At 43.1% G+C, this 72,089-nt stretch overlaps 2 protein-coding genes across 4 annotated transcripts; one reads left to right on the top strand and one right to left on the bottom strand.

Moving 5' to 3' along the window:
- Positions 1-9,644: 9,644 nt before the first annotated feature.
- Positions 9,645-38,903, bottom strand: LOC121584369 (excitatory amino acid transporter 1-like). Its single transcript, XM_041900201.2, has 10 exons — positions 38,717-38,903; positions 35,062-35,283; positions 33,559-33,696; positions 16,525-16,729; positions 15,770-15,812; positions 12,987-13,261; positions 12,019-12,252; positions 11,706-11,900; positions 10,994-11,128; positions 9,645-10,495 (listed from the first exon to the last, which is right to left on the bottom strand). Exons 2-10 carry the CDS (start codon positions 35,240-35,242, stop codon positions 10,288-10,290), a joined length of 1,614 nt encoding a protein of 537 aa, XP_041756135.2. The 5' UTR covers positions 35,243-35,283; positions 38,717-38,903; the 3' UTR covers positions 9,645-10,287.
- Positions 38,904-56,446: 17,543 nt separating this feature from the next.
- LOC121584368 (G-protein coupled receptor-associated protein LMBRD2B) lies at positions 56,447-71,452 on the top strand. Of its 3 annotated transcripts, none has more exons than XR_006003703.2 (18): positions 56,447-56,556; positions 58,470-58,715; positions 59,068-59,171; positions 59,531-59,629; positions 59,783-59,950; positions 60,122-60,332; positions 60,785-60,859; positions 60,996-61,100; positions 61,186-61,369; positions 62,001-62,182; positions 62,452-62,585; positions 62,830-62,935; positions 64,932-65,029; positions 65,268-65,374; positions 65,619-65,665; positions 65,870-65,969; positions 68,130-68,494; positions 70,341-70,425. XR_006003703.2 is itself a non-coding variant. In XM_041900198.2 (18 exons), the coding sequence occupies exons 2-18, from the start codon at positions 58,542-58,544 to the stop codon at positions 70,402-70,404; spliced, it is 2,067 nt and encodes a 688-aa protein (XP_041756132.1). In that variant the 5' UTR covers positions 56,447-56,556; positions 58,470-58,541; the 3' UTR covers positions 70,405-71,452. The 3 variants fall into 3 exon arrangements, 2 of the variants coding, with proteins under 2 accessions (XP_041756132.1, XP_041756133.1); XM_041900198.2 differs by having other exon boundaries at positions 68,130-68,238; positions 70,341-71,452; XM_041900199.2 differs by having other exon boundaries at positions 58,473-58,715; positions 68,130-68,238; positions 70,341-71,452.
- The last annotated feature ends 637 nt before the right edge of the window (positions 71,453-72,089 follow it).

A 72,089-nucleotide genomic window follows, 5' to 3' on the forward strand; every position in this document is an offset into this window, starting at 1 on the left:
GACGCTTGGCATTCAGGCCAAAGAGTTCAATCTTGGTTTCATCAGACCAGAATCTTGTTTCTCATGGTCTGAGAGTCCTTTAGGTGCCTTTTGGCAAACTCCAAGTGGGCTGTCATGTGCCTTTTACTGAGGAGTGGCTTCCGTCTGGCCACTCTACCATAAAGGCCTGAATGGTGGAGTGCTGCAGAGATGGTTGTCCTTCTGGAAGGGTCTCCCATCTCCACAGAGGAACTCTGGAGCTCTGTTAAAGTGACCATCGGGTTCTTGGTCACCTCCCTGACCAAGGCCCTTCTCCCCTGATTGCTCAGTTTGGCCGGGAGGCCAGCTCTAGGAAGTCTTGGTGGTTCCAAACTTCTTCCATTTAAGAATGATGGAGGCCACTGAGTTCTTGGGGACCTTCAATGCTGCAGAAATGTTTTGGTACCCTCCCCAGATCTGTGCCTCGACACAATCCTGTCTCTGAGCTCTACGGACAATTCCTTCAACCTCATGGCTTGGTTTTTGCTCTGACATCCACTGTTAACTGTGGGACCTTATATAGACAAGTATGTTTCTTTCCAAATCATGTCCAATCAATTTAATTTACCACAGGTGGACTCCAATCAAGTTGTAGAAACATCTCAAGGATGATCAATGGAAACAGGATGCACCTGAGCTCCATTTCGAGTCTCATTGCAAAGGGTCTGAATACTTATGTAAATAAGAAATTCCTGTTTTATTTTAATTTTTAACACATTTGCAAACATTTAAAAAAAACTGTTTTCGCTTTGTCATTATTGGGTATTGTGTGTAGATTGATGAGGACATTAAAAAAAAATCCATTTAAGAATAAGGCTGTAACATAACAAAATGTGGAAAAAGTCAAGGGGTCTGAATACTTTCTGAATTCACTGTATAACGCCACCCCTGTCTGATATCCCAAAGATATCATCAATCATCAATGTGAATAAGATAGGACTAATAGCACTACCCTGTGGAGTTCCATTTTCCACCTCATATTCTCTTGATAACTCCAATCCCACCCTGACCTGGAAGGTTAGGTCAAACAAGAAATCCGTAATCCAGTTATACATTCTCCCACTAATACCCATTCCATTCAATTTAATCAGTAAACCTTCCCACCACTTTGTATCATATGCTTTTTCAATATCAAAATATACTATTGACATCAATTCCTTCATTGCCAAGGCTTTGGTCACCTCAGTACTAACTTTAACTAATGCATCAAGGCTAGTCCTTCCTTTTCTGAATCCACTCTGCTATGGACTTAATAGTCCACTATGTTCCAGATAATACATCAATCTTCCTACAATCCTGCTGGATTTAGGTTTTTCCGTTCAGTTAAGACTTAAACAACTAGGTGAGGGGAGTTCCTTACTAATTAGTGACCTTAATTCATCAATCAAGTACAAGGGAGGAGTGAAACCCTGCAGACACTCGGCCCTCCGTGGAATGAGTTTGACACGTGACGTAGGTTATACCCGCACTGTATCTGCGAGCTGTCGGCTAAGGCACATGTGGCAATACCAAAGTGGGCACATTCGCCATAGCCTAAAACATTTTTTTGTGTGTGTGTGTGACAACACCATCAATTGAGTTGAAAATGTGATGAAAACCCATTTAACATATTTTGTATCCGGTACATGGGAATATATCTGCAAAAGTTATTTTTATGTGCACTACGTCATCACGCACAGCCTTTTATCCGCAAAAAGTCAGCTTGATGGAAACACATCTCTGGTGGGAAAATGAGCATACTGTTTTTATGCAGATTTTTGAATATTCACATGAAAATCTGTCACCAATTGGATGGAAACCTAGCTCATGAAACCGCTCGCATGTGTGGTCTGCATTTTAGAATGGTGTTTCTTTTTTTTTGCTTCATTCCCCCTACATGCTGGGCTCTAAACACCTCTATCTTGACTCCCGCTGGGAGGAGGAGGACGCATGTGCAAGGAAGAAGGAGTAGCATCTTGAAAGGTGGTACATGTATATATGCAATATGTCAAAAATGTATTTTAAATCTATTAAAGGCCTAGTACAGTCAAAAACTAGATTTCCCTATGTTTTATATATATTTCCACACTATAAGGTTGGTATAATACTGTGAAATTGTGAAAATGATGATAATGCCCGTTCAGTGTAAGAGCTGTTTGAAAAGACCGCCTGAAATGTCAGCCTGTTTTGGTGGGATGGAGCTTTGACCTGCCTGGTGACATCACCAGGAGGTAAATTAGTTAATAGACCAATAAGAAAGAGTTCCAAACCTCTCTGCCAATAATAACTAGTTCTGAGTTTTTCCCTCCTTACTCAGACCACTCCCAGACAGTCCTAGCAAAATTCTTGCTTGAGAAATTGCTCTTTGCTAAGAAGCTATTTTTTTGTTGTTGACCATTTTAATTGAAAACAATCACAGTAAGGTTCTTAATTGTTGCCCAGAAATGATTTGATATTCCAAAAAAAAGAAACGGCTACATTGGACCTTTAAATATATTTTTGAAAAATATGTTAGGCCAATTTTAAATATTTTACATGTATCCTTAAAATGCACCCAAAAATATATTTTAAATGCATATTTATCTTTGTATGGGAGTTCACAAGCTGGTGCTTTTTAGGCTGAATCAAATACACTGAATGGCATTAGAATAATGAGGTTTACTGAAGAGCGTTTGAAAATCAAGTGAAGAAGCAGTTATAAACATGTCCTCAAGATGTCAGCAAAACACAATGTATTCACATGTGTCACAGCTAAGGTCCAATCAGCTCCTGATCCATTTGAGCCTTACACACTCCCACCGAACCCCATTGTGACGTGGCACCTCCAGTTTCTCCCTTCACATGACCATTTATCATATATTGTACTTTTGGGACACGTGTGAAGTGGAAATCTACACTATAATATTAGAAACCACACTCTGTTACAGGCTTATGTTCATATCAATTACATTATGTACAGTGGGGAGAACAAGTATTTGATACACGGCCGATTTTGCAGGTTTTCCTACTTACAAAGCATGTAGAGGTCTGTAATTCTTATCATAGGTACACTTCAACTGTGAGAGACGGAATGTAAAATGAAAAAAATAATGTATGCACTCACTAACTGTAAGTCGCTCTGGATAAGAGCGTCTGCTAAATGACTAAAATGTAATGTAAATGTAAAACAAAAATCCAGAAAATGACATTGTATGATTTTTAAGTAATTAATTTGCATTTTATTGCATGACATAAGTATTTGATCACCTACCAACCAGTAAGAATTCCGGCTCTCACAGACCTGTTAGTTTTTCTTTAAGAAGCCCTCCTGTTCTCCACTCATTACCTGTATTAACTGCACCTGTTTGAACTTGTTACCTGTATAAAAGACACCTGTCCACACACTCAATCAAACAGACTCCAACCTCTCCACAATGGCCAAGACCAGAGAGCTGTGTAAGGACATCAGGGATAAAATTGTAGACCTGCACAAGGCTGGGATGGGCTACAGGACAATAGGCAAGCAGCTTGGTGAGAAGGCAACAACTGTTGGCGCAATTATTAGAAAATGGAAGAAGTTCAAGATGACGGTCAATCACCCTTGGTCTGGGGCTCCATGCAAGATCTTACCTCGTGGGGCATCAATGATCATGAGGAAGGTGAGGGATCAGCCCAGAACTACACGGCAGGACCTGGTCAATGACCTGAAGAGAGCTGGGACCACAGTCTCAAAGAAAACCATTAGTAACACACTACGCCGTCATGGATTAAAATCCTGCAGCGCACGCAAGGTCCCCCTGCTCAAGCCAGCGCATGTCCAGGCCCGTCTGAAGTTTGGATGATCCAGAGGAGGAATGGGAGAAGGTCATGTGGTCTGATGAGACAGAAATAGAGCTTTTTGGTCTAAACTCCACTCGCCGTGTTTGGAGGAAGAAGAAGGATGAGTACAACCCCAAGAACACCATCCCAACCGTGAAGCATGGATGTGGAAACATCATTCTTTGGGGATGCTTTTCTGCAAAGGGGACAGGACGACTGCACCGTATTGAGGGGAGGATGGATGGGGCCATGTATCGCGAGATCTTGGCCAACAACCTCCTTCCCTCAGTAAGAGCATTGAAGATGGGTCGTGGCTGGGTCTTCCAGCATGACAACGACCCGAAACACACAGCCAGGGCAACTAAGGAGTGGCTCCGTAAGAAGCATCTCAAGGTCCTGGAGTGGCCTAGCCAGTCTCCAGACCTGAACCCAATAGAAAATATTTGGAGGGAGCTGAAAGTCTGTATTGCCCAGCGACAGCCCCGAAACCTGAAGGATCTGGAGAAGGTCTGTATGGAGGAGTGGGCCAAAATCCCTGCTGCAGTGTGTGCAAACCTGGTCAAGACCTACAGGAAACGTATGATCTCTGTAATTGCAAACAAAGGTTTCTGTACCAAATATTAAGTTCTGCTTTTCTGATGTATCAAATACTTATGTCATGCAATAAAATGCAAGTTCATTACTTAAAAATCATACAATGTGATTTTCTGGATTTTTGTTTTAGATTCCGTCTCTCGCAGTTGAAGTGTACTTATGATATAAATTACAGACCTCTACATGCTTTGTAAGTAGGAAAACCTGCAAAATCGGCAGTGTATCAAATACTTGTTCTCCCCACTGTAGCTGCATGAATTATACTTTTTGATTGGTGATGAGTATTTTACGCTGTGCCCATAGTATTTATTTTAACCTACTGCATCTTACATAGACTAGCGTCCTGTCCAGGGGGAGTACTTGTACATCAAGCTGCCTCACGCTACACAAACATATACAGTGAGCTCCAAAGGTATTGGGACAGTGACACATTTGTTGTTGTTTTGGCTCTGTACTCCAGCACTTTGGATTTGAAGTGATACAATGACGATGAGGTTAAAGTGCAGACTGTCAGCTTTAAGTTGAGGGTATTTTCATCCATATCGGGTGAACCATTTAGACATTACAGCACATTTTGTACAATCGTGAATAATGATGAGTAAGAAGGTTACAGACGCACAAATATCATACCCCAAGACATGCAAACCTCTCACCATTACAATAACAGGGGAGGTTAGCATTTTTTTTTGGGGGGGGGCATTTAAAAAATATATATATATTCCTCTCGCTACATTTAAAACCTGTATTCCTATGCCAATGTGCATATAATCATTTTCAAGAATATCAGATCACATGGTTGTTTTGATTTGTACATGTTTTATCATAAACAACATAAAAGTACAAGTAGAGAAGAGGACCGATGAGGAAACACAAAATGACACCAGTCTTTTAAGGTCCATGTTTTATTCAAATCTATACAAGAAAAATCTACATTTGCTTTCAGTTTTGGGGGGATTTTTGTGTTTTCATTATTTATTGCAAGCTCTAACAAAGAAACATATCAAACATGACACCAAGATCAATTGTAAACAAATGGAACTCCTCAAATCTTTTCACAAGGTTGTTTCACATAGCTTCAGTTTCACTTATCAGCCGGTGTAGATATGGGATTTGGGATGCGTCCCAAATGGCACACAATTCCCTTATAGTGCACTGCTTTAGGGCTCTGGCCAAAAATAGTGTAATATAAATAGGCTACTATGTATATAGGGACTGGGGTGCCATTTGGGACACACTCAGGGAGTTGTTTAATAACTAGGGATGTTCTTAATAGCTACGGGGTTCTTAATAGCTAGGGAGGTTCTTAATAGCTAGGGAGGTTCTTAATAGCTAGGGAGGTTCTTAATAGCTAGGGAGGTTCTTAATAGCTAGGGAGGTTCTTAATAGCTAGGGAGGTTCTTAATAGCTAGGGAGGTTCTTCTAGTTCTCTAGTTCTCAAAGGAATGTCTTTACAGCAACTTCACAGCAGTCATCCTCCTCAAGTGATATTTTACTCTTCAAATCTACAGTTAATTTGTAGGTACCTACATGTTCTATATCCAGGCTCTGTCGCCGCCGGCCGCGACCGGGAGACTCATGGGCGGCGCACAATTGGCCCAGCGTCGTCCAGGGTAGGGGAGGGAATGGCCGGCAGGGATGTAGCTCAGTTGATAGAGCATGGCGTTTGCAACGCCAGGGTTGTGGGTTCGATTCCCACGGGGGGCCAGTATTAAAAATAATATGTATTCACTAACTGTAAGTCGCTCTGGATAAGAGCGTCTGCTAAATGACTAAAATGTAAAATTTAAATGTAATGTAAATATATCAAAACCTATTTTCTATACAAAGCAATTTCTAGCAAAGACATTGAAAATAAATGTAAACTTCTCTCTATATGAGTTTTAGAGCTATCTTTAGAGCCTGATTACATTTTGTATTAGTTCATTCAATTTTCATGTTAATTCAAGTTTCATTTGTCGCACCTTTTGGGTATGTTACATAACAACCACACTCAATTCTAAATTCTAGGTTTTCTTCTGCCCAATCATTACAACAGTATAACCATAGAATTAGGAATTACAATGTAATAGGATCTCTATGAGTATAATAGACTAAAAAGTATAAAAACTGAAAAGTACCAAGTACATTTAGGGCTCTATTTACATCTGGCTCTAAGGAGGTGAAAGTGTCAAAGCCACGTTAGTTTGCAATTTCATCATGTAAAAACGGGCGAACTAGCATTTTCCAGCCCTAACGCCAGGTTTGGCAATTTAGCTGTTTAACATCAGCTCGATGGAGCTGAGGTGGGAGGGGTGGCAATATTTGAGGTGTGTCCTTAAAAACAAGCGCAAAAGTTACAATTTTAGCAGCGCTAAAGGGAAGTTTTAAAACCTACAAAAAGCAGGTCTTAACATGTAACACAGTTGATAATGGCATTCATTTTGAGAAAGGAAGCGCAGCAATCCAGCCATGACGCCATGGAAGGAGAGATGTGCCTTTTGTGCCGGTAAATGTCGTATTTAGAAACATAAAAAAACGATTGGTTTCCCCCCTAGTTCGTTTAATTTTAGAGAAAACCAAGCATAACCTATCCTCCCCTTAATCAAGGCTGGTTTAGCAGCATCACATAGGTGCTGCTTTTTATCCTGGCCATTAGCCAAGTAGCCTATGATTAAAGGGGGTTTAAATGGTCTACCTGAATTTCGCTTGTTCAACTAGGATATCCATCCCCGTTTTCAAAGAGCGCCCCTTCTCCGATTACCAAAGACACGCTCCTCCAAATTATTCAGTCCTCCTATAATGCCATATCAATGGCCGACTTTTTTGAGAATCTGCCTTGCACATTGGCAACGATACAATTGATAGGAGCCTAGTATTTGTATAGACCTGCAAATATTCTGCGTAAAGACATTTAGGCCTATGTGTGCACACGGTGCCATGGAACGAGAGAAGCGATTTATCATATCATGCTTCTGACTAACTTGATAAACCTATTAGAAAGATTCACCTTCCATGGGTTTATGGTGAGAACGTACAAGGCTCAAATGCAATGCAATTTCATCTTCTATTTCTGGAGAAGTGCAAATATGATCTGTAAGATGGTTCCATGATGTTTATAAAACATGACATTTGCGAGCAGTATAAAGGTGAGTGGACATTCCCCCTTCCTCTTTATATTGGATGATGGATCTTTATCCAGCTCCTGTGAAAAGTTCGGATGTGAGTAAAACCCTCCATAGTCTAAGTTGCCTTGTCTGTATTATGGTGCCTGTAACTGTATTTGATTAGAATGATATACTGTCTTCTTAGGCTTTAGCAATAGCCTAGTGAATGTAATATTGCTTATTGACTACGTTTTGCATGTCCAGACTGAAATAAACAGTACGCCTAGCCCCTATATTAGTGAGAACGCTACAGCCTATGTTTAACAATGTATACCAAACTGAAGCAATGCAATTAGAACAATGTTGTCATCATATTTAGCTAATATGGGGCAGGCTATTTAAGGAACTAGGCTATAATGGACTAACATTCGCATTAGATGTGATGACAACACAATACATAAAAGATCGTAAATACACAACTTGAAGCAACCACATAAGTTATTTAGCCATGGAGCATGTTCTGATTGGCCAGTGAGGGGCCAAGCCTCGACACACCCACAACTTGTTTATTCATCAAAACCCAGCCCTTTAGTGCCACCTCCAGCTATTGCGGCCATAATTACGGTTGTGAAAATAGCAACAACAAAAAATCTGACACACCCTCGAACCTATAACGCTACCACCAGCGCTAAGATGTACCATTACATTGCATTTGTTAAAATAGAGCCCTTAGACAGGGTTTTAGGGTTTCAGTATCAAATCATGAAACTTGTTCAACCTTAACAGGGATCCCTGTATATCTTTATACAAAAAAGGCATGACCAAAATTGTAACATACAGAAATTGTTTATGTTTTTGGTACGATTATGAGAAAATGTCATGCTGTTCAACTCCCACCTCTAGTTGAAACTAATATTTTGGCAGTTTTACAAACAGAAACCTCTCTAGCGTTGCCAAAAGACAAAGAGCTGTGACTGGATCAGTGGTTCACCAATCAGGGCCTTGATGGGCTTGGCAACAGGAACAAGGGGTAATGTGTAATGAAACTAGGGGCGGGGGCGGGTGGAACATTTCTTTGCAAACATTAGGTGACGTCCCTGGGACAAACTGGGAACTAGACAAAAACCTCCAGGGGACCATGACACAACGTCCTGACGACTTTAGGCGGCCATTTTGTGACATCCTGGGGATGTCCTAATGACTTGTTATTGTTTGCAGGGTATCTCATTCAGAAGTTCCACATTTTAGGTCTGTAATCCATACTAGGCCATTGATTTACAGTGGTGTCCGAAATTATTGACACCCATGATCAAGATGAGCAAAAATTACTGTATAAAATAATTCAAATACTGAGCTATATTGTATTCTCCATTTCTTTTTTAAATTATATTATTTTGTACTAATACAATTGCTCAGAGAAATATATTTTTGTTTAATGGGTAATAACTTTTTTTTTTAATCTGACCTTGCGAAGATAATGGCACTGAGCATTTTTCTAAAATGTTTTATGAGTTGGAGAACACATTGGGGGGGATCTAAGACCATTCCTCCATACAGAATCCTTCCAGATCCTTGATATCCTTAGTCTTATGGACTGCCCTCTTCAATTCAAACCACAGGTTTTCAATGGGTTTCAAGTCCGGAGACTGAGATGGCCATTGCAAAATGTAGATTTTGTTACCAATTAACCATTTCTTTGTGGCTAAAATGTCCTGTTACTGGATAAATTCATGATGCCGTTGACCTTAAAAAGGGCCCCAGGACCAGTGGAAGCAAAATAGCCCCATCAAATGAAAGCTCCACCACCATATTTTACATAGGTATGGGGTTATTTTCTGATTATGCATTCTCATTTGACACCAAACCCACCACTGTTGTGTGGCCAAAGAGCTCTATTTTCATGTCATTTGACCAAAGCACCGGTTCTAGTCCAAGTGCCAATGCCATTTAGCAAACTCAAGGCTTTTACATTTGCTGGATGACATGAAAATGCCTGTGGTTTGAATTGAAGAGGGCAGTATATAATCACATATGAAGGATATCAAGGATCTGGAAGGATTCTGTATGGAGGAATGGTCTAAGATCCCCCAATGTGTTCTCTAACTCATAAAACATTTTAGAAAAAGGCTCAGTGCCACTATCTTCGCAAGGTGAGGTATTAAAAGGTATTGAAAACATGGGTGTCAATCATTTTGACCCCTACCTTTTGGAGAAAAAAAATACATTACTTGTTAAACAAAATCTATTTCCCCGCACGATTCTATTAGTAAAAAAAAATAGAATTTCCGTTTTTTTTGTTGCATACGATATCACTCTATTTATTTGATACAGTCATTTTTGCTCATTTTTATCAAGGGTGTCAATAATTTCAGACCCCACTGTATCTTCTTGATTAGATTAATATCAAGAAGTTATTCAATGAAATCTAATCAGCACGAACAGCTGCAGAAGTTATTCAATGAAATCTAATCAGCACGAACAGCTGCAGAAGTTATTCAATGAAATCTAATCAGCACGAACAGCTGCAGAAGTTATTCAATGAAATCTAATCAGCACGAACAGCTGCAGAACTCTTGATCAAATAAAATACACACTGTATATACTCTTGGTTTAGCTTTTTGGTCTAAACAAACAATATCGTAAAAAAAAAAAAAGTGTTTAGAGGATCGATATGGGTTGCTTCCCATTACCATGGGATAAAAAACACCAAATATGAAATGTATCACTAACGTCTGTAAAGATTACAGAACACACAAAAAGCCTTTATATCCTCAGAGTTGTTCATGCTGGACTATCGAGTGTTCAAAGTGTAGTCCTACATCTTGGTCTCACTGTCTGGAGGTTTCTCATTTTCATACTGGTTCTCGTGGGCGATGAGCTGGTAGGATTTCTTGTCTTTCTCCTCAACCACAGAGTTCCCCATCTCCGCATCCTTGGATTGTAACTCATGACGAGACAGATACTCAACAATACCTGCGCCGATCGAGTCTCCCAATACATTAGTGGTGGTACGCAACCTGTCCCTGAATGAAATGGAGGGAGTCCGGTGGTTAGGGATAATATACCGTGCAGACAAGGGAATAGAACACTCTTAGAATATTACTCTTTCAGCTTTCCTACAAGGGACCCTTTTCTAACATATTTTTCTCCCCCAAAGAAAAGGAAAGGTTTGCACAGAGGCAAAGCTTTGGTGTGACATTTTGCAAAGGCATGCACCACCAAGCCTATTCCTTACAGACAAAACCTGTTTGTTTTCCATTGGAGATTTGGCAAACTGAAACCAGGTGTATCATTTCACAAACTGGGATGGATGCTATGATTGTCGTTGAACACAATGGGTATGTTTAAATAACCTCAGTTATTAAAGCGGAAATGCATAGCCGGTAGAGCCCATGCATGAGATCTCTAGAGGAATCAGATGTTGATAGAATCAGAAACAGATGGATTGGGGGAGAATGGAATGGGAAGGGAATGTCACTCAAACTAGAAAGAATTGTTTTCAGAAAATAGACTGTACTCACAGGAACCAATCCACTGCAATGATGAGGCTGATGTCATCGGTGGGCAGTCCAACAGAGGTCAGCACAATCACCATGGTGACCAGTCCAGCCTGTGGTATCCCAGCTGCACCGATACTAGCTGCAGTGGCCGTGATGCTATTCCACAGGACAAAGACACAACCAAAGAAATAGATTAGATTAATCAGGGTTTTCCCAAACTCTGTCCTCGGGACTCCAAGGGGTGCATGTTTTGTTTTTTTGCCCTAGCACTACACAGCTGATTCAAATAATAAACGAATCATCAAACTTGGATAATTTTAATCAGCTGTGTAGTGTTAGGGCAAAAAAACTAAAAGTGCACCCCTTGGGGTCCTGAGGACAGAGTTTGGGAAATGCTGGATTAGATGAATACACTTCCTGCTTTTACTTCCTGCTTTATGGCTATGGGTACACTCAAAATGGCTGCCAGTCTACCCAATATGTCACAATTGACTTGAATGGGGATGCCCATTCTACTCATTCTAGTTCTGTGGACACATTGCTTCTGTAACAAACGTTTCATTTCCAAGCACTCACACTGTTGCTTAACAAACCCTTGACTCATTCAGTTTCAAGGAAACCAACCTCTGCAGCTCCTCCTTTGCCCAGGAATTTGCATTGATGTTAGTGGCAGACTAAGTGTGAGTCACGATTCGTCCCCAAAGAGCTTGGTTAATGGACTGGATGGACATACCTTATAGTGAGGATCTGTCCAAAGTTCATGTCCATGTTGTTGACCTGGGCTATGAAGAGAGCCGCGAGAGCTTCATACAAGGCGGTGCCATCCATGTTGATGGTGGCGCCCACTGGCAGCACGAAGCGCGTCACTCTCTTATCCACCCCGTTGTTCTCCTCCAGACACTTAAAGGTGATGGGCAGCGTGGCTGAGCTGAGGGTGAGGTGAAACAGGAGGAAAGGAGAGAGAGAGAGCGAGAGAGAGAGACAGACAAACGAGACATTAGGAGTCAGAAAAGGCAGATCTACTGTCTATCATCATGACAACTCACCTAGATGAGGTCCCCAATGCGGTGATGAGAGCCTGTAGGATTCCACCGATGAACACAAAGGGATTCTTCCGTGTGATCACAAAGTAGAGTGTAGGCAGCACCAGGAAGGCATGGATAGATAGGCCAGTGATGACTGTTATAGTGTACATGCCCAACTGGCTGCCCATTTCTGTGATGTCATCCATCTCCACTATCTTCCCAGCTATGAGAAACAGGATACCAACGGGTGCATACCTGATGCAGAAAAAAATGCATTATAAATCCCACGTCAAAATTTAGGCTCACAATACCAAGCGAGTGCTGATAATTAGCTACATCACGTCTTTGTAGAACCGTCAAGCTCAACACATTTCAACCATTACATAGTGCACAACACCAAGTTATACTTTGCTTATTTTTTCAAAGTATTTTATCTTTATTGGATAGATATAGAGGTAAATTAAAAGGGTGAGAGACCGGCACCCTTTAATTCCCAACCAGCCTGTAATTCCCAACCAGCCTGTAATTCCCAGCCACCCTTTAATTCCCAACCAGCCTGTATTTCCCAGCCACCCTGTAATTCCCAGCCACCCTGTAATTCCCAGCCACCCTTTAATTCCCAACCATCCTGTAATTCCCAGCCACCCTGTAATTCCCAGCCACCCTTTAATTCCCAGCCACCCTTTAATTCCCAACCAGCCTGTATTTCCCAGCCACCCTGTAATTCCCAGCCACCCTGTAATTCCCAGCCACCCTTTAATTCCCAACCAGCCTGTAATTCCCAGCCACCCTGTAATTCCCAGCCACCTTGTAATTTGAACACTCCGGGGTGAGGTTTCCCCTAGGTACAGATTTAGGATCAGCTTCCACTCCCCCAATCATACATTTAAGCATTAGTGGGGAAAATGCTAAACGCTGAACCAAAATCAATGTCTAGGGGCAACTTCACCCTATATCTAATTCAAACCATGCCTAACTGCACCACGCACCACATGATAATGGCCACCAGTCTCATGATAGCCTCGTTGAGACAGTCAAAGAAGTCCCTGAGGGGCTTGCCCTGCTCCTTCATGTTGCCGATGATGAGACCGAAGCACATGGAGAACACCACCAGACCCAGGGCATTGACCCCGTTCACCTGCCCCGGGATGGGGATCACCTCCTCCCGCATGATATACTGGCCCTGGGTCCCGTTCAGGACGAAGAGGGTGTCGTTCACTGTCATCTTCACATGGACCACTCTCTTACCGTACTGCGTTTTAAACTGGAGGGCAATGGAGGGCAAAGGTGCAAAGCTTTATTGATTTTTGTGTTGTAGATATACAGTGTATTCGGAAAGTATTCAGACCCCTTGACTTTTTCCACATTTTGTTACGTTACAGCCTTATTCTAAAATGGATTAAATCTTTTTTCCCCCTCATCAATCTACACACAATACCCCATAATGACAAAGCAAAAACGGAAATATTACATTTACATGCGTTTTCAGACCCTTTACTAAGTACTTTGTTGAATCACCTTTGACAGCAATTACAGCCTCAAGTCTTCTTGGGTATGACGCTACAAGCTTGGCACACTTGTATTTGGGGAGTTTCTCCCATTCTTCTCTGCAGATGCTCTCAAGCTCTGTCAGGTTGGATGGGGAGCGTCGCTGCACAGCTATTTTCAGGTCTCTCCAGAGATGTTCGATCGGGATCAAGTCCGGGCTCTGGCTGGGCCACTCAAGGACATTCAGAGACTTGTCCCGAAGCCACTCCTGCGATGTCTTGGCTGTGTGCTTAGGGTCGATATCCTGTTGGAAGGTGAACCTTCGCCCCAGTCTGAGGTCCTGAGCGCTCTGTAGCAGGTTTTAATCAAATTTCTCTCTGTACTTTGCTCCGTTCATCTTTCCCTCGATCCTGACTAGTCTCCCAGTCCCTGCCGCTGAAAAACATCCCCACAGCATGATGCTACCACCACCATGCTTCACTGAAGGGATGTTGCCAGGTTTCCTCCAGACGTGACGCTTGGCATTCAAGCCAAAGAGTTCCATCTTGGTTTCATCAGACCAGAGAATCTTGTTTCTCATGGTCTGAGAGTCCTCTAGGTGCCTTTTAGCAAACTCCAAGTGGGCTGTCATGTGTCTTTTACTGGCCACTCTACCATAAAGGCCTGATTGGTGGAGTGCTGCAGAGATGGTTGTCCTTCTGGAAGGTTCTCCCAGTAAAAGTAAAAGTAGTCAAAAATATAAATAGTAAAGTAAAGTACAGATACCCAAAAAAACGACTTAAGTAGTACTTTAAAGTATTTTTACTTAAGTACTTTACACCACTGAGCCACTGTGTTCTTGGGGACCTTAAATGCTGCTGACATTTTTTGGTACCCTTCCCCAGATCTGTGCCTCGACACAATCCTGTCTCTGAGCTCTACGGACAATTCCTTCGACCTCATTACTTAGTTTTTGCTCTGACATGCGCTGTCAACTGTGGGACCTTATGTAGACAGGTGTGTGCCTTTCCAAATCATGTCCAATCAATTGAATTTACCACAGGTGGACTCCAATCAAGTTGTAGAAGCATCTCAAGGATGATCAATGGAAACAGGATGCACCTGACCTCAATTTCGAGTCTAATAGCAAAGGGTCTGAATACTTATGTAAATAAGGTATTTCGGTTTTTTCTATTTTATAAATGTGCTAAAATTTCTAAAAACCAGTTTTCGCTTTGTCATTATGGGGTATTGTGTGTAGATTGATGAGGATTTTTATTTATTTAATAAATTGTAGAATAACGCTGTAATGTAACAAAATGTGGAAAAAGTCAGGGGGTCTGAATACTTTCTGAATGCACTGTATACAGGTAGGTCGATTTCTATGAACAGATTAACAATGAAATAACCAACACACTTTATAACATAAAAGACCTGGTCCTCTGTAGCTCAGTTGGTAACGAATGGCGCTTGCAATGCCAGGATAGTGGGTTTGATTCCTGCGACCACCGATATGTAAAATGCACGCACGCATGACTGTAAGTCTCTATGGATAAAAGCATCTGCTAAATGGCATATATATATTATATTATAGGTATAATATGTCATATACACTGAGTGTAGAAAACATTAGGAACACCTGCCCTTTCCATGACATAGACCGACCAGGTGCATCCAGGTGAAAGCGATGATCCCTTTTTTTTTGTCAATTGTTAAATCCACTTCAATCAGTGTAGATGAAGGGGAGGAGACAGGTTAAAGAAGGATTTCCTAGCCTTGAGATAATTGAGACATGGATTGTGTATGTGTGGGCAAAACACAATTATTTAAGTGCCTTTGAATGGGGTATGGTAGTAGATGCCAGGCGCACCGGTTTGTGTCAAGAACTGCAATGCTGCTGGGTTTTTCACACTCAACAGTTTCCCGTGTGTATCAAGAATGGTCCACCACCCAAAGGACATCCAGCCAACTTGACACAACTGTGGGAAGCATTGGAGTCAACATGGGCCAGCATCCCTGTGGAATGCTTTTGACACCTTGTAGAGTCCATGCTCCAACAAATTGAAGCTGTTCTGAGGGCAAAAAGGGGTGGGGAGGTGCAACTCTATATTAATGTTTGGTATACTCAGTGTATTCGCCATAAGCAGTGGACTTTGATATGCCCCTATGGGTTATATTACTAGGCTTCATTAATACTATCTGGATACGGCACTGATCTGGGTTTCACATTGTTCCCTTCATTCAAATCTGTCAGTGAGATCGATGTACGGTCCAGGTTTACATTGTGGAACAGAAAAGGACTTACCTGCTGTGTGCAAGCTTGCACAATGTTTGGAGGGAACATGTTTCTAGAAGAGAGAAACAAACCAATCAAATCTCAGTACAGCAAAAGTGTTGTACTTGCATTTTATTTTCCTTTACAGTGACAAACTGATCATTCATGTGAATGCAAGAGGAAATCAGAAAACAACAACAGAACAGCAACAGGAAGCAACAACAGAACAGCAACAGGAAGCAACAACAGAACAGCAACAGGAAGCAACAATAGAACAGCAACAACAAGACAGCAACAGGAAGCAACAACAGAACAGCAACAGGAAGCAACAACAGAACAGAAATAGGAAGCAACATCAGAACAGCAACAGGTAGCAACAACAGAACAGCAACAGGAAGCAACAACAGAACAGTAACAGGAAGCAACAACAGAACAGCAACAGGAAGCAACAACAGAACAGCAACAGGAAGCAACAACAGAACAGCAACAGGAAACAACAACAGAACAGCAACAGGAAACAACAACAGAAGAGCAACAGGGAGCAACAACAGAACATCAACAGGAAACAACAACAGAAACAGGAAGCAACAACAGAACACCAACAGGAAACAACAACAGAACAGCAACAGGAAGCAGTATAATGTACAGTAGTGACTCTAACCCAACACCTAGTGACCTCGTCAGCAGGTTTCAGATCTCTTGGCGTAACGGCTAAGGTGTTGAACTGACAATCGCTGGACCCGGTCGGGGCACCCGCTGAATACGCTACAATAATTATGGCCTACCTGATGAGGTCCAGGAAAGCGTCAGCAGGGCTGACCTGTTCGATCTTCTGCTGATTTTTGAATTCCTCCTTGGAGCCCTTCCCAGGGTGGATGATGAGCACCATGACGATGCCGATGAAGACTGCGATGACCGTGGTGGTCATGTAATACACAACGGCCCGCATGCCCATCCTCCCAGAGGCACGGCTGTCCAATGCTGCCATGCCTGGTGGGACAGAAAAAACAGCCTGGTGAGTCAGTCTGAGAGGAGAGAAAGACCACGCCCCGAATGGCACCCTATTCACTTTGTAGTGCACTAATTTTGACCAGGGTCCATTTTGTTTTGGTGTAACACAAAACACGAGACAGTCGAGAGTAGAGAAAACACTTGATGACGATCCCAGACCTGTCATGCTCACCAAGTTTGTGTCCCAAAGGGCGCCCTATTCTCTATATAATGACTAGGGTGCCATTTGGGACGCAAGCCAACCACTCTGCCCTGACGTATTCTCACACAGGAATTGAAACTAGCTAAGTGACTTCCAGGCTGGACTGCTTCAGCCGGGTCCCTGTAGCTGAGTTTGAATCTCTTTGACGGGATGTAAAGAATGTAAAAGTTAAAACTGAAAAACAGAACGAAAGATTGTTATTTTGGGGCTGAAAACATACTGGGACAATGACCTTGCATCAGTAGCAATGACGTTAGTTAGCGACATATTTTCAGTGTCAGCTGTCCTTATGGGGTATTCCTCCAGTTCAGCCTTTTGTGTGAATGAGATGTGATGCATGTGTTCTTTTCAGAGTTGCACTGTGTGACCCGTACATGGCCCTCTGCCCTAGTCCCTCTCCTTCTCTCTCCTTCTCTCTCCCCCTTTACACACTAATCTTATCGCCTGCAATTCTCTTTCTTTACTCCCCCCCGCCCTTTCTCTTTTGGACAGCCCTGGGAAAACTTGTTGACTTAGTCCGGCTTGCACAGCTACATTGATTCTCCCCCGTCACCCTGGCAACAAGAAATGCAGCCTCTGCAATTTCATCCTTTAGAGTGAAATAATTACTTTCTCATACAGAGATTGTTCATTAAACCAAAGTGCTGTACACTCTTAGAAAAAGGGTTCCAAAAGCGTTCTTCAGCTGTCCCCATAGGAGGACCCTTTTTGGTTCCAGGTAGAATCCTTTTTGGTTCCAGGTAGAACTCTTTTGGGTTCCATGCAGAACCCTCTGTGTAAAGGGTTCTACATGGAACTCAAAAGGGTTATAAATGGAACCAAAAGGGTTCTACCTGGAACCAAAAAGGGTTCTTCAAAGAGTTATCCTACGGAGACAGCAGAATAATCCTTCTAGGTTCTAGATAGCACCTTTTTTTCTAAGAGCGTAGAGGAGACATTGTGATGTTAGGACTTCATAACTGAAAGGGGTCCGTCACATTTATGCCAACTAAAATTCACAGCCATCCAGCACAATACCTCTTCAGTTCCTATAGGTCCCTGACAATCAGCATGAGCCCATTAACGTTGTATAGGGCTTTTATCCTAAATGGCACTCTATTCCCTTAAAAGTAGTGCACTATATAGGGAATAGGGTGCCTTTTGGGACGCAGACTAGATCTCTGGCATTACCACAACAGACAAATGTGAACTAATTATTTGAGGCCTGTCAGAAGTAGAAGTTGCCTACAGGGTTCCTTCATTTATTGAACTGATGCAAATGCACATAGTCTACTGTCTGATGTTCCATATTGATTTAGACCTTTTTATGAACAGTGATTTTTATGACCCATTTTTATGCCAAAAACATCTTGAAGACAACTGATCGTGCCAATCAAGGCACTGTTTAGGCCTACATTGCCAACTGTGCATCAACAATGTGGTGTTTACTTTAAAGGAGGGATGATACATACATCCAGACGAGCAAAACAGAAGTACAGTGCTTTCGGAAAGTATTCAGACCCCTTGACTTTTTCCACATTTTGTTACATTACAGCCTTATTCTAAAATTGATTAAATTGTTTTTTTTTCCCCTCATCAATCTACACACAATACCCCATTATGACAAAGCAAAACATTTGGTATTTCAGTTTCTTATTTTTAATACATTTGCAAAAATTTCTAAGGGGAAGAAAACAATTTAATCAATTTTAGAATAAGGCTGTAACGTAACAAAATGTGGAAAAAGTCAAGGGGTCTGAATACTTTCCGAATGGACTGTATTAGTGTATAAAAATGGATTGGCCTGATTTAGCCATGGGCTAGAACTAAGGACAGGTTCATGTGAGCAGAGGCCCCACCACACACCCCTTGTATAACCTTCACGGCCCCACCCCCTATCTCCCCATTCACCCACCCACCCACCCTCTAAACCTCTGCACTTCCCTCTTATGAGGGGTCATGAAATGCCTGGCCACAATATGGGTTTTTTCAAGAAAGCAATGGAAGGAAATACAGTGTTTTATGGCCTCTCTCTCTCTCTCTCTCTCTCTCTCTCTCTCTCTCTCTCTCTCTCTCTCTCTCTCTCTCTCTCTCTCTCTCTCTCTCTCTCTCTCTCTCTCTCTCTCTCTCTCTCTCTCTCTCTCTCGTGAGGGGAAAAAGTATTTGATCCCCTGCTGATTTTGTACGTTTGCCCACTGACAAAGAAATGATCAGTCTATAATTTTAATGGTAGAATAACAACAACAAAAATCCAGAAAAACGCATGTAAAAAATGTTAGAAATTGATTTGCATTTTAATGAGGGAAATAAGTATTTGACCCCCTCTCGATCAGAAAGATTTCTGGCTCCCAGGTGTCTTTTATACAGGTAACGAGCTGAGATTAGGAGCACACTCTTAAAGGGAGTGCTCCTAATCTCAGCTTGTTACCCGTATAAAAGACACCTGTCCACAGAAGCAATCAATCAATCAGATTCCAAACTCTCCACCATGGCCAAGACCAAAGAGCTCTCCAAGGATGTCAGGGACAAGATTGTAGACCTACACAAGGCTGGAATGGGCTACAAGACCATCGCCAAGCAGCTTGGTGAGAAGGTGACAACAGTTGGTGTGATTATTCGCAAATGGAAGAAACACAAAATAACTGTCAATCTCCCTCGGCCTGGGGCTCCATGCAAGATCTCATCTCGTGGAGTTGCAATGATCATGAGAACGGTGAGGAATCAGCCCAGAACTACACGGGAGGATCTTGTCAATGATCTCAAGGCAGCTGGGACCATAGTCACCAAGAAAACAATTGGTAACACACTACGCCGTGAAGGACTGAAATCCTGCAGCGCCCGCAAGGTCCCCCTGCTCAAGAAAGCACATATACAGGGCCGTCTGAAGTTTGCCAATGAACATCTGAATGATTCAGAGGAGAACTGGGTGAAAGTGTTGTGGTCAGATGAGACCAAAATGGAGCTCTTTGGCATCAACTCAACTCGCCGTGTTTGGAGGAGGAGGAATGCTGCCTATGACCCCAAGAACACCATCCCCACCGTCAAACATGGAGGTGGAAACATTATGCTTTGGGGGTGTTTTTCTGCTTAGGGGACAGGACAACTTCACAGCATCAAAGGAACGATGGACGGGGCCATGTACCATCAAATCTTGGGTGAGAACCTCCTTCCCTCAGCCAGGGCATTGAAAATGGGTCGTGGATGGGTATTCCAGCATGACAATGACCCAAAACACATGGCCAAGGCAACAAAGGAGTGGCTCAAGAAGAAGCACATTAAGGTCCTGGAGTGGCCTAGCCAGTCTCCAGACCTTAATCCCATAGAAAATCTGTGGAGGGAGCTGAAGGTTCGAGTTGCCAAACGTCAGCCTCGAAACCTTAATGACTTGGAGAAGATCTGCAAAGAGGAGTGGAACAAAATCCCTCCTGAGATGTGTGCTAACCTGGTGGCCAACTACAAGAAACATCTGACCTCTGTGATTGCCAACAAGGGTTTTGCCACCAAGTACTAAGTCATGTTTTGCAGAGTTTTACTTATTTCCCTCATTAAAATGCAAATCAATTTATAACATTTTTGACATGCGTTCTTCTGGATTTTTTTGTTGTTATTCTGTCTCTCACTGTTCAAATAAACCTACCATTAAAATTATAGACTGATCATGTCTTTGTCAGTGGGCAAACGTACAAAATCAGCAGGGGATCAAATACTTTTTTCCCCTAACTGTACGTCTCTCTCTCTCTCTACCTCCGTCTCTCTCTCCCTCTCTCTCTCTACCTCCATCTCTCTCTCCCTCTCTCTCTCTCTACCTCCGTCTCTCTCTCCCTCTCTCTCTCTCGCTCTACCTCAGTCTCTCTCTCTCTCTACCTCCGTCTCTCTCTCTCCCTACCTCCGTCTCTCTCTCTCTTGCTCTCTCTACATCCGTCTCTCTCGCTCTCTCTCTCTACCTCCGTCTCTCTCTCTCTCTCTCTACCTCCGTCTCTCACTCTACCTCCGTCTCTCTCTCTACCTCCGTCTCTCTCTCTCTCCCTCCCCCTACCTACGTCTCTCTCTCTCTCTCTCTCTCTCTCTACGTCCGTCTCTCTCGCTCTCTCTCTCGCTCTCTCTCTCTCTCTCTACGTCCGTCTCTCTCGCTCTCTCTCTCTACCTTCGTCTCTTTCTCCCTCTCCCATCTTATGACTTGGAACAAACAAAATACTTTGAAGGACAGGCAATGTCAGAAATCATCTAGATATTACAGTACAATTTAACAGTAACATATTGGGATATACACAAAAGAAGATCAGGATATTGGCAGGAACTGGAACACGCTGTGATACACGTTGATCCAGATCATTCCAAACATGCTCAATGGGTGACATGTCTGGTGAGTATGCAGGCCATGGAAGAACTGGGACATTTTTAGCTTCCAGGAATTGTGTACAGATCTTTGCGACATGGGGCCGTGCATTATCATGCTGAAACATGAGGTGATGGCGGCGGATGAATGGCACAAGAATGGGCCTCAGGATCTCGTCACAGGTCTCTGTGCATCAAACCGCTCGCCCACACAAAGCCATACACACTCTGTCTGCCATCTGCCTGGTACAGTTGAAACCGAGATTCATCTGTGAAGAGCAGTGGCCATCGAAGGTGAGTATTTGCCCACTGAAGTGGATTACGACACCGAACTGCAGTCAGGTCAAGACCCTGGTGATGACGACGAGCACGCAGATGAGCTTCCATGAGACAATTTATGACAGTTTGTGCAGAAATTCTTCGGTTGTGCAAAACCACAGTTTCATCAGCTGTCCGGGTAGTTGGTCTCAGACGATCCCGCAGGTGAAGAAGCCAGATGTGGAGGTCCTGGGCTGACGTAGTTACATGTGGTCTGCGGTTGTGAGGCCGGTTGGACATGCTGCCAAATTCTCTAAAACGACATGGTAGAGAAATTAACATTAAATTCTCTGGCAACAGCTCTGGTGGACATTCCTGCAGTCAGCATGCCAATTGCACGCTCTCTCAAAACTTGAGACATTTCTGGCATTGTGTTGTGTGACAAAACTGCCCATTTTAGAGTGGCCTTTTATTGTCCCCAGCACAAGAGAAAAAAAAAAGAATAATAATAATGTATGCACTCACTAACTGTAAGTCGCTCTGGATAAGAGCGTCTGCTAAATGACTAAAATGTAAGGTGCACCTGTGTAATGATCATGCGGTTTAATCAGCTTCTTTATATGCCTCACCTGTCAGGTGGATGGATTATCTTGGCAAAGGAGAACTGCTCACTAACAGGGATGTCCCCAAAAAAATATCCACAAAATTTGAGATAAATAAAAATGGGATCATGAAAAATGGGATCAACACTTTACATGTTGCGTTTATATTTTTGTTCAGTATAAAAGTGTCAAAACCTTTCAATGTTGTACGTCACAATATATTTAAATGTTTCACTCTTGTTACAATGTTGCAATTCGAAGTTGTATGTTACATATTTTGTACCATCAGAAGTCAAATCAGTCAAGCTCAACAACATATGCGTCCATTTTATCACTACCATGTTTGCAGTTGATGTGATCCCAAAAGTTTCTCTATATCTCGTAGTCTGAATGAAAGCGTTTATTACAAGTCCCAATGTGGCAATAACCCAATATTAACATGGATGTCATTTTCTAACCATAGACTCCAATGTAGTCAGTAAACAAGAGTTTCCCATTTCAGAGGGTAAATCAAAAACCCTGCAGCAGTTTTATAAGCCAAAGGCCAGCGTAATGTTTTCTGCAGCTGTCAAACACAGTATGCTGCATGAGGAAACACTTTCAAAGATGAATTGTAACAATACTGAGATAAGATTATACATTTCCTACAATAAGAGCCCATAATGCTCCTTAATAAAGTTATTCCATTCTTCACTGTTTTGGGGTTTACTTTAGTCTACACAAAGCTCCCAGTATCAAAGAGATCCAAATGTTTCCTTTCACTTTCAATGGATCTCTCCTCCATTGTTAAATGATGAATTATAGATTAAATTGTCACCAGTAAAATGGGAAAAGACTTCCCCTCACTTCTTTAAAGTGTGAAATGCTTTTTGGGGAAACATAGGCTCAACATATCTTATTGGAAGAGTTTTCTTTTCATGAGGCGAGAGAAAGGCTGCTTTGTCTCACCAGGCTGCCTCTGCATGGCCACCGTGACCCTTGACCTGAGTCGGAAGCTCCTATTGGGTGAAGAGTCCAGCGACCACACAGGAGCAGCAGCACCTAGTCTCACAACAACCCCTGTTCAGATCCCCCTTCCTCCCTCCCCTTTCATTACGCTCTCTCCATTCCATCTGTTCATCTGTAACTCAACACTCAATCTTTACTCCCCCAAAACAGATCTTTTTTGTTGTTGTTTATTATAATAATTTTTTTATATATTTTTTTAGATCTGAAACATGGAAGGTGTATGCTCAATACCACAACATCCCAGAGCTCAGTCAGAACACAGATCCTGTTAAATTATGGTCTGGCTGGCTAGCTAACAAACATACTGTGCAGATGTACCTACAAATGCATTGATTAAAGGTCCAATGTAGCCGTTTTTATCTCAATATCAAATAATTTCTGGGTAACAATTAAGTACCTTACTGTGATTCTTTTCAATTAAAATGGTCAAAAATAAACAAAAATAGCTTCTTAGTAAAGAGAAATAATTTTGCTAGGACTGACTGGGAGTGGTCTGAGTGGGGAGGGGAAAACTGAAAACTAGCTGTTATTGGCAGAGAGGTTCGGAACTCTCTTTCTTATTGGTCTATTAACTAATTTACTGCCTGGTGATGTCACCAGGAAGGCCAAAACGCCATCACACCAGTGTTTTCAAACAGCTCTTACACTAAAGGGGAATTATAATCATTTCCACAATGTAATATTCATATGTGTCAGCATACTGAATTGTAATTGGATGCATTCTACCGTCGTATCATACTGCGCTATGATTGGTTAAGCCCACCCAGGTGGTGAGGTCATCTTCAAAAAAAGATGATCATGGCCGGAGACACATGAACATGCCAGTTATAGCTAGTTAATAAAGAGTTACGTTTATAAAGATCCTGTCGTCCTGCATTTTATTATTTTCTATAAAGCATACAAAACAAGACATGGTGTCAGAGTAAAAGGACTATAATATGGATTTTGCTGGAGTTCCTTCACCTCTAATGGATTGGGGGTCTACAAATCTATCCGATGCATGGCGTAAGTTCAAACAACATGTGGAGCTAATGTTCACGGGTCCTCTGAAGGAAAGAGGAGAAGAGGAAAAGTGCAGCTACCTGCTCCTCTGGATCGGTGAAAAAGGGGAGAGACATTTACAACACATGGACACTTACCGAGGCTGAATCAAAGGTACTGAAAACATACTACGATCGTTTTGAAGCATATGTTGTGCCAAAGACCAATACAATTCTCGCAAGGTACAAATTCCATGAGAAAGTACAGGGAGCTAGCGAATCGTTTGAACAGTTTGTCACTGAGCTGCGTCTGCTTGTGAAAGACTGTGATTATGCAAACAAGGATGAGATGGTCAGGGACCGTATTGTATTTGGAATACACTCAACGCGAGTGAGAGAGAAACTTTTGAATGTTGGGTCTGAGCTAACGCTGGACAAAGCTATCGACATAGCCAGATCTCACGAGCTAGCACAGGTTCAGATGAAAACCATGTTGGGCGGCAGCACGAGCACATCACGTGAACAAGCAGTGCACGCAGTCAGGCAGACATCCAAGCACAACTCAGGTGCTCAGAAAGCATGTTTCAGAACGGAGAGAGACAGAACTCCAAAACAGAGCGACACAGACTCCAAACGCCCCAAAACATGTGGATATTGTGGATACAAAGTGCATGGCGAACAGGGAAATTGCCCAGCTAAAGGCAAACAGTGTACTAAATGTGGAAAATGGAATCACTTTGCAAAAGTGTGCAGAGCTTACTGTGGAAAAACTCTGTGACACAGAGAAGAGCAGTCTCAGTTGAATGACCAGTCTTGAAACCTGACTGGTTTGGATCAAGAAGGTCATTCTGAGAGAGATAGCAAGAGAGTTGGCTAAAGACGGCACGCTCAATAGTTTTGGAGAGAAAAGAAAGAAGGGATACTGGTCTGTAGTTGTTGACATCAGAGGGATCGAGTGTTGGTTTTTTGAGAAGGGATGCAACTCTCGCTCTCTTGAAGACGGAAGGGACATAGCCAGCGGTCAAGGATGAGTTGATCAGCGAGGTGAGGTAAGGGAGAAGGTCACCGGAGATGGTCTGGAGAAGAGAGGAGGGGATAGGGTCAAGCGGGCAGGTTGTTGGGCGGCCTGCCGTCACAAGTCGCAAGATTTTATCTGGAGAGAGAGGGGAGAAAGAAGTCAAAGCATAGGGTAGGGCAGTGTGAGCAGGACCAGCAGTGTCATTTGACTTAACAAATGAGGATCGGATGTCGTCAACCTTCTTTTCAAAATGGTTGACGAAGTCATCCACAGAGAGGGAGGGGGGGATTCAGCAGAAAGGAGAATGTGGCAAAGAGCTTCCTAGGGTTAGAGGCGGATGCTTGGAATTTAGAGTGGTAGAAAGTGGCCTTAGCAGCAGAAACAGATGAAGAAAATGTAGAGAGGAGGGAGTGAAAAGATGCCAGGTCTGCAGGGAGTCTAGTTTTCTTCCATTTCCGCTCAGCTGCCCGGAACTCTGTTCTGTGAGCTCGCAATGAGTCATCAAGCCACGGAGCTGGAGGGGAGGACCGAGCCGGCCGGGAGGATAGGGGACATAGAGTGTCAAAGGATGCAGAAAGGGAGGAGAGGAGGGTTGAGGAGGCAGAATCAGGAGATTGGAGGGAGAAAGATTGAGCAGAGGGAAGAGATGATAGGATGGAAGAGGAGAGAGTAGTGGGAGAGAGAGAGCGAAGGTTGCGACGGCGCATTACCATCTGTGTAGGGGCAGAGTGAGTAGTGTTGGAGGAGAGGGATAGAGAAAAGGATACAAAGTAGTGGTCGGAGACATGGAGGGGAGTTGCAGTGAGATTAGTAGAAGAACAGCATCTAGTAAAGATGAGGTCAAGCGTATTGCCTGCCTTGTGAGTAGGGGGGGACGGTGAGAGGGTGAGGTCAAAAGAGGAGAGGAGTGGAAAGAAGGAGGCAGAGAGAAATGAGTCAAATGTAGGCGTAGGGAGGTTGAAATCCCCCAGAACTGTGAGGTAGAGATAGAGAATGTCATGGAGGAGTTTGCTGATGTTTTTACAGGAACAGGACTATTCCCAGGAAAATGTATCATTCACCTTGACCCAGACGCAACCCCTGTGGTCTACCCACCGAGAAAGATTACTCTTGCTCTCCCCGCCCGTCTGAAGAAAGAGTTGGAGAGCATGGAGCAATCTGACATCGTCACCAAGGTTACAGAACCGACGGATTGGGTCAACGCGTTAGAGGTGGTGGAGAAACCACGCACAGGCAAGCTCAGAGTATGTCTCCACCCAAGAGACTTGAACAAGGCTATCAAACGCCCCCATTACCCCTTACCGACTTTAGATGGCATCACACACAAGCTAGCGGGCGTATGCTACTTCAGTATCATGGACGCCAGATCAGGCTACTGGGCTATCAAGCTCACAGAAGAGTAATCTAAGCTCACAACGTTCAACACACCGTTTGGACGCTACAGGTTCCGTCGCCTGCCTTTTGGGATTATCTCAGCCCAAGACGAGTTTCAGCGAAAGATCGACGAGGTGTGCGAAGGCCTCAACGGAGTTGTGGCAATTGTGGACGACATCCTTGTCTATGGTCGAACCAAAAAGGAACACGACAGAAACCTCAGCGCGATGCTGCAAAGGTCCCGCGAGAGAGGAGTCCGGCTCAACCCCGAGAAGAGCACAGTCGGCGCTACAGAGGTCAGCTACTTCGGACATCTTCTCACAGCGAATGGAATCAAGCCAGATCCGCAGAAGATCTCAGCCATAAAGGAAATGGAGCCACCAAAGAACCGTGCAGAGCTGGAAACAGTGCTTGGCATGGTCAACTACTTAGCCAAGTTCGCACCCAGCCTCTCCAATGCTAATGCACCCCTGCGTCAGCTGCTAAAGCAGTCCAGTGAGTTCCTCTGGGACAAGCAACCCGACATCGCTTTCCAGAAAGTGAAAGACGATCACGAGAGAACCAGGACCAATCCTTGCCTACTACGACCCCAACAAAGAGCTCAGACTACAGGTGGACGCGTCGAAGTATGGACTAGGTGCAGTGCTACTGCAAGAAGGAAAACCCATCGGCTACGCTTCCAAATCTCTCACAGACTGTGAAATCAACTACGCTCAAATCGAAAAGGAGCTGTACGCCATTCTGTTCAGATGTAAGCGTTTCTATCAGTATGTCTATGGACGACAAGTCATTGTGGAATCAGACCACAAGGCCCTCAAGTCAATCATGAGGAAACCGTTAGCCGCAGCCCCGCCAGGGCTACAGAGAATGATCCTTCAACTACAAAAATACGACTTCACAATCACTCACCGTCCAGGCAAAGACATCCCTGTCGCAGACACACTCTCCAGGAAGTTTCTTACCTACAAGGACAGCAGCCTCAGTGAAGGCATGAACATGCAGGTGCACACTGTGTACAGCAACTCACCAGTTAGTGACACAAAACTGAAGGAGATCCGAGCAGAAACAGACAACACCACAAGAACTGTTGACTGACACAGAAGCTTGCTCAGCTTCATACCACACAAGGTCAGGAAGAGAGGTCAAGCCTAGAGCTGTCCTAGACCTGTGAAATGTCAACGGGTGTAGGCGGATCGCTGACCTAAAAGAGTTCCGGACTGTAAACTTGTTATTGAAAAGTTAACTTGAAATGCTTTGGTATTGTATTAGTTTGAAATGTTGAGATGTCATTGCTACAGTGAAAAGCTGAGTTGCTGAGAAATATTTGTTCTAAAAGTAACAGTATGCTGAATCATTGTTTCAGAGTCTGTTATGTTGATGCAGTTGGTGCAGTATAGATGGTTACTTACATCGAGGTCAAACTACGGAGCATGTATTCAAAAGAAGTGCTTAAAATATGTAGAACATTTGCCTTTTTTTTTTTTAAGAAGGGGGATGTAATATTCATATGTGTCAGCATACTGAATTGTAATTGGGTGCGTTCTACCGTCGTATCATACTGCGTTATGATTGGTTAAGACCACCCAGGTGGTGAGGTCATCTTCAAGATGATCATGGCCGGAGACACATGAACATGCCAGTTATAGCTAGCTAATAAAGAGCTACGTTTATAAAGATCCTGTCGTGCTGCATTTTATTATTTTATATAAAGCATACAAAACAAGACAGACAACTTCACAGTATTATTCTATTTGACGTTTTAGTCATTTAGCAGACGTTCTTATCCAGAGCGACTTACAGGTAGTGCATTCATCTTAAGATACAGTGAGGGAAAAAAGTATTTGATCCCCTGCTGATTTTGTACGTTTGCCCACTGACAAAGACATGATCAGTCTATAATTTTAATGGTAGGTTTATTTGAACAGTGAGAGACAGAATAACAACAAACAAATCCAGAAAAACTCATGTCAAAAATGTTAGAAATTGATTTGCATTTTAATGAGGGAAATAAGTACACTGCTCAAAAAAATAAAGGGAACACTTAAACAACACATCCTAGATCTGAATGAATGAAATAATCTTATTAAATACTTTTTTCTTTACATAGTTGAATGTGCTGACAACAAAATCACACAAAAATAATCAATGGAAATCAAATTTATCAACCCATGGAGGTCTGGATTTGGAGTCACCCTCAAAATTCAAGTGGAAAACCACACTACAGGCTGATCCAACATTGATGTAATGTCCTTAAAACAAGTCAAAATGAGGCTCAGTAGTGTGTGTGGCCTCCACGTGCCTGTATGACCTCCCTACAACGCCTGGGCATGCTCCTGATGAGGTGGCGGATGGTCTCCTGAGGGATCTCCTCCCAGACCTGGACTAAAGCATCCGCCAACTCCTGGACAGTCTGTGGTGCAACGTGGCGTTGGTGGATGGAGCGAGACATGATGTCCCAGATGTGCTCAATTGGATTCAGGTCTGGGGAACGGGCGGGCCAGTCCATAGCATCAATGCCTTCCTCTTGCAGGAACTGCTGACACACTCCAGCCACATGAGGTCTAGCAATGTCTTGCATTAGGAGGAACCCAGGGCCAACCGCACCAGCATATGGTCTCACAAGGGGTCTGAGGATCTCATCTCGGTACCTAATGGCAGTCAGGCTACCTCTGGCGAGCACATGGAGGGCTGTGCGGCCCCCCAAAGAAATGCAACCCCACACCATGACTGACCCACCGCCAAACCGGTCATGCTGGAGGATGTTGCAGGCAGCAGAACGTTCTCCACGGCGTCTCCAGACTCTGTCACATGTGCTCAGTGTGAACCTGCTTTCATCTGTGAAGAGCACAGGGCACCAGTGGCGAATTTTCCAATCTTGGTGTTCTCTGGCAAATGCCAAACGTCCTGCACGGTGTTGGGCTGTAAGCACAACCCCCACCTGTGGACGTCGGGCCCTCATACCACCCTCATGGAGTCTGTTTCTGACCGTTTGAGCAGACACATGCACATTTGGGGCCTGCTGGAGGTCATTTTGCAGGGCTCTGGCAGTGCTCCTCCTGCTCCTCCTTGCACAAAGGCGGAGGTAGCGGTCCTGCTGCTGGGTTGTTGCCCTCCTACGGCCTCCTCCACGTCTCCTGATGTACTGGCCTGTCTCCTGGTAGCGCCTCCATGCTCTGGACACTACGCTGACAGACATAGCAAACCTTCTTGCCACAGCTCGCATTGATGTGCCATCCTGGATGAGCTGCACTACCTGAGCCACTTGTGTGGGTTGTAGACTCTGTCTCATGCTACCACTAGAGTGAAAGCACCGCCAGCATTCAAAAGTGACCAAAACATCAGCCAGGAAGCATAGGAACTGAGAAGTGGTCTGTGGTCACCACCTGCAGAACCACTTCTTTATTGGGGGTGTCTTGCTAATTGCCTATAATTTCCACCTGTTGTCTATTCCATTTGCACAACAGCATGTGAAATGTATTGTCAATCAGTGTTGCTTCCTAAGTGGACAGTTTGATTTCACAGAAGTGTGATTGACTTGGAGTTACATTGTGTTGTTTAAGTGTTCCCTTTATTTTTTTGAGCAGTGTATTTGACCCCTCTGCAAAACATGATTTAATACTTGGTGGCAAAACCCTTGTTGGCAATCACAGAGGTCAGATGTTTCTTGTAGTTGGCCACCAGGTTAGCACACATCTCAGGAGGGATTTTGTCCCACTCCTCTTTGCAGATCTTCTCCAAGTCATTAAGGTTTCGAGGCTGACGTTTGGCAACTCAAACCTTCAGCTCCCTCCACAGATTTTCTATGGGATTAAGGTCTGGAGACTGGCTAGGCCACTCCAGGACCTTTAATGTGCTTCTTCTTGAGACACTCCTTTGTTGCCTTGGCCGTGTGTTTTGGGTCATTGTCATGCTGGAATACCCATCCACGACCTATTTTCAATGCCCTGGCTGAGGGAAGGAGGTTCTCACCCAAGATTTGACGGTACATGGCCCCGTCCATCGTCCCTTTGATGCGGTGAAGTTGTCCTGTCCCCTTAGCAGAAAAACACCCCCAAACCATAATGTTTCCACCTCCATGTTTGACGGTGGGGATGGTGTTCTTGGGGTCATAGGCAGCATTCCTCCTCCTCCAAACACGGCGAGATGAGTTGATGCCAAAGAGCTCGATTTTGGTCTACAACAACACTTTCACCCAGTTCTCCTCTGAATCATTCAGATGTTCATTGGCAAACTTCAGACGGGCCTGTATATGTGCTTTCTTGAGCAGGGGGACCTTGCGGGCGCTGCAGGATTTCAGTCCTTCACGGCGTAGTGTGTTACCAATTGTTTTCTTGGTGACTATGGTCCCAGCTGCCTTGAGATCATTGACAAGATCCTCCCGTGTAGTTCTGGGCTGATTCCTCACCGTTCTCATGATCATTGCAACTCCACGAGGTGAGATCTTGCATGGAGCCCCAGGCCGAGGGAGATTGACAGTTCTTTTTTCTTTCTTCCATTTGCGAATAATCGCACCAACTGTTGTCACCTTCTCACCAAGCTGCTTGGCGATGGTCTTGTAGCCCATTCCAGCCTTGTGTAGGTCTACAATCTTGTCCCTGACATCCTTGGAGAGCTCTTTGGTCTTGGCCATGGTGGAGAGTTTGGAATCTTATTGATTGATTGCTTCTGTGGACAGGTGTCTTTTATACAGGTAACAAGCTGAGATTAGGAGCACTCCCTTTAAGAGTGTGCTCCTAATCTCAGCTCGTTACCTGTATAAAAGACACCTGGGAGCCAGAAATCTTTCTGATTGAGAGGGGGTCAACTTATTTCCCTCATTAAAATGAAAATCAATTTATAACATTTTTGACATGCGTTCTTCTGGATTTTTGTGTTGTTATTCTGTCTCTCACTGTTCAAATAAACCTACCATTAAAATGATAGACTGATCATTTCTTTGTCAGTGGGCAAACGTACAAAATCAGCAGGGGATCAAATACTTTTTCCCCCTCACTGTAGCTAGGTGGGACAGCCACATATCACAGTCATAGCAAGTATATTTTCCTCAAAGTAGCTATCAGTAAGGTCAGAGCGGGGGGGGGACTCTGCCAGATCAGGGGCAGTAGGGATGACCAGGGATGTTCTCTTGATAAGTACGTGAATAAAGCAATTTTCAATGTCCTGCTAAGCATTCAAAATGTAATTAGTGCTTTTGGGTGTCAGGAAAAATGTATGGAGTAAAAAGTACATTATTTTCTTTAGGAATGTCGTGAAGTAAAAGTAAAAGTAGTCAAACATATAAATAGTAAAGTACAGATACCCCAAAAAACTACTTAAGTAGTACTTTCAAGGACTTTACACCATTGTACATACTATAGGGACTTCTTGAAGAGCTTTGGTCTGAAAACACAGAGCTTTGTTTACTATCATGTATCATGTGACATTAGCTCAGAGGATATGTTAATGACGAACTGCACGGCACAAAGCGTGTTATTATAGGCCAAGAGGTCTTCAAGGGAACTGGTCCGGCCCTCTGTCACTCACTGTGAGCAACCACTCAGAGGCCACATGCATAACGCCCACTTCCTGTCAAATACAAACAAACAGACACGACCAGGTACGAGCCTGTCCCGGAAACACCACTGACGTTTTGGTTTGACTGCGTACATTGGCCAAGAATTGAGACAGGGATATGCTAATGTCTGTCTTTGGAACATGACCCTCCTGTGAGGTCGTTTGGAAGTACAACTGGACCCAAAAACAAACATTGGCGGCTGAGTAAACATGGAATCCTCTTTGGTCTCAGGTTAAGTCCCAAATGGCACCTTATTCCTCTGTACAGTGTACTTGACCAGGGCCTGGTCAAAAGTCAAAAGTAGTTCACTATATAGGGAACAGGGTACCATTTAGGATGTGGCCTCAGAGGTACATGATAAAGTCAAGAAACAACAAACAAAGTGTTAATCACATAGACAGAGAGCAAGATCAAACAATATGTACTGAACACAAATATAAACGCAACATGAAACAATTTCAAAAATGTTTACTGAGTTACAGTTCATTTAAGGAAATCAGTCAATTGAAATAAAATCATTAGGTCCTAATCTATAGATTTCACATGACTGGGCAGGGGTGCAACCATGAATGGTCTTTGGAGGGCATAGGTCCACCCACTTGGCAGCCAGGCCCACCCACTGGAGAGCCAGGCCCAGCCAATCAGAATACGTTTTTCCCCACAAAAGGGGCTTTATTACAGACAGAAATACTCCTCCGTACCTGCATGTGGTGGTCCTGGGCTGGCGTGGTTACACGTGGTCTGCGGATGTGAGGCCGGTTGGACGTATTGCCAAATTCTCTAAAACGGCGTTGGAGGCGGCTTATGGTAGAGAAATTAACATTTTAGAGTGGCCTTTTATTGTCCCCAGCACAAGGTGCACCTGTGTAATGATCATGCTGTTTAATCAGCATCTTGATACGCCACACCTGTCAGGTGGATGGATTATCTTGGCAATGGAGAAATGCTCACTAACAGGATGTAAACACATTCTTACTTTTTTGTGCGTTTGGAACATTTCTGCTCATGAAACATGGGACCAACACTTTACATGTTCCGTTTATATTTTTGTTCAGTGTAATATTGTATTATTTAAGAGTTGGAAAAGTGGTCTCATCTAAAGTATATATAGTAAACTTTTCTTCTGTGTTTTTAGGACAGTGGTAGCAGTTGAGATCATTTCTTATATTATAATTCTTATTTCTTTATTTTTAGGTGTTGTTGTTGTTGTTGTTGTTGTTGTTCCAGCTAAAACCATTCATGTTCTCAGCGGTAGTATTGCAACAGTACAGACAATGTGGGTGGAGCTAATGCCACGGTATGAGCATTGAGCACGCTCCTGGATTAAGTTTCCCCTAGGTACAGATCTAGGTTTAGCTTCCCCTTCCCCAATCCTAACCTTAACCATTAGTGGGGGAAATGAAAAACTGACCAAAGATCAGCGTCTAGGGGCAACTTCACCCAACTCCGTATGCGCACAACAGTGTGGTGTGGTGGAACAGGTGGTTCCTCGTCTAACCTGTGATGAGACTGGACACCAGCAGGGGAAGCACCAGCATCTGCAGCATGCGCATCAACAGCTCTCCAGGAAATGAGAAATACTTCACCTCGCGGTAGGTCATCTTGTACGGCCGCAGAGCAAATCCCAGCCCTACACCTGTCAAATAAAATCAACAACCTCATCTATATAAACGTCTGGAACACATCTATGCATTTATCCATCCATCCACAATAATCCCACAGATTAACTGTATATCTCATTAAAAAATATCTACACTGATTGTACAAAACATTAGGAACACCTTCCTAATATTGAGTTGCACCCCCTTTTACCCTCAGAACAGCCTCAATTCATCGGGACATGGACTCTACAAGGTGTCAAGCGTTCCACAGGGATGCTGGCCCATGTTGACTCCAATGCTTCCCACAGTTGTGTCAAGTTGGCTGGATGTCCTTTGGGTGGTCGAACATTCTTGATACACCCAGGAAACTGTTGAGTGTGAAAAACCCAGCAGCGTTGCAGTTCTTGACATAAACCGGTGCGCCTGGCACCTACTACCATACCCCGTTCAAAGGCACTTCAATATTTTGTCTTGCCCATTCACCCTCTGAATGTAGCATTGTTTCTTTAGTCTATATCCTTCCCTTCATCTACACTGATTGAAGTGGATTTAACAGGTGACATCAATAAGGGATCATAGCTTTCATCTGGTCAGTCTATGTCGTGGAAAGAGCAGGTGTTCCTAATGTTTTGTACACTCAGTGTATATGGGGTTGAAAAATATTCCCTTTGTACGAAAACTCCTAAGAAGTTTAGGGCGCGTCCCAAATGACACCTTATTATGCCGATATAATGCATGACTTTTACCCTATGGGCCCTGGTCAAAGGTAGTGCACTATATAGGGTAAGGGGTGCCAATTGGGACGTCACCTTAGTGTGATCCTAATTTAAACATGGCTCCAGGTGGCAGGGTTAGGGTTCAGGAAAAGTGGAGCAGGCACTTCAATTGACCCTTTCTTTGGGAGGCTGTGTGTGGAGCAGAGCAGGCTTTTCCTGGCTCTGATCCTGCTGGGATAGGCTAAGGGTCAATGGGCAGAGGTCATAGGTTAGAGGTCAGTGAAGGGTTCCTCCACTCACTTCATCTGACTCGCCATTATTCTTCCCTGGGAGCATTAAGGCACGGTGGGAAGTTACACTGCTATCAGATGCACTGATGACACAGCAGATTCTCAATCGTGACCAAATTGTCCCATTTTGTATGATGTGAGAAGGAGAATATGAAAACATTTATTCTAAGTGGATATCAACACAATGCATTAGCAAAAACAATTAACGGAAATCAAATAATTGGTGTGTGTGTGTGTGTGTATTTGTGAGTGCATATATAAGAGAGAGAGAGAGAGAGAGCGAGAGAGAGAGAGAGGGAGAGAGAGAGAATTAATACCAGCTATGTTGTTCCTGCTTCTCATTTCTCACCTAGTGACACATAGGCTATAAGGCACAACACCACAACACACTCACCAATGATGACCGCAACGACAGTGAAGATCACAAATCCGTTTCTGCAGAAGAAGCCTTTGACATCATCCTTAGAGACACTCTCCACCCTCTGCTTAGCCTTCAGGGAACGGGACTGGAGGCCATCGCGGATCTGTCTGACCCGGCTTCGGGCCTGCGGGTTCTCCCCGTTGCTCTTGGTCATAGCTGCTGCTAGTGCTGTTGCTACCACTATATTCCCAGTACCTGTGAAGCCCAATAGACACTGGTCTTAGAGCTGAGATTAGACAATCTGGGGAGGGAAGGTGAGGGGGAAAATGTGGGAGCAGCAGAGGGCTATAATATAAAAAAATTGTATTTCATGCTTTATTGTCACATACACCAGATAGGTACAGTGAAATGTGTTGTTTTACTGGGTCAGTCAGAGTAGTATAGCACCCCTGGAGAAAATTAGGGCTAAGTGCCTTGCTCAAGGGCACGTCGACAGATTTTTCACCTTGTCGGCTCAGGTATTAAAACCAGCGACCTTTCGGTTACTGACGCCCCAAATCATCACACTTGGCAACCAAAATATTTGCACCAAAACCTGGTGCAAAGCCTGCCAGTGGAAATGTACCATAATGATCCATTCAAAAATCACTATTAAGCATCAGACAACTAAAAAACTGTACAACATGTAGACCTACACGTTCCAATGATAATCACAAATGAAGCTTTTGACAATACTCTCTACATCTCTCAAGGGGCAAGTGGGAATGAACAGAAAGAAAGGGAACTTTCACAAAAACAACATCAAATGACATGCATTGGATAATATTTTCACAGAAGGTAAGTCATATAACCTATCGAAAGTCATCTATCTATTACCATTGATCTGATTACCAATAACTTACTTTTAGATTTCAGTTTTAGGTGAACATCTGTGATGAATACTGTACACAAAATATATAAAATATAGATTAATATACACTACCTGTCAAAAGTTTTAGAACACCTACTCATTCAAGGCTTTTTCTTTATTTTTTACTATTTTCTACATTGTAGAATAATAGTGAAGAAATCAAAACTATGAAATAACACATATGGAATCATGTAATAATCAAATAAGTGTTAAACAAATCAAAATATATTTTATATTTGAGATTCTTCAAATAGCCACCCTTTGCCTTGATGACAGCTTTGCACACTCTTGGCATTCTCTCAACCAGCTTCATGAGGTAGTCACCTGGAATGCATTTCAATTAACAGGTGTGACTTGTTAAAAGTTAATTTGTGGAATTTCTTTCCTTCTTAATGCATTTGAGCCAATCAGTTGTGTTGTGACAAGGTAAAGGGGGCGGGGGGGTTTGGGGGAGATAGCCCTATTTGGTAAAAGACCAAGTCCATATTATGGCAAGAACAGCTTAAATAAGCAAAGAGAAACAACAGTCCATCATTACTTTAAGACATGAAGGTCAGTCAACATGGAACATTTCAAGAACTTTTAAAGTTTCTTCAAGTACAGTCACAAAAACCATCAAGCGCTATGATGAATCTGGATCTCATGAGGACCGCCTCAGGAATGGAAGACCCAGAGTTACCTCTGCTGCAGAGGATAAGTTCATTAGAGTTACCAGCCTCAGAAATTGCAGCCCAAATAAATGCTTCACAGAGTTCAAATAACAGACACATCACAACATCAACTGATCAGAGAAGACTGTGTGAATCAGCCCTTCATGGTCGAATTGCTGCAAAGAAACCACTACTAAAGGACACTAATAAGAAGAAGAGACTTGCTTGGGCCAAGAAAGACGAGCAATGGACATTAGACCGATGGAAATTTGTCCTTAGGTCTGGAGTCCAAATTGGAGATTTTTGGTTCCAACCGGCGTGTCTTTGCGAAACGCGGTGTGGGTGAACGGATGATCTCTGCATGTGTATTTCCCTCCGTAAAGCATGGAGGAGGAGGTGTTATGGTGTGGGGGTGCTTTGCTGGTGACACTGTCTGTGATTTATTTAGAATTCAAGGCACACAACCAGCATTGTTACCACAACATTCTGCAGCAATACGCCATCCCATCTGGTTTGGGCTTAGTGGGACTATCATTTGTTTTTCAACAGGACTATGACCCAACACACCTCCAAGCTGTGTAAGGGCTATTTGACCAAGAAGGAGAGTGATGGAGTGCTGCATCAGATGACCTGGCCTCCACAATCCCCCAACCTCATCCAAATTGAGATGGTTTGGGATAAGTCGGACCGCAGAGTGAAGGAAAATCAGCCAACAAGTGCTCAGCATATGTGGGAACTCTTTCAAGACTGTTGGAAAAGCATTCCAGGTGAAGCTGGTTGAGAGAATGCCAAGAGTGTGAAAAGCTGTCATCAAGGCAAAGGGTGGCTATTTGAAGAATCTCAAATATAAAATAAATGTTGATATGTTTAACACTTTTTTGGTTACTACATGATTCCATATGTGTTAATTTCATAGTTTTGATGTCTTCACTATTATTCTACAATGTAGAAAATAGTACAAATAAAGTAAAAACTTTGAATGAGTAGGTGTTCTAAAACATTTGACTGGTAGTGTATCTGAACTGTGTAATGTTTACATGTCTTGCATTACTCATCTCATATGTATATACTGTATTCTATACTATTCTACTGTATCTTAGTCCATGCCGCTCTGACATCGCTCGTCCATGAATGTACATATTCTTAATTAATTCCTTACTTAGATTTGTGTGTATTAGTATACGTTGTGAAATTGTTAGATATTACTTGTTAGATATTACTGCACTGTCGGAGCTAGAAGCACAAGCATTTCGCTACACCCGCAATAACATCTGCTAAACACGTGTATGTGCCCAATAATATTTGATTTGATTTTAACTGAAAATACAAGGAATAGAGGCAAGTTCTTTGTCAGGAGTCTTAATGTAGTTGTTGTTGTAGTGTAGGAGCCAGCCGGGTCTCATAGACTAGACGTAGCACAGTAAACGTAAATCCGGGACACTCAAATTAGCATAATATGTTATGTTTGGTACGGTTACATGAGACAGATGGCTACTTAAGGCAAAAACAAAAGTAGGGTGGTTGGTCGGAGTGGATGGGTGGGCATATAACGAATGTCTAGCAACCCAAAGGTTGCATGTTCGAACCCTAACCTTAACCCTAGCTAATGTTAGCCACTTAGCTAACGTTAGTTAGGACAATTTGGAATTTCGTATCATATCATACGTTTTGCTAATTCGTAACATATTGTTACAAATTGCAATTTGTAACATATCATTAAAAAATGTCATTCGTAACATATCTTACGAAATGGAGGATGGACATCCACAAATGAATACATGCCATAGTAAACGTAACATATCATATTAATTGGAGTTTCTCGGATTTACATTTACTATGTTACGTCTACCCATGAGTCCAGTTTGGCTGCATTGCTCAGGCTACTATGAAAAAGCATAGAACTGAAGGAAACAAAACTCCACTGCTTTAGTAGTGCCACATGTGGAAGCACATAATGCTTTCATTCAGTCTGAGCTGCCAGATAGTGAGTAACCAATAGAAAGTAACCAGTAGTGAAATGCCACATAGTGAGTAACTAATAATGAGTAACCAGTGTGAGTAGCACACAGCCAGTGGTTCAGTCAGACACAAACAAATGAAAAAAGTGAGAAGAGAGTTGCTACTGTACCTTTAAACTTTGGGATACCTTCCTTAGGGAGTAATTTCTTGGACTTTGCAGGGTTATTTGGGGTAAATCTCAGCCAATGAACAAGAAAGAAAAGCAGCTCTTTAAGTCGGAGCTGGTGCAACCAGTGCTGGAGAGGAGGGAGAGAGGGAATGAGGGAATGAGGGAATGAAAGGGCCAGTGAGCGAATGGAGGGAGGCGGTGCACAAAACTCTCTCTCACACACTGGAGGCTCACTGAAGAGGGAGGAGATTGTAATCTCCACCAAGGAACAGAGGGGCTTGCTGAAGAGGGAGGAGATGGTAATCTCCACCAAGGAACAGAGGGGCTTGCTGAAGAGGGAGGAGATTGTAGGAACAGAGGGGCTTGCTGAAGAGGGAGGAGATTGTAGGAACAGAGGGGCTTGCTGAAGAGGGAGGAGATTGTAGGAACAGAGGGGCTTGCTGAAGAGGGAGGAGATTGTAGGAACAGAGGGGCTTGCTGAAGAGGGAGGAGATTGTAGGAACAGAGGGCTTGCTGAAGAGGGAGGAGATTGTAGGAACAGAGGGGCTTGCTGAAGAGGGAGGAGATTGTAGGAACAGAGGGGCTTGCTGAAGAGCGAGGAGATTGTAGGAACAGAGTGGCTTGCTGAAGAGGGAGGAGATTGTAGGAACAGAGGGGCTTGCTGAAGAGGGAGGAGATTGTAGGAACAGAGGGGCTTGAGGAAGAGGGAGGATTGTAGGAACAGAGGGGCTTGCTGAAGAGGGAGGAGATTGTAGGAACAGAGGGGCTTGCTGAAGAGGGAGGAGATTGTAGGAACAGAGGGGCTTGCTGAAGAGGGAGGAGATTGTAGGAACAGAGGGGCTTGCTGAAGAGGGAGGAGATTGTAGGAACAGAGGGCTTGCTGAAGAGGGAGGAGATTGTAGGAACAGAGGGGCTTGCTGAAGAGGGAGGAGATTGTAGGAACAGAGGGGCTTGCTGAAGAGGGAGGAGATTGTAGGAACAGAGTGGCTTGCTGAAGAGGGAGGAGATTGTAGGAACAGAGGGGCTTGCTGAAGAGGGAGGAGATTGTAGGAACAGAGGGGCTTGCTGAAGAGGGAGGAGATTGTAGGAACAGAGGGGCTTGCTGAAGAGGGAGGAGATTGTAGGAACAGAGGGGCTTGAGGAAGAGGGAGGAGATTGTAGGAACAGAGGGGCTTGCTGAAGAGGGAGGAGATTGTAGGAACAGAGGGGCTTGCTGAAGAGGGAGGAGATTGTAGGAACAGAGGGGGCTTGCTGAAGAGGGAGGAGATTGTAGGAACAGAGGGGCTTGAGGAAGAGGGAGGAGATTGTAGGAACAGAGGGGCTTGCTGAAGAGGGAGGAGATTGTAGGAACAGAAGGGCTTGCTGAAGAGGGAGGAGATTGTAGGAACAGAGGGGCTTGCTGAAGAGGGAGGAGATTGTAGGAACAGAGGGGCTTGCTGAAGAGGGAGGAGATTGTAGGAACAGAGGGGCTTGCTGAAGAGGGAGGAGATTGTAGGAACAGAGTGGCTTGCTGAAGAGGGAGGAGATTGTAGGAACAGAGGGGCTTGCTGAAGAGGGAGGAGATTGTAGGAACAGAGGGGCTTGCTGAAGAGGGAGGAGATTGTAGGAACAGAGGGGCTTGAGGAAGAGGGAGGAGATTGTAGGAACAGAGGGGCTTGAGGAATAACACGTTTTTTTCTCCACAGCAGCACTTCTAATTTTCTTCCCCCTCGTCTTCTTTCACGCTTTTCCTCAGTTCAACTTGATTGGAGATGAAGAAGCAGAATCAGTCACTAGACCAATGGCGGTGTCATGGCCATCTAAAATATGGATGGAGCTTCGTCGTCCGTAGACGTCCTCCTCCATAATTCCAAGAAGATGACTCCATCAGTCGTGTGCAGTTGTGGTGATATTTGATATCCACGGCCACTGTATGCTAGAAGCACTCCGTCACTGTTTTCTCAAATGGAAGAATGAAGTGTAGAGTCCAAGCAAATATTGACCACGCTGCTGCTGCGGTTTCATGCAACTTTACACTGAAAGAAACAGTCAGGCCAAACATAGAGCTCTTGGGGGAGTTATAGGAAAAAAAACGAAAAGACTGAAAGATGTTGCTTATGCTACGTATTCCAAACTGTATCAGACATGCGTGTGTCCTGTTCTGGACTGTTCAGCAGGTGTGTGTGGTGCTAAGGGGTCTCTCAAAAACGGACATGTCCATAACAGAGCAGTACGTTACTTTTTAGGTGTCCACAAGTTTGCACCTATACTTTCAATAACTGTTGATGCAATATGAAAAAAAAAATGGGTGAAGGAGATTACTCATAAACCCAAATTGAGAACCTTTTGATTGATTAAGGGTGAATTTGTACGTGAGAGATATATTATGTGCAACCCACCTAAAAGCAAGAGATCACTATGTGCTATATTGCCCCTACATATTGAAACAGGTCGGTATTGTGGTGAAGAGGAAAGACTATGTAACTATTGTGACCTTGAAGAAATAGAGAATGAAACTCATTTTCAAATCAAATCAAATCCAATTTTATTTGTCACATGCACCGAATACAACAGGATAAGTAAGCATTTCACCTTACAGTGAAATGCTTACTTACAAGCCCTTAAACAACAATACAGTTTTAAGAAAAAGTAATAATTAAAGAGCAGCAGTAAAATAACAGTAGGGAGGCTATATACAGGGGGTACCGGTACTGAGTCAATGTGCAGGGGTACCGGTACAGTCGAGGTAATTGAGGCAATATGTACATGTAGGTAGAGGTAAAGTGACTATGCATAGATAATAAACAGAGTAGCAGCAGCATAAAAGAGGGGATGGGGGGGGTGAGACAATGCAAATAGTCCGGGTAGCCATTTGATTAGCTGTTCAGGAGTCTTATGGCTTGGGGGTAGAAGCTGTTAAGAAGCCTTTTGGACCTAGACTTGGTGCTCTGGTACCTCTTGCCGTGCGGTAGCAGAGAGAACAGTCTATGACTAGGGTGGCTGGAGTCTTAGACAATTTTTAGGGCCTTCCTCTGACACCGCCTGGTATAGAGGTCCTGGATGGCAGGAAGCTCTTTTTTTTTTTTTTTAACTACTCTTTCTGTATGCACTCTATGTATATTTTTTACTGCTCTAGGGATATAATTATTCTTATTATTCTTATTTACTATTATGTATAGATTTTTCTTTTATTTGTATTTTTTTTCTCTCACTCTATTCGATGTGCGCTGCAGAGAACACCGGAAGAAGAATCATCACAGTGAATTATTGTAATGTCTGTTTATGTGTCAATTAATCCCATTAGGGTTGGGTTGGCAACTGGCGATTTGACACGAAAAATAATACGTGTCAAATTAATTAATTCATACACAATCAGATAGTAAAATAAACATTGTGAGGGACTTGAGGGCATGCCTAGGTGTATTGTAGGATGGTAGTTAACGACTGAAATGTACAATTCATTTTAGTAAATTAATTACATTAATTAAAAAATATATATTGGTAAGAGGGGAAATAATTTCAAATACAAAATAATGCAATACATTACAATACATATTCATTTAGACTACTCTTTCTAAACTACTGCATTTCCATACTTACACATATCTACAGAACAAATAAATGGATTCTTTCCCAGACGTGTAACAGTAAAGTCAAGACCGTGACATAACATCACTGGCAGCGTTGAGCAGCTAATCTGTTCTATTGAATGTTTCTCCTGATGTCCCCGGACCCTCATAGTCTCAGTGGAGAGCCAGTACAAAGAAGCTCTCAGTCAAGCTGTTAGGAACACTACAGTACATCTGAGCACAAGATCATTTGCCAGTGGACAAACCGCTCCTCTGTGCCAAATGTCGGTGAGAATCCCCACAGCGCTGGGCCTGAGAATGTCTCGATGACTCTCATCACCTATAGTATACAAGCGCTTGGCTTATTAGACTACACTGGCTGGACTAGGGGCCACGCTCAGGGGCCACTCAGGGAAGAGCACGGCTATGGAAATGTTTCTACATAACAGGAAATGATGCAAACTTTATGAGAGAAAAATAAATACAGGACAGCTGATGGATAATAGAATATTAATCAGTTGTGTGTCAAATGTCAGATTTTCACCACACTTACACATAAGTAATCAATAGAGCGTTGATTCAGTAGCCTGATCCCATATCTGTATAGCCAACTCAAACTGATCTGGGACCAGGTTTTTCATTCAGTTGATTTGGTGATCAAGTTGTGGGTGACAGGAAGGAACCATCAAACCAATGAACATACAGATATGGTAGTTATGACATAGGCATGCTAATGATTAGAATGCTGCTGTACCACAGGGAAATGATGTCACCTGATGACGTGCATTAGTCACCATAAAGCCAGTGCACTCAACACTGTCATAACCGTCTCGAATTAAGTCACTATTGCACATCAGTGATAGTAACACCGCAGCAATGAAGCTTCATGAACGCTGAAAAAAGATGTTTCCTTATGCTTTGTTTTGTGTGCAGAAGAATCAGGTGACTGGGTTCTTACTTTGTATTGCAGGTCAAGTCTACCTGTGATAGTATTCAGTCAGGCCAAGCCATTTAGTGGACCCCTTGGGATGTTCTGCCATGTCAAAATGACCCAAATTAAGTATATCCTAGGTGCCTGGCCACATGAATTGCTTCTCTCCCAGCAACCACACATTTTTTTTTGGTGTGTTGATGTGTCTGGGCAACTAATTCAAGTATCCAACCAAATTTGCCCACAGACACTGTTGTGGCACCAAGGTCATTAGTATGAAAAAATGTATGCACTCACTAACTGTAAGTCGCTCTGGATAAGAGCGTCTGCTAAAATGACTAAAATGTAAAAATGAGAACTAAAAATATATATATATTCTCCACTGAAAGAAGAAGTGGACAGGAACTTTTGTGCAGAGTAAGTTCCATTCTAACTGAACAAAAATATAAAACGCAACACGCAACAATTTTAAATATTTTAATGAGTTACAGTTCATAGAAGGAAATCAGGTAATTGAAATAAATTCATTAGGCCCTAATCTATGGATTTCACATGACTGGGCAGGGGCACAGCCATGTGGGCATAGCCCCACCCACTTAGGAGCTAGGCCCACCCACTGAGGAGCCAGGCCCAGACAATCAGAATGAGTTTTTCCCCACAAAAGGGCTTTATTACAGACATAAATACTCCTCAGTTTTATCAGCTGTCCAGGTGGCTGGTCTCAGACGACCCCGCAGGTAAAGAAGTCGGATGTGGAGGTCCTGGGTTGGCGTGGTTACACGTGGTCTGCGGATGTGAGGCCGGTTGGACGTACTGCCAAATTCTCTAAAACAACGTTGGAGGTGGCTTATGGTAGAGAAATGAACATTCAATCCTCTGGCAACAGCTCTGGTGGACATTCCTGCAGTCAGCATGCTAATTGCACGCTCCCTCAAAACCTGAGACATCTGTGGCATTGTGTTGTGTGACAAAACTGCACATTTTAGAGTGGCCTTTTATTGTCCCCAGCACAAGGTGTACCTGTGTAATGATCATGCTGTTTAATCAGCTTCTTGATATGCCACACCTGTCAGATGGATGGATTATCTTGGCAAAGGACAAATGCTCACTAACAGGGATGTAAACAAATTTGTGCACAAAATTTGAGAGAAATAAGCTTTTTGTGTGCATGGAAAAGTTCTGCGAACTTTTATTTCAGCTCATGAAACATGGGACCAACACTTTACATGTTGCGTTAATATTTTTGTTCAGTATCGAACGGGTAAAGACTCGAGTCAAGTCCAAGTCGTGCATTCTAAGAGCAAGTCAAGTCCAGTCAAAAGTTAAGGCAAATCTCGTCAAGTAAAAAATTAAAATCTATAAATGCAACAACTTGTTCAACTACAAATCATTGTCTATTTATTGAGGACAGTTCATTACCAGACAGCCCTTTCCATTATTTAGTCTACAACACATTTTGATTTGCCTAAGTAATTGTAAAATAGGGACCTTGTAGCAGTCGTAAGGGCATGAGTGCTCAGAGTGCAGATATATTTAAAGGTGTTGGTGATCCAATGGTGAAAGCCCCATATCATATAAAATATACGAGTAGATTTACCAAATATACACGGGCAATAGCCCAAAAGAAATAGCCTCTGTATCAGGCTTAACCTGTCCTATCTGAACGGACACAGGTAGATGGCAAGACTGTACAGCCTCCCCTTGAGAAATCAAATTGAATCTGTCTAACAGGAGCTCAAACAGGTAGGCCTACATTATATATAAGCACTTGGCCCCCAGGACCATACAATTACCCAATTTGCAATTACAACCAATGAACTGGTTCTACAATGCAAAAGGCAATTTCCACATCCATTGTTACATTGGTCTTAATAAGACTTAATGATTATGAACGATATTTCAACACCATGCATACATGGAACAATCATTTTATCTTATTCAACGTTATGCCTCCAAAGCTTATAGCTCGCAGGCCACGTAGCCTATTTCTATGCGCACGGAGGCGTGCACGCTCATATTACGCACAACCAGAATGACAGACATAGGACACAGACACGGAACTCTGACATCACCCGGGAAATATGAATAAAGGAAACCATTAATTGAATTGAACAGAACTTCTACCTCATGTGTCTTGCGAACGCTCATGTGCACAAAAAAACGTTGCGCCCACTCAGCGTGTAAGAAATGGTTGGCTAAATGAAAATGTATCGTAGGTCTATCAAACATGAAACAGAAATGTCTCCGTGTTGCAATAAACGGTACGGGGATGGATTGATAAAAGGCTATCAATTATTGTAGTATTAGATGGAATATAGATTGACCACATAGGGCCTATGCATTTAAACATGTTAAAGCAAGAGCAAACGTTTCAACAAGAGAAAAAAAAGCACTCTCCACTGGCGGGAGTTTGGAGAGCACAAGTGAAGAGCCACAGTAATAATTCATTTTAAACAAATATCAAAATCAAGTTTCATAAGTAAATGATCAATTTCAAGCAATTGTTACATACCAAAATACCAGTAGGCCTATGCTAGTAATTGTTGCCCGATTTCTGGTGAACTTGCAAAGTAAAGCTGCATATTTATCTATTATGGCAATCCTCTCTTCCTATAATTTTTGACGTTTGCGCTGCACCGGATCATATAGTCGTACAGCAAATCAACAATCTGTTCGCTAGCTCACCACCCGACCTGTGTTGATTGACAGTTTGCTGATCCAATCATTGCCGAATGTGCGTTTCACTAGCCAATCTGTTGCAGGATTTTTTGCAAGGGCGATGCTGCAGCTACTGTCTCTGGCTGCGTGTAGAGTAATCCATGTAGACTGTGCCACAAAATGAGTGACAAAATATTACAAAACCTGGCCATATAAATTCAAGTCATCAGTCAAAAGTCAAAGTCGAGTCCCGAGTCTTGAGGCTCCAAGTCAAGTCTCTAGTTACTGTGTTTTCTATCAAGTCGAGTCTTAAGTCTTGTGACTTGAGTCAGACTCTAGTCCAAGTCATGTCACTCGAGTCCACAACTCTTGCTAATGGTAGAGAAATGAACATCCAATTATCTGGCAACAGCTCTGGTGGACATTCCTGCAGTCAGCATGTCAATTGGACACTCCCTCAAAACTTGAGACATCTGTGGCATTGTGTTATGTGACAAAATTTCACATTTTAGAGTGACCATTTTCCCCCAGCACAAGGTGCACCTGTGTAATGATCGTGCTGTTTAATCAGCTTCTTGATATGCAACACCTGTCAGGTGGATGGATTGTTTGTCAGCCTCACTGTGAATGTTTCTCTTCCCAGTCACTTTTTACACATTTCAAAGAAAACCTGTAAACACTCAATCTTGTCGTGAAGATGCCTGTGTACATAATCCTAGCCTCCCTGTGGTTCTGCCTGGAGGAAGGTTGGAGCTGGCTAAGTCTCTTCATGCTGTGGCGTTTGGTAAATAGATTATGGCTGGAATGCGGAACATTCTAGTACTTCTGTCCCATCTGATCATGGGATGACAGTAAGGGCTTGGAATGGCCATCGTCTTCGCACGTCATGTGAGTTTGAAGGGTGTTATCCGTGATTTACCGACGAATCAACATCTTTTCATAAAAATAAAAAAACATTTTGTGAAAATGCTTTTACAAAAATTCACTAATTCTTCTAGAAAAAAAATTGTCCGATTACTAAGATATCACGGGGTGGAAAGTGACAGGTTCTAGGTCTGGGTTGAGCACGCAGAGTGAAGCAGACAAAAATAATGTTAACATTTCCTGAAGGCATGGTTCTCGCCTCAAGATGAAATCAAAGTTCAAGCATGTTCTTGGTTCACATTTGTATTTCAGTTCTGTAAATAATTTTCACACTTCGTATCATTTTCTAATACTTTTACCTTTACAAACAGTGCTATTTTACAGCTTTACAAACCAAACAAAGAGGGGACGTGACAGTCCAGCAGGCAACCACGCCTTCATACATTCTATTATAGCACACTAACTCCAGTTTAGCCATGTGCTCTCATCAAGCACCACCATTACATGCTCATCTCAACGGTTCCACCCGACTGCATCACATCCTGCGGGGCCACCAAGGAATACAAAACAGTGGGGTTTAAATACATGCAGTGCAAGTCACATGACCAGGCAATTAACCAATAGAAATGCTTGTTAGGTTAAACGTTGGAAATGAGTCACACCCGTGACATATTACACCAACGGCATGTAAAAGCATTTACATGATTGAACGAACCTGTTTGAGGTGAAATACGTGTGCATATTTACTTGGCTACCTGGGAGTGAGCTTTGGTAAATCAGACCTTAAATCTCAATTGCTGGATAGCTTTGTCTTTCCCTCTATGGTTGCATGTTCATTACAACTCAAACCCACTTTATGTCACTGGCCACCTAGTCCCCCAAGAAATAGGCTGTAATGGTCACTGTCACAAAGCTTCCCAAACTAGCTTGTACACTGTATTAACCCCACACCCTGCCCTCGATTTTAGTGTGTAAACCTATCCCTCTTTGTGGAGGTGCCCCCGGCTGAGGCTACCATTGGTGGGCTGGGGAGTGGCCCCTCCCAGGGGGTGCTGAATCGGGGGCAGGTTATGGGATCCGTGCTCTACGGTGCCACTCTAGGGACCGGCAGCACTGTGCCCGCTTTGTCCCACAGCATCTTTGTGCCCAGGGTTTCCCATGGATCAAACTTCAAACAAAGGTCTCAACGTAGCCGTAGTCTCTGTTGTTTAAGAGCCTTAGAGGAGTCCGGGACAAGGCAAGCGGGTTGTTCTCTTATCTGAATGGACCTGACTTCATCTGCCCAAGGCTGGTTACTTGTCTGTGAGACAAACACACACGTCTTCCTGGACATCACCAGAAATATCAAGTGTATTTGGAAATCTGCTCAGGAGGAGTTCATTTTCAGTTCCTTCGGCAACAAGGGCTGAAGAGTTCCTCTTTCACAAACCCATGGTGTAATAGTTATGGTGCTAAGGGGAGTTATCAGAAACCCAGCAGCAGCCTTTGTTACCACCCTGTTCAAAGTTACCCTCCTTTAGAAAGGAGAGAAATACTGCTGATCTTTTATCCCCCGACATTAAACTTGTATTGTTCGATAAACAATTGACATGAGAAGCCATCAATATCATAAAACATCAAGGCATGACATTGCTGGATAAAAACCTATCCTAAATCAGACAATGGGTAGCTCCGAGGACACTGTGTGAGAGTTACTGCTGCTTTCCTGTCCCAGCCTGTTTAAAGGGATAGTTCACCCAAATCACAAAGTTACACAGTGGCCAGGTCAACAAAACCAATCACACCTTGTCCATAGATGGCTTACAGGGCAAGGAAACCAACATGTAGTTTTGTAACTTGGGTGAACAACGAAAAGAATGTGGGCGTGACCTCGTGATTGAAACAGAGGATGATTATAGATATTGTTTTAGTATAGTCTTTGTCTACCTACATGTACAAATTACCTCGACTAAGCTGTACCCCCGCACATTGACTCGGTACCGGTACCTCCTGTATATAGCCTCGTTATTGTTATTTTACTGTGTTACTTTTTATACTTTTTTTTTACTTTAGTTTATTTTGTAAATATTTTCTTAACTCTTTCTTGAACTGCATTGTTGGTTAAGGGCTTGTAGGTAAGCATTTCACGGTAAGGTCTACACCTGTTGTATTCGGCGCATGTGACAAATAAAGTTTGATTTGATTTGATTCAAGTGAACTGCAACTCAGTTTGTCATGTAAACTGTCATATTATATTTGTGAAATGTAATTTGTGAATAAATAAATATACCCATCATAACAGTATAAAATGTCTAACTTTCAGGTTTCTTTTTGAAAAGAACACATAGTTAGTAGTTAATATTATAATATTGTAGATTCGATTATGTCATTAAAGTATCCACATCAGCCTGGTTGTGCAACCAGAGACTGAGCGTGAACTACACCCAGAGACTGAGCGTGAACTTCTCCCAGAGACTGAGCGTGAACTACACCCAGAGACTGAGCGTGAACTACACCCAGAGACTGAGCGTGAACTTCTCCCAGAGACTGAGCGTGAACTACACCCAGAGACTGAGCGTGAACTACACCCAGAGACTGAGCGTGAACTACTCCCAGAGACTGAGCGTGAACTACACCCAGAGACTGAGCGTGAACTACACCCAGAGACTGAGCGTGAACTACACCCAGAGACTGAGCGTGAACTTCTCCCAGAGACTGAGCGTGAACTACACCCAGAGACTGAGCGTGAACTACACCCAGAGACTGAGCGTGAACTACTCCCAGAGACTGAGCGTGAACTTCTCCCAGAGACTGAGCGTGAACTACACCCAGAGACTGAGCGTGAACTACACCCAGAGACTGAGCGTGAACTACTCCCAGAGACTGAGCGTGAACTACACCCAGAGACTGAGCGTGAACTACACCCAGAGACTGAGCGTGAACTTCTCCCAGAGACTGAGCGTGAACTACACCCAGAGACTGAGCGTGAACTACACCCAGAGACTGAGCGTGAACTACTCCCAGAGACTGAGCGTGAACTTCTCCCAGAGACTGAGCGTGAACTACACCCAGAGACTGAGCGTGAACTACACCCAGAGACTGAGCGTGAACTACTCCCAGAGACTGAGCGTGAACTACACCCAGAGACTGAGCGTGAACTACACCCAGAGACTGAGTGTGAACTACACCCAGAGACTGAGCGTGAACTACACCCAGAGACTGAGCGTGAACTTCTCCCCATCACATTTCCTTTTAATGTCGTAGTTATTACAGGATGGTCTGCAGCCGGTCACACGACTGACTTTACCTCAAAGCTACTGAGATTCTCTTTTTGAAAGTGAAACCTTTACGTTTAACAATGTTTGAGTTAATAAGACATTGCAGGTTTTATGTGACAGGTTGGGTTGTACACAATACTCCATAAAAAGAGATCAGCGTCACAATGTTGACATCAGTGCCATCTGGTGGTTATCCTTAGAACATTCTGTAAAATGCATTTGTCTGCAAACATTTCCCCACTTTTTCCAAGGTCTTTGACCTCTCATGAAAAATGTGTGCATCAACTTCCCTGCATGAATATGTGATTGAATAGGATGGTGTAGACCCGCAATTTCTTATAAGCTGACTTGGCTGGAGAGAGAGGAGACTCGAGACCATGGAGGTGGTCGAAGTAACACATCTAATACCGAAATCTTCTAACTTGCGAGAGGAGGTTAAATCTTAGATGCAAGGGCATAGTACAAAATTAATGTCATGGCAATTCCGTCTACAGTTTGGTGATCAGAATAGCATGGTATAATAGCCCTAACCCTAACCCTGGGGGCTAAAAGGCAAATAGCTTAAAGGCAGAGAGCAAATTAGTCTCAAGATGCTATAGTCATTCTGAATGCTGTATACATGTTCCATTACAGACGTTGGTTGATACGAAACTGATACAGCTTTCAGTTGAACAATGATTAACAATGAAACATTTGCTACGTTGGGTACAGACAGTGTTCAGCAGCTTGAGCCAGTTCAAGGTCAGATTGAGTTGAGGCCTCTGTCCTGTGATCTGAAGCACAGATAATTATGTGTGTGCAATTAAGCATGTTACTCGTGATATGATTGTAAGCAAAGACATGTAAAGATATGGCATATGGCTTGGGTTCTCCACCGTCCTCAAAAGATGTCTACACCTCACAAATTGATTTGGAGACAAGTGAGAGATGATTACAACTCACTGTGAGCCAACCTGGCAGTGCCACTAGGGCCAATGAGGTTCTTCTATATAAGGACTGATCCCTTGCAGTCTGACAGGCTCCTTTGCAGTGTGTGTGTGTGTGTGTGTGTGTGTGTTACTGGGGAAGGGGGTTAAATTCAGGATGTAGACAGATGGCTTCACTAAGCTCCTGCGAGAGAGGGAGAGAGAGAGAGAGAGAGAGATTGACTGGATTTACTCTCATGGTTATACAGGACACAAGCAATGGATGACCTACTTGAAGACTGGCCACAATCTCTGGACATTTTTGGATCGTTATGGCTGAATTTACTCGGAGGTCCAGAGAGGGTGGATGACTGGAGCGTGTGTCTGCATCTGTTGGAACATCTCAGCTTGGACCTCATTGGACAACTAGACTTTCTCCTGGAGGACAGAACCGTGTGCTTTAACTTTCTAGGGTCTCTGGGATCCGAGGAGGCATATGTTTGGATGTTTTCACATTGCTGACTTGAATGTTATGTGTCATGAGAGCAGGCCTACGCCTGTATACGTGGCTTATACATGAAAAGGTCCCAGAGGACCTTAAAACAACCAGTCATGTGTAAGGAGTCCTATAATCTTCCAACTTCCTTGATTGAATTGATACAAAATTGCTTTCCACCTGAATGTAACATCAAAGGGGAAGGTGGCGAGAAACAGATAGAATGCACAGATTGAAAATTGAAATCAGATCAAGGAAATTCTAATGTGGAATAGTGACTCAAATAGCATCTCAATGTAGGTGAATACATAGAAATTAGTTATTCGACCACTTGATCATTTTATTGGGGATGTATTTTTGTGACCCTGTAGAGCTCTGGAAGAGCCAGGATTTAATGAGCCTTTTCTTAATAAAAGCCTCTTTGTTTGCACCGTGCTCCTGTGCCTTTAACTTTGAGTCATTACCTATGCCCGACCCCCTAGACAGAGTAAAACCCTTGCACTTCACAATGAGTGTCTCATGAAGAGATAGGTAGTGTCATCTTACATAACTCTCAGTAGGTCTGTATCCCAATGCAAGTGTCTGAGGCTGGGATAAATTGATACATCATGTAGAAACCCACTCTCATGGTTTTAGGATGCCTATTTTACAGTTAGGCCTTCAGATTTGGTCTTTAGCCAATTGATCGTTGAAGAATATAACTTTTAAAGGCGTCAAGAGCTTTGTTCAACTGTCTTACCCCATGCCTAAGAACCCAAAATATATACAGAGTCAGTTAAAAGTTTGGACACACCTACTCATTCAAGGGTTTTTCTTTATTTTTTTACTATTTTCTACATTGTAGAATAATAGTGAAGACATCAAAACTATGAAATAACACATATGGAATCATGTAGTAACCCAAAAAGTGTTAAACAAATCAAAATATATTTTATATTTGAGATTCTTCAAATAGCCACCCTTTGCCTTGATGACAGCTTTGCACATTCTTGTCATTCTCTCAACCAGCTTCACCTGGAATGCATTCAATTAACAGGTGTGCCTTGTTAAAAGTTAATTTGTGGAATTTCTTTCCCTATTAATGTGTTTGAGGGGTGGTATACAGAGGATAGCCCTATTTGGTAAAAGACCAAGTCCATATTATGGCAAGAACAGCTTAAATAAGCAAAGAGAAACAACAGCACATCATTACTTTAAGACATGATGGTCAGTCAATATGGAACATTTCAAGAACTTTGAAAGTTTCTTCAAGTGCAGTTGCAAAAACCATCAAGTGCTATAATGAAACTGGCTCTCATGAGGACCGCCACAGGAAAGGAAGACCCAGAGTTACCACTGCTACAGAGGATAAGTTCATTAGAGTTAACCTCTACGGGATCGGTGTCCCGTATATGGAACGGTTGAGCTAATGTGCGCTAATGTGATTAGCATGACTGTTGTAAGTAACAGCAAACTTTCCAGGACATAGACATGTCTTATATGGGCAGAAAGCTTAAATTATTGTTAATCTAACTGCACTGTCCAATTTACAGTAGCTATTACAGTGAAAGAATACCATGCTATTGTTTGAGGAGAGTGCACAACAACAAAAAACTTATCACGGCAACTGGTTTGATACATTCACCTCTGAAAGTAAATAATGTACTTACATTCAGTAATCTTGCTCTGATTTGTCATCCTGAGGGTCCCAGAGATAAAATGTAGCATAGTTTTGTTTGATAAAATCTATTTTTATATTTAAATGTAGGAACTGGGTTCTACAGTTTGAACCCCTGCTGTCTCTGGCTCCACACCCACCCCACCTGGCCATCTAGATGTGTGAAAGTTAGTGTATAAGCTAATGATCCATCATGTATGACATTCCTGGGAGTGTGTAAACTTACATTTTGTATTACCATATTATTTTTGTATGTTCTCTATAGTTATTTACTTGAAAATGTATCAATTGACCAATTTGGCACATTTGGGCAGACTTGATACAAAATAGTCCAGTGTTGCAATGCTTCACTGGATCAATCTGAAACTTTGCACACACACTGCTGCCATCTAGTGGCCAAAATCTAAATTGCGCCTAAACTGCAATATTATATTTGCATTTCAAAGACAATACCAAAAAACATGCGTTTCTATTTTATTTTTTAATGTATTATCTCTTACCAGATCTAATGTGTTCTACTCTCCTACAATAATTTCACATTTCCACAAACTTTCAAAGTGTTTCCTTTCAAATGGTGTCAAGAATATGCATATCCTTCCTTCAGGTCCTGAGCTACAGGCAGTTAGATTTGGGTATGTCATTTTAAGCGAAAATTGAAAAAAAGGGTCCAATCCATAAGAGGTTAACTGCACCTCAGATTGCAGCCCAAATAAATGCTTCACAGAGTTCAAGTAATAGACACATCTCAACATCAACTGTTCAGAGGAGACTGCATGAATCAGGCCTTCATGGTCAAATTGCTGCAAAGAAACCACTACTAAAGGACACCAATAAGAAGAAGAGACTTGCTTGGGCCAAGAAACACAAGTAATGGACATTAGACCGGTGGAAATCTGTCCTTTGGTCTGATGAGTCCAAAGTTGAGATTTTTGGTTCCAACCGCCGCATCTTTGTGAGATGCAGAGTAGGTGAACGGATGATTTCCGCATGTGTTGTTCCCACCGTGAAGCATGGAGGAGGAGGTGTGATGGTGTGGGGGTGCTTTGCTTGTGACACTGTCTGTGATTTATTTAGAATTCAAGGCACACACCAGCATGACTACCACAGCATTCTGCAGCGATACACCTTCCCATCTGGTTTGTGCTTAGTGGGACTATCATTTGTTTTTCAACAGGACAATGACCCAAAAAACACCTCCAGGCTGTGTAAGGGCTATTTGACCAAGAAGGAGAGTGATGGAGTGCTGCATCAGATGACCTTGCCTCCACAGTCACCCGACCTCAACCCAATTGAGATGGTTTGGGATGAGTTGGACCACAGAGTGAAGGAAAAGCAGCCAAAAAGTGCTCAGCATATGTGGGAACTCCTTCAAGACTGTTGGAAAAGCATTCCTCATGAAGCTGGTTGAGAGAATGCCAAGAGTGTGCAAAGCTGTCATCAAGGCAAAGGGTGGCTACTTTGAAGAATCTCAAATATAACATGTATTCGCTCTGGATAAGAGCGTCTGCTAAATGACTAAAATGTAGATGTATTTTGATTTGTTTAACACTTTTCTGGTTACTACATGATTCCATATGTGTTATTTCATAGTTGTGATGTCTTCACTATTATTCTACAATGTAGAAAATAGTAAAAATAAATAAAAATCCTTGAATGAGTAGGTTTGTCCTAACTTCTGACTGGTACTGTATATTTTTTTCCTCCATTGTTTGTAAAACATATCATTTTGATCTGAATGGTCAGGCCTTGTGTCCATAGATCCGTATATGAATTTGAGAGTGGTTACATTTTTACGGCCCCATGCCCCATTCGTTCATGTGGGCAGAATATTATATAGCCTACCTAATTTAAATAGCCTACAGAATATTATATAGCCTACCTAATTTAAATAGCCTACAGAATATTATATAGCCTCCATAATTTAAATAGCCTACAGAATTAGTCTCAAATGTTTATCCTCTAAAACGTGGCGGGCTAACTACTTTGTTGGGTTTCAGATTGTCCATTTAAATTCATAAAGACAGTCATCTCTTTAAAAGCGCTAACGGAGGTCATTTTTTATTTTTTTTTACCCCAAATTGGAAATTATGACAAAATTACACTTTCTGTCAAACAGTAACACTTTTTATTTTATTAACCTTTTGTAAGACAATTAGGTGGTTTAAATTCCCCCAAAGTAAGCATATATTTTGCCAAATTTGATATATATTTTTTTTATATAGCGTTATATGCGATATGGGCACCAGTGCCATCAGACTTTTAGCTCTAACTTTGGAATGCTATGGGCTTTCAACTCAGTTCCAATTGTATCTGAAAGATGAGACTCTCAACTGGGTATAGAGACATTGACTGGAATCTTAAGTTATAGTGGCTGCCACGCCCCCCAGGGGCCAAATCTGGGCTGGCTCCATATCTATATCTTTTCAGGGTACATACGTCTACCGCTGTGCCAAATTTGGTGATTTTAATCACAAACTTTGAGTCCACATTTTCAGCATAGCAGCACACCCCTAGTATACAAAAGAGAGATTATTTTTCATTCCTCCATATTAACCCAGAAATCATCTTAAATTGTGTTTTTATGTCGGTAACTAGAAGCTTGACAAAGTCCTACGATTTCAGAAGGATCAAAAAAAGTGTTTTGAAGTAAAAAAAAAAAAAAAAGGGGTTTTTGGCCTCTTCGAGTTTTGCTTTTAGGGTTTAAGGGCCAATCTGCGATTGGTAAATACATTTTTTGACTTTTATATTAATGATATACTGTATACCCATCGATTCTTGAGGAATAGGCTAAAACATATAAATGTCTCATGCATTTAGTTCAACTGAGTACACAATCAGATCCCTAAACATAAGCTTGTTTTACAAATTAATTGTAAACAAACACTGTATGAAGCCTCAAAAGATGGTTAAAACTATAGTGTTGATCTCTGGGATGGTCAGTATGTCTACCTGCATCCTTAGCTCTGTCCATTAATTTGAGAGAAGGTACAGTACATTTCTGCATCCCCATCCCTCTGCTATTTTTCCAAAACAATGGCGGGGTATCTCTCTGTTATTGGTTGAAATGCAGATTGTACCCATTAAAAAAGATGCTCTGCAAAAAAAAAAGAAAAAAAAGAAATCAGAATATGATGCTTGCACACATGTCAAACACATTCCACTGAGGGCTAAGTGTCTGCGGGTTTTTGCTCCTCCCTTGTACTTGATTGATGAATTAAGGTCACTAATTAGTAAAGAACTCCCCTCACCTGGTTGTCTAGGTCTTAATTGAAAGGAAAAAACAAAAACCCGCAGACACACAGCCCTCGGTGGAATGAGTTTGACACCCCTGTGCTAGCGGGTGTACGCACATAGCCTACATTTCCCGACATGCCAAGTTGGTCCAGACATGCGTACTGTTGCGTAATTGTTTCAAAGGTTGCGTACACGGATTCCACTTTTCGGAACACTATGTTATTATCAGGTTATTATACGTAAGAGAAGAGACAGGCTCGGAGAATTTCAGCTGGGGTTCAAGGATCGAGGTAAGTTTATTCTACTTTTATTGAGGCCTGATATTAACAATACTGTTAACCTTAATGAATGACATCTAACAAAAATATCGCTAATTTATAGGCTACTAGTCTTTATAGGCTAGATTAAAGCATTAACTGTTCAATCTATCAGGAAATGGTTATATAACGGGTAAAATATATGAGTCATATTTGCATTTAGCCTACACTGCTCTTTCGATGTGTTCCGTAGCATTATGAATGGCTTTGTATTGCAACCTATGTATCCCTCCATGTTGTAGAAAACATAAACCAATTGTACATACACTACCGGTCAAAAGTTTTAAAACACCTACTCATTCAAGGGTTTTTCTTTATTTGTAATATTTTCTACATTGTAGAATAATAGTGAAGACATTAAAACTATGAAATAACACATATGGAATCATGTAGTAACCAAAAAAGTGTTAAAGAAATCAAAATATATTTTATATTTGAGATTCTTCAAATAGCCACCCTTTGCCTCTTGGCATTCTCTCAACCAGCTTCACCTGGAATGCTTTTCCAACAGTCTTGAAAGAGTTCCCACATATGCTGAGCACTTGTTGGCTGCTTTTCCTTCACTCTGCCGTCCGACTCATCCCAAACCATCTCAATTGGGTTGAGGTCAGGGGATTGTGGAGGCCAGGTCATCTGATGCAGCACTCCATCACTCTCCTTCTTGGTCAAATAGCCCTTACACAGCCTGGAGGTGTGTTGGGTCATTGTCCTGTTGAAAAACAAATGATAGTCTAAGCCCAAACCAGATGGGATGGCGTATCGCTGCAGAATGCTGTGGTAGCCATGCTGATTAAGTGTGCCTTGAATTCTAAATCAATCACAGACAGTGTCACCAGCAAAGCACCCTCACACCATAACACCTCCTCCTCCATGCTTTACGGTGGGAAATACACATGTGGCGATCATCCGTTCACCCACACCGCGTCTCACAAAGCCACGGCGGTTGGAACCAAAAATCTTCAATTTGGACTCCAGACCAAAGGACACATTTCAACCGGTCTAATGTCCATTGCTTGTGTTTCTTGGCCCAAGCAAGTCTCTTCTTCGTATTGGTGTCCTTTAGTAATGGTTTCTTTGCAGCAATTCAACCATGAAGGCCTGATTCACACAGGTTCCTTGAACAGTTGATGTTGAGATGTGTCTGTTACTTGAACTCTGTGAAGCATTTATTTGGGCTGCAATTTCTGAGGCTGGTAACTCTAATGAACTTATCCTCTGCAGCAGAGGTAACTCTGGGTCTTCCTTTCCTGTGGCTGTCCTCATAGCGCTTGATGGTTTTTGTGACTGCACTTGAAGAAACTTTCAAAGTTCTTGAAATGTTCTGTATTGACTGACCTTCATGTCTTAAAGTAATGATGGACTGTTGTTTCTCTTTGCTTATTTGAGCTGTTCTTGCCATAATATGGACTTGGTCTTTTACCAAATAGGGCTATCTTCTGTATACTACCTTGTCACAACACAACTGATTGGCTCAAACGCATTAAGAAGGAAAGAAATTCTACAAATTAACTTTTAAGAAGGCACACCTGTTAACTGAAATGCATTCCAGGTGACTACCTCATGAAGCTGGTTGAGAGAATGCCAAAAGTGTGCAAAGCTGTCATCAAGGCAAAGGGTGGCTATTTGAAGAATCTCAAATATAAAATATATTTTGATTTGTTTAACACTTTTTTGGTTACTACATGATTCCATAAGTGTTATTTCATAGTTTTGATGTCTTCACTATTATTCTACAATGTAGAAAATAGTTTAAAAAATAAAGGAAAACACTTGAATGAGTAGGTGTTCTAAAACTTTTGACCGGTAGTGTATATTACCTTTTCAATTGATGTATTATAACCAAATACTACCCATTTATGCTAACTCTCTCTCTCCCCCATACATAGCAGTGTGTGCAGGGTTCACAGACAGACAGACGGACGGTGTGTTATGGAACAGTGAATGGGTACAGCAGAAGCATGAGCGGTGGCGCCCTGAGCATCGAGATAGTGCTGGTCTTCTTCCTGCCTCTATTTCTCCTGCATCGCTATGGAGATGTCCGCAAGCAACACCCACTGGTGCTGTTCGGGACCCTCCTGTCCTGGTATCTCTGCTTCCTCATCGTCTTCATCCTCCCCCTGGACGTCAGCACGGTACGTTGCCCCTAGACGCTGATCTGGGGTCAGTTTAGCATTTTCCCCACTAATGGTTTGGGGGAGGGGAAGCTGATCCTAGATCTGTACCTAGGGGAAACTTCGCCCCACAGTGGATGAAAAGCTGCTCCTTTAGGAAGCTGTACAATACGGGTGATAAAGTTATGAATAACCGTTACTCTGTCATGTAAAATAGTAGTACAGTAAATAACTGTACTGGCTTCATTGTGTGTGTGTGTGTGTGTGTGTGCGTGTGTGTGTGTGTGTGTGCGTGCGTGCGTGCGTGCGTGCGTGCGTGCGTGTGTGTGTGCGTGTGTGTGTGCGTGTTTGTGTGCGCGCATTCTTATTTCAGACCATATATAACCAGTGTAAGATTGACAATGAGAAACCCAAGGCTCTGACCAGTGCAGACCACTTTAATCAGACATCCAACTCATCTGTCTTCCCTACGACAAGGTACAGTACCCACAGATCTGGTCCAGTGCGTTACCGCGTTCCTCAACTAACACCCTGTTACGCTATGCACTGAACGCCATTGACAAAATCCATGACCAATTTGTGTAGTGACTGGCTTCAATGTAGCGTAAGAGGGCGTTTGTAGAGGAACTCACTAACTAACTACCTGGACTAGAGCTAAGGACCCACTGCACTGTCTGCTGACAACTTTACGATTTATGGTTATGCAACAATTGTACTGTATTCATGTGGTTTCCTTTACAATGTGTACATAGTGTTGTCTCTTATGAGGATGACCTGTGCTCCACACGGAGTAAAATGATTTAAGTCAAGTAAGACAGGTGTCTCTTTAATTACAGCACACCTAAAGTATGTCACAAGCCGTGGAGCTATGTCCCGGACGGAATCCTGCCAGTGTTCTGGCGTGTGGTCTACTGGATGTCTCAGTTTCTGACCTGGTGAGCTCCAAACACTGTCCACCCCCCTCTGACTGCAATAGCAACCCTTTGCCAGATTATTTTTCCACTCTATTTTTGGCTAATGTGTTTTTGTTGTTGTTATCTGTCTGTCTGTCTGTCTGTCTGTCTGTCTGTCTGTCTGTCTGTCAACAGGCTGTTTCTCCCCTTCATACAATCCTATGCCCGCTCCGGGGGCTTTTCTATCACTGGAAAGATCAAGACAGCTCTTATCGAGAACGCCATCTACTATGGCACCTACCTGATCATCTTTTGCTCCTTGCTTATCTACGTGGCTGTTCATCCCCAGTGGCAGCTGACCTGGTGAGTAAACCCCATCACACCTTTTGCATCCGTGTCCCCCTCCTCCTGCCTCCTGGGTGAAGATTCCCCTAGGGACAGATCCCCTTCCCCAATCCTAACCTTAGCTATTAGTAGGGAAAATGCCAAACTGACCCTGGATCAGCGCGTATGTGTCTCTGTCTTCTCTTCCAGGCGGGGGCTGCAAACCATTGGCATCGCAGCAGCAAACACCTGGGGGCTTTTCCTCTTGGTGCTGTTGCTAGGTTACGGCCTGGTGGAGATCCCGCGCTCCTACTGGATCTCCTCTTGCCCCGATTACCTGTTGGCCAAGACCTACTTCAAGGTGGCCAAGCTGGCGACGGAAAAGGCAGACGCCGACGAAAACATGGAGGATGCCATGGAGGTGAGATGGATGACAAGAACTAAAGTATGATGGTTTTTAAAGGTCCGCTCGGCGATGTGGCGTGTCCGTAGGCATAAGCGGGCAGACCTCCAACACAAACAAAGACAGTACGACGCAAGGGGCTAATCTTGGCAGCATTTGTTCTCACGTTGTACGAGAGAGGAGCGGACTCCTGTGCAGATGGTAAATATTGTCTGTGTCCAAAATGGCACCTTCTGGGCCCTGGTCAAAAGTGGTGCGCTATTTATGGAATGGGGTGACATTTCTGACGCAACCATTATCTGTTTGGGGAGCTCATATCAGATCAGCCTCTTGCTTTGCACTCTCTCTCAGATGTTTGCACCACTCTTTATAGAGAGACAGTCATATCGCTGAGTCTGAGTAGAAGTATGACAAATCAATGCATTGTTTTTGGGCCATTGAATGGAACGAATGAAATTCCTCTTTGACAGGAGGTGGCAAATGCCAACGAATCCATCGGGTACAGTCACCCACTAAGGAAATGCATTGACACTATTTTGAGAAAGGTAAGACTGTTAGAACAAAGGCAAATACCTCCATTTGTAAACCAGTGGGACAGTCTATAATAATGACAATTAATCATGTTAACCATTAGTATGAATGACTTAAGTCTAAAATCTAAAATAAGCACATCCATTTTAGTGTCCCACGGAAATCCGGGAGAAAATGGTGAGGCTGAACATGGAGGATGAAAGCACACAGAGGGCCCATCCCTCCAGAAGGAGCCTGGTGAAGCTTCATAAGCAGGTCATTATGTTTAGCATTTCCCCCGCTAATGGTTAAGGTTAGGATTGGGGGATGGAAGCTGATCCTAGTGTTGTGTGTTGGCCAGGTGATCTATGCTGGCCAGAGACACAGTCAAACCCAGGTCCAGTGGGCGATCCTTCTGGAAGAGGCCTTCCATTTAGAGGACGTGTGTAAGAACGAGGCCAGTCCCTCCCACCAGTTTGTCCATAGTTTCCTCTCCTCCCAGCCACCCGGCTGGCTCGGCAAACACCTGTACACTCCCACCATAGGTAAGTTCAAGTAGGGGACGACTGAATTCTTCAATAGGCCTATGGCGCCGTCCCAAATGGCACCCTATAGGGCCGTGGTCAAAAGTAGTGCACTATGGGAATAGGATGCTATTTGGGACACAATCTACTGTATGCCTACTGTCTATCCATGGTCAGCTTACCTACTCTCTGGTGTACTGTGGACATGTTGAACTCTGGATGTCGTGAAAGGACTGTGTTGTGAAAGCTGTATCAGCCCCTTTAGAAAATCCACTTATCAAATGTAAACAGAGAATTACTTTATTCAGTATCTTCAACAGACTGGTTCTTGATATTCATCAATTGTGTGTGTGTGTGTGTGTGTGTGTGTGTGTGTGTGTGTGTGTGTGTGTGTGTGTGTGTGAGTGTGTGTGTGTGTGTGTGAATGTATTATTATCTATCCTCATGTGTGTCCCTCCCTGTCCCAATACTCATGGCAATATCTGACTGAAATGTGAACATTTCGAAAGAGTAAACTCACACACCTTAATTTACCCTGTGAATGGAGCAAAAAGTATACTTATTAAAAAGAAGCAAGACTCAGGCACACCAGTAATCTTTAACGCTTCCAACAATTGAATGGATCTATTTACCAACATTTGTTTTTCTACAGAGTGGTACTGGGAGTGTGTGCTGCGACAGTGGTGCTACCGACTGTTGTCTCTACTGCTGTCTCTGCTCTCTGTGGCTGTGGTGTGGTCCGAATGCACCTTCTTCAGCACACAGCCTGTCCTCTCTCTCTTCGCCGTCTTCATCCAGTTAGCAGAGAAGGACTACAACTACTTGTACATAGAGGTAGCTATTATCTTTGGGTTTCTGTGTGTAAAGTTAGCCTTGGTGCCAGAATGCAGCACAAACTGATCCGGGACCAGGCTAGTTTATTGTCATGTTTTCCTGAAAAACGTCTTATCTGCGACAATAAAGTAACTAATACTACTACGTGTTGAGGATAGCATGGTTGCAAACACAGTTTGGATAAATGACACACATGAACATGTATAAGTATGACAGGAAATATGGAGAAACGTGCCAAATGATTGCTGTGATGTTCTGTCCACCACCAGATGGCGTGCTTCGTCACTATTTTCTTCCTGTGTGTTTGTGTCTACTCCACCGTGTTCCGCATCCGAGTCTTCAACTATTACAACCTGGTACCTCACCATCAGACAGACGCCTACAGCCTACAGTTCAGCGGAATGTACGTCTCTCACCGCTCAAATATACCACGTGCTGTGAAGGTGTGTCTATGGTGTCCATTTTAGGACAGCCTCAAAAAAAAGTATTGCTGAAAGAAGTTGAGACTGTGGCTGTCCTAATAATATGGACACCGTAGATGTCACTGTTTGAGCTTGGTTCTAGAGCTTTAGAACTCTAGAACATTTCAGTCTACATGTTTGTCTGAGTATCACTTTGGGTATTGTGTGCATACCTTTAAAACGCAGGTTGTTCTGTCGACTGACTCCTCCGCTGTGTCTCAACTTCCTGGGTCTCATCCACATGGACGCCTCCATTTCTCACCAGGAGAGAATAGAGACGGCATACACCTCAGTAAGTCAGACTCGGTGTGCATCCCAAATGGCACCCTATTCAATATATACTGCCCTACAAAGGCAAAACGCCAACAGTGAAAATTACAATATATACAGTACCAATACACCTACATATTCAAGGGTTTTTCTTTATTTTTACTATTTTCTACATTGTAGAATAATAGTGAAGACATCAAAACTATGAAATAACACATGGAATCATGTAGTAACCAAAAAGGTGTTAAACAAATCAAAATATATTTTATATTTGAGATTCTTCAAAGTAGCCACCCTTTGCCTTGATGACAGCATTGCACACTCTTGGCATTCTCTCAACCAGCTTCATGAGGTAGTCACCTGGCATGCATTTCAATTAACAGGTGTGCCTTGTTAAAAGTTAATTTGTGGAATTTATTTCCTTAATGCGTTTGAGCCAATCAGTTGTGTTGTGACAAGGTAGGGGAGGTATACAGAAGATAGTCCTATTTGGTAAAAGACCAAGTCCATATTATGGCAAGAACATCTTAAATAAGCAAAGAGAAACAACAGTCCATCATTACTTTAAGACATGAAGGCCAGTCAATCTGGAAAATTTCAACAACTTTGAAAGTTTCTTCAAGTGCAGTTGCAAAAACCATCAAGCACTATGATGAAACTGGCTCTCATGAGGACCGCCACAGGAAAGGAAGACCCAGAGTTACCTCTGCTGCAGAGGATAAGTTCATTAGAGTTAACTGCACCTCAGATTGCAGCCCAAATAAATGTTTCACAGAGTTCAAGTAACAGACACATCTCAACATCAACTGTTCAGAGGAGACTGCATGAATCAGGCCTTCATGGTCAAATTGCTGCAAAGAAACCACTACTAAAGGACACCAATAAGAAGAAGGGACTTGCTTGGGCCAAGAAACACGAGCAATGGACATTAGACCGGGTGGAAATCTGACTCCACTTTGTCACAAGATAAAACAGATACTGCAAAGCCTGATTTCAGTCTTAACTCAATTTTGACCAAAAGTGTAGTTGCTGTATTTTGCCTTTGTAGGGCAGTATAGACTCCACAGTGGAGATGTCATAATACCCATAACACCTAGCGGTCAAACAGGGAAATGGTTCCAATCGTTTTCCACTATTCATTTTTCCCATAGGGGATTTTAGAAACACTTAAAATAAGGGCTGTGTTTCGTGTAGGTTTACCCTGGTGTGACGTTTTAATAACCATGTAAATCTCTCTCGGACAAGGTGACTTTTATCAATATATTCGGCTCTATTTACTCACAGATATGAAAATGCTAATTAGCATCAAAGTAGACATCATGCAAGACTACAAATCCCTGCAAGCTCCTGCACGTCATCTCTAGCTGGCACCTTTGCTAAGAGGTACATTTAAATAAATGTAGCCAATTTATTCATTACTACGTTAATCTAGCATTAGATAGTTAATCCATAGATTCTTACCTTTGCCTCGATTCGGCAGTCTCGTCCAGATCATCATGGCATTTGTAGTTCTTTATGATAGCCACATTAGCAGCTAATTAGCGTTTCATTTGTTGGGGGTAAATATAGGCGAATAAATTGATAAAAGTCACCTTGTCCAAGAGAGAGTTACACAGTTATCAAAACATGATGCCAGGGTAAGCCTACACGAAACACAGCCCTTATTTTAAGTGTTTCTAAAATCCTGAATGGGATAAATGAATGGTGTAAAGAATGATTGAATTTGACTCATGCTGTGGTACTCTGTAGTGCACTACTTTTGACCAGAGCCCTATGCACATATAGGGAATACGGTGCCTTTTGGGACGAAGCCTCGGTCACACGGGCTCTCTCATTGTAAAGGACAACGAGTTGCTTCATGACGTCTATGTAGAGGATTTAAAGTCTGGCCGTGAAGAACCCACTTGGCATGCTACTGAATAATGAACATCACCCTACGGGGATTTATTTCATCAGCTAGACTTTCTAGGTATCAGAACCACCATTTTTCTCAACTCCATCTTTCTTGTGTCTACCAGATCATGGGCTCTATGCGTCTTCTCTCCTTCATAGCAGATGGTTTCTACATCTATTACCCCATGCTCATAGTCCTCCTCTGCATCGCCACCTACTACAGGTAAGTCTTGTCTGCAGGTCCATTTGACATCCTCTCCAGGGGATTCCCATCATAAGACAACAGGGTCTGTATTGACATGTGTCTCATAGTAGGAGTGGTGACCTAGGATCAGTTTAGAAGTTATATTCTTCAACAATCAATGGCTATATTCATTTAAAAGTCCAGAAATGGAACCCCAGCTCGCCCCTCTAACTAACGCGTGTTTTCCTTCCTTCCTCCCCTCTCCTTGTGTTTTCAGCCTGGGTACCCGCTGTCTCAACCTCCTGGGGTTCCCACAGTATATGAGTCAGAGCGATGACTTGACCTCTGACCTGGTGGAAGAGGGCAGAGAGCTTATCAAAAGAGGTACTATTGTCGGGTGAAGTTGCCCCTAAACTCTGATCCTGGATCAGTTTTGCATTGTTTATGGTTACTATTGGGGAGGGGAAGCTGATCCTAGATCTGTACCTAGGGGAAACTTCACCCCGGAGCAACAGTTGTACACTCAGCCTGGATGCCATTTTGGAAGCTCTTCTTTTGGAGTCCAATGTGGATGAGATGAAGTTGGGGACAATATTGCCACTAACTTTGCTTCTTGTTGTTGTTGTAGAAAGAAGAAAACGACAGAGAAGCCAGGATGGGGAGAGTCGGAAACAAGTGAGCACGGTCCTTTCTTATTTTGAGAGTTCTCTGAACACTGGAGAAGACCACAATATCAATGTTCACACTGGTATTAACACCACCGCATGACCAAACTCTGAACCACCTGCCAGCTCATTGGGTTCACTGTCTGTGTAAAATGCTCCAGCATGAAGTTTCCCTTAAGTTAACCCTATACCATGTAAAATAACTGTTCTTCAGGGATGGAGAGAGCGCTATGGAGAACACCGAAATGTGGGGAGGAACAGAAATGGTTATTCCGAGTTAAAGGACAATGACTCTCCCACAGACAACAGTGACAGTGAGTATGAAGTTTACTCCATGGAACACCGTAGGAAAGACTGGGAGTGAGTATGGAGGAACACCGTAGGAAAGACTGGGAGTAGACGAGAGCTTCTCTACACTTAGTGTCCCCTCAATACTCTCTATATCTCCATCATGCTACTGTAGCATTATGCCACACAATGTTCAAGATTCTCTGTAACACTGGTCACATCCCAAATGGTACCCTATTCCCTTTATAGGGCTCTGGTCAAAAGTAGTGCACTACTGTAGTATGCAGTGCATTCAGAAAGTATTCAGACCCCTTCACTTTTTCCACATTTTGTTACGTTACAGCCTTATTCAAAATTGATTGAGCAAATAAAAATCCTCAGCAATCTACACACAATAGCACATAATGACAAAGTGAAAAACAGGTTTTTAGACATTTTTGCAAAAAACAGAAATACCTTATTTACATAAGTATTCAGACCCTTTGCTATGAGACTCGAAATTGAGCTCAGGTGCATACTGTTTCCATTAATTATCCTTGAGATGTTTCTACAACTTCATTGGAGTCCACCTGTGGTAAATTCAATTGATTGGACATGATTTGGAAAGGCACACACCTGTCTATATAAGGTCCCACAGTTGACAGTGCATGTCAGAGCAAAAACCAAGCCATGAGGTCGAAGGAATTGTCCGTAGAGCTCCGAGACAGGATTGTGTCGAGGCCCCCACAGATCTGGGGAATGGTACCAAAACATTTCTGCACCAAGAACACAGTGGCCTCCATCATTCTTAAATGGAAGCAGTTTGGAACCACCAAGACTCTTCCTAGAGCTGGCCGCCCGGCCAAACTGAGCAATCGGGGGAGAAGGGCCTTGGTCAGGGAGGTGACCAACAACCCGATGGTCACTCTGACAGAGCTCTAGAGTTCCTCTGTGGAGATGGAAGAACCTTCCAGAAGGACAACTATCTCTGCAGCACTCCACTAATCAGGCCGTTATGGTAGAGTGGCCAGATGGAAACCAGTCCTCAGTAAAAGGCACATGACAGCCCGCTTGGAGTTTGCCAAAACGCACCTAAAGACTCTCAGACCATGAGAAACAAGATTGAACTCTTTGGCCTGAATGCCAAGCGTCACGTCTGGAGGAAACCTGGCACCATCCCTACCGGTGAAGCATGGTGGTGGCAGCATCATGCGGTGGGGATGTTTTTCAGCAGCAGGGACTGGGAGACTAGTCAGGATTGAGGCAAAGTACAGAGAGATCCTTGATGAAAACCTGCTCCAGAGTGCTCAAGATCTCAGATTGGGGTGACGGTTCAACCTTCCAACAGGACAACGACCCTAAGTACACAGCCAAGACAATGCAGGAGTGGCTTCGGGACAAGTCTCTGAATGTCCTTGAGTGGTCCAGCCAGAGCCCGGTCTTGAACCCGATCGAACATCTCTGAAGAGACCTGAAAATAGCTGTGCAGCAACGCTCCCCATCCAACCTGACAGAGCTTGAGAGGATCTGCAGAGAAGAATGGGAGAAACTCCCCAAATACAGGTGTGCCAAGCTTGTAGCGTCATACCCAAGAAGACTCAAGGCTATCATCGCTGTCAAAGGTGCTTCAACAAAGTACTGAGGAAAGGGTCTGAATACTTATATAAATGTATTATATTTCCGGGTTTTTTAATTTATAAATTTTAAAATTCTACAAACCTTTTTTTTTTTTTGTCATTCTGGGGTATTTTGTGTAGATTGATGAGGGAAAAAAACAATTTCATCAATTTTAAAAGAAGGCTGTAACCTAACAAAATGTAGAAAAAGTCAAGGGGTCTGAATACTTTCCGAAGGCACTGTATGTAATAGGGTTCCATTTGGGATGCAGTCGCTGTCTTTACTTAATTAAAACCAACTGATATAATGCTTTGTTAGTCTGCTTGTTGTACAACATGTCTTATTCCATTGGGTTTTTATGATGATCATTTTCAACAGACTTAAAATATTTCATGCTTATGGCCTAATGCATTATAGCCGTCAATCAAATGTTACCAGATCCTCATCACAACTGCGTCCCAAATGGCACACTGTTCCCTATATAGTGCACTACATTCGACCTGAGCCCTATTGGCCCTAGTCAAAAGTAGTGCACTACATTGGGAATAGGTTGCCATTTGGGACGTTACCTAAATGTGTGTTCTCTTCAGCTGCCCAGTTGACCTGGAGAGAGAGCGGAGATCACACTGGGCTACTTCAGGATATGGACCCTAGTATGGACACCGCCAGCCTAGATCCTAGTGATTCTCCAACCCAGAGGTACTAAGCCCCAGTCATTCTCCAACCCAGAGGTACTAAGCCCCAGTCATTCTCCAACCCAGAGGTACTAAGCCCCAGTCATTCTCCAACCCAGAGATACTAAGCCCCAGTCATTCTCCAACCCAGATGTACTAAGCCCCAGTCATTCTCCAACCCAGATGTACTAAGCCCCAGTCATTCTCCAACCCAGAGGTACTAAGCCCTAGTCATTCTCCAACCCAGAGGTACTAAGCCCCAGTCATTCTCCAACCCAGAGGTACTAAGCCCCAGTCATGATTTGAAATAGTATTAGGGTTAGATTTAATCGGTGTCGCGGAAGATCCCCGTTATAGCGTGATAGATTTTTAAAGGTGATTTCCGAATGAGCCGACATATGCAGCGTTTACCTTGAATGCAGTCTCCGCAAACGCGCAAACATAGCCTTTAAATTTTAATCGCACTATAGAGCGGATCTTCCGCGATATGGATTGAATCTAGCTAAATGCTAATACTAAATACTAGCCTGGTCCCAGATCTGTTTGGGCTTTTGCCTTCCATTTTCATTGTCAAGCCATGAAAACTCCATAAAGAGTTGGCAAGAGAGCAGAAACATACTGGCACCCAGGTTAGTGGATTACAGACTGGCACCCAGGTTAGTGGATTACAGACTGGCACCCAGGTTAGTGGATTACAGACTGGCACCCAGGTTAGTGGATTACAGACTGGCACCCAGGTTAGTGGATTACAGACTGGCACCCAGGTTAGTGGATTACAGACTGGCACCCAGGTTAGTGGATTACAGACTGGCACCCAGGCTAGTGGATTACAGACTGGCACCCAGGTTAGTGGATTACAGACTGGCACCCAGGCTAGTGGATTACAGACTGGCACCCAGGTTAGTGGATTACAGACTGGCACCCAGGCTAGTGGATTACAGACTGGCACCCAGGTTAGTGGATTACAGACTGGCACCCAGGTTAGTGGATTACAGACTGGCACCCAGGTTAGTGGATTACAGACTGGCACCCAGGCTAGTGGATTACAGACTGGCACCCAGGCTAGTGGATTACAGACTGGCACCCAGGTTAGTGATTACAGACTGGCACCCAGGTTAGTGGATTACAGACTGGCACCCAGGTTAGTGGATTACAGACTGGCACCCAGGTTAGTGGATTACAGACTGGCACCCAGGTTAGTGGATTACAGACTGGCACCCAGGTTAGTGGATTACAGACTGGCACCCAGGTTAGTGGATTACAGACTGGCACCCAGGTTAGTGGATTACAGACTGGCACCCAGGTTAGTGGATTACAGACTGGCACCCAGGTTAGTGGATTACAGACTGGCACCCAGGTTAGTGGATTACAGACTGGCACCCAGGTTAGTGGATTACAGACTGGCACCCAGGTTAGTGGATTACAGACTGGCACCCAGGCTAGTGGATTACAGACTGGCACCCAGGTTAGTGGATTACAGACTGGCACCCAGGTTAGTGGATTACAGACTGGCACCCAGGTTAGTGGATTACAGACTGGCACCCAGGTTAGTGGATTACAGACTGGCACCCAGGTTAGTGGATTACAGACTGGCACCCAGGCTAGTGGATTACAGACTGGCACCCAGGTTAGTGGATTACAGACTGGCACCCAGGTTAGTGGATTACAGACTGGCACCCAGGTTAGTGGATTACAGACTGGCACCCAGGTTAGTGGATTACAGACTGGCACCCAGGTTAGTGGATTACAGACTGGCACCCAGGTTAGTGGATTACAGACTGGCACCCAGGTTAGTGGATTACAGACTGGCACCCAGGTTAGTGGATTACAGACTGGCACCCAGGTTAGTGGATTACAGACTGGCACCCAGGTTAGTGGATTACAGACTGGCACCCAGGCTAGTGGATTACAGACTGGCACCCAGGTTAGTGGATTACAGACTGGCACCCAGGCTAGTGGATTACAGACTGGCACCCAGGCTAGTGGATTACAGACTGGCACCCAGGCTAGTGGATTACAGTACATGGTGGGAAAACATAATGTTTTATTATAATGTCAGTAGAAGAGAAGAAGAGAAAGGGAAATGATTGATCTGATATTATTTATCCTTGGTCTGTCCCTCTCTAGGTATGCAGGAGGACGTTACCTCTCCCTGGCGTCCTCAAGGACTTACATTTTCGACGATGTCTGAGAGGAAACCCCTGCTCAGAGGCTGCGGGACTAAACTGACCTTACCTCATTGCCCACACGGCTGCTAGTTTCATGGATATTTTCTTCTTCTCTTTTCTCATTTAGCCTGTTTGTCTTTGGAGATAGATATAGGCCTATTGTCATTTTATTTATTTCATGAACATTGGGAATATTTGCAGGGATTTACATATTTTGAAAGGGATTTGCAAATATCCGTCTGGGCTAGTATGTTGTTTTTTCCCTTCATTAATGGGACTTGTTTTTAGTATTAGATAATCTGGGCCTGTATTCATAAAGCGTCTCAAAAGGAGTGCTGATCCAGGATCAGTTTAGCTTTTGAGATCATAATGAATCAGATTACATGGACCAGGGGGTCCTGATCCTAAATCAGCACTCCAACTGTGGCTCCAGCAGTCACCCAAGAACAAAACATTGTCTGACCTCCTGACCTTGGGAACAACCGTGACCTTTAACCTTAGGAACAAGGGATGCATTAGGGCCCTTGATCAAGTATTTACCTCCTTTGTTTTCTATTTGTGTTTTTAAAACCTTTTCATTCTGTAACGACAACTCAGTGATTGCCATTCATCTCACAATGCCTCTTGTTTGCCAGGGTATGTATGTGTTTTCAGGATACGATGACAATACATCTCTTCTTTCTAGGGGATGTTCCTGTGCCTTGAAGGCGTAATGGATGTGTGCACTAGTTTTGCTACATTTTAAATGGTTTTATTTCCATAAATGCTGTATTCAAATATCAATGTTCTTTATATATTTTTTTAATCAACAAGTACTGACTGCACTGCCATTTTTTGATCAATAATAACTAAGCTCAGTGATGTTTGAAGCTTGGACCTTAAGTGTGAGGATGGTGTTAACCATGTTAACCATTAGGAACTTTGTGAGTAAAGGCTTGATTATGTAGAATATTATTATTATTGAACCCATTATATCTCAAATCCAGTTTCAATAAATCATACCCCCAAAACATTTTTGAAAAACTATTTTGCATATATAAATTAAATAAATTGTATGTATTTGTAAATACACTTTTGATCTACATTATTATTTTGGTTTATGGTGATGAAGGGATGATTTGACCTCCCCATACCTGCTAGTGGGAGACTGTAGGCCTAGTGGGTCATATGTGTGGAGACTACTATGGAAAGTTTCTATGGCTGCGTTCCAATGGGCCCAGGTCAAAAGTAGTGCACTATATAGGGAATAGGGTGCCATTTGGTACACTACTATATGTGTGGACTGGTGGTTCCCGTACGGTGGATGTCCATTGGCTCCAGACTCCAGTGTTCTTCTCTGTAGGGGTTAAATGTAGCCCTGAGGCAGGGCAGGGATGACCCACGTTCCACGGGAACTGACCCAGAGAAACCCATTCTGTATTCTCTATTGAAATCCATAACAAACTTCAATGGCTTCAGCTGATCCCGACCAGTCATGCTCTGTACAGTCAGTACACAGAGTTCCCTTCTTGGCCATGTTTGCGTGACGGGCCTGTCTGAGGAGAGAAGACTCGCCGGGGACGGCGGCTGGGCCGGGCAGTGACCACACTGATCTAAAAGACGGGGAGGTGCTAGAGGATGGGGAGGGGCTAGAGGATGGGGAGGGGCTAGATGATGGGGAGGGGCTAGAGGATGGGGAGGAGTTAGAGGATGGGGAGGAGTTAGAGGA

Source organism: Coregonus clupeaformis, chromosome 16, assembly GCF_020615455.1.
Source record: "Coregonus clupeaformis isolate EN_2021a chromosome 16, ASM2061545v1, whole genome shotgun sequence".
Classification (NCBI taxonomy): Eukaryota; Metazoa; Chordata; class Actinopteri; order Salmoniformes; family Salmonidae; genus Coregonus; species Coregonus clupeaformis.

What these genes read in the sequence shown, in the direction of transcription:
- LOC121584369 (XM_041900201.2), bottom strand. Translation starts at nt 35,242, where the DNA reads ATGACCAAGAGCAACGGGGAGAACCCGCAGGCCCGAAGCCGGGTCAGA. An exon ending in GCATTGGGGACCTCATCTAG is followed by an intron (nt 11,901 to 12,018) that starts GTGAGTTGTCAT and finishes CCTCACCCTCAG; the next exon opens with CTCAGCCACGCTGCCCATCA. An exon ending in GGACAGATCCTCACTATAAG is followed by an intron (nt 11,129 to 11,705) that starts GTATGTCCATCC and finishes CCTGTGGAATAG; the next exon opens with CATCACGGCCACTGCAGCTA.
- LOC121584368 (XM_041900198.2), top strand. Translation starts at nt 58,542, where the DNA reads ATGAGCGGTGGCGCCCTGAGCATCGAGATAGTGCTGGTCTTCTTCCTG. An exon ending in ATGTCTCAGTTTCTGACCTG is followed by an intron (nt 59,630 to 59,782) that starts GTGAGCTCCAAA and finishes GTCTGTCAACAG; the next exon opens with GCTGTTTCTCCCCTTCATAC. An exon ending in CAGAGAGCTTATCAAAAGAG is followed by an intron (nt 65,375 to 65,618) that starts GTACTATTGTCG and finishes TTGTTGTTGTAG; the next exon opens with AAAGAAGAAAACGACAGAGA.